This window comes from Crocuta crocuta, unplaced genomic scaffold (assembly GCF_008692635.1).
Source record: "Crocuta crocuta isolate KB4526 unplaced genomic scaffold, BGI_CrCroc_1.0 scaffold451, whole genome shotgun sequence".
In the NCBI taxonomy this organism is placed as follows: Eukaryota; Metazoa; Chordata; class Mammalia; order Carnivora; family Hyaenidae; genus Crocuta; species Crocuta crocuta.
In genome coordinates this window covers 1939723-2007293 of record NW_027527963.1, presented here as the reverse complement: position 1 = coordinate 2007293, position 67571 = coordinate 1939723, and the positions used below count along the sequence as shown (strand labels likewise).

At 36.7% G+C, this 67571-nt stretch overlaps 1 protein-coding gene across 1 annotated transcript; it reads left to right on the top strand.

Moving 5' to 3' along the window:
* Positions 1–7581: 7581 nt before the first annotated feature.
* QRFPR (pyroglutamylated RFamide peptide receptor) lies at positions 7582–45386 on the top strand. The gene is made up of 6 exons (XM_077752788.1): positions 7582–7921; positions 36189–36347; positions 39051–39112; positions 42767–43002; positions 44192–44289; positions 45046–45386. Exons 1-6 carry the CDS (start codon positions 7582–7584, stop codon positions 45384–45386), a joined length of 1236 nt encoding a protein of 411 aa, XP_077608914.1.
* The last annotated feature ends 22185 nt before the right edge of the window (positions 45387–67571 follow it).

Below are 67571 nucleotides of genomic sequence, written 5' to 3'. Positions count from 1 at the left end.
CCCCCCAAGCAAAGGTCCCAGTGAACCCTGAAGAGAAGCCACGTTTGCTGGTATTGGGACAAAGATAGCAAAGTACATTGAAATCTGGTGTTGGCTATGTTGTGGTTTGCCATAATCTCTGAACTTCTATTGCTGTGCAATAGCATGAATGTTTTCTGGGGTGAGCTAGCACCCAGTCATTGCTCAGTGAGACCCTCACCCAGATAGTTGGCACAGGTCTAAGCCTCAAGGGTCTCTGAAGAGTGAGTTTTTGAAACACAACCCCATCTGAGATTAAATTCTGGAGGGAGGGACCATTGGCAGGTGGACAGCTTGGAAAAGGGTAGGGTAGAGGCAGGCTGTGGATAGAAGCCTGAGACAAAGGAGGGGTGAGAACATGAAATCCTGTACCAGAGACTAAAGAGCTGAGCTAAGCCATTTCAACCTCTCACATGCATGCACATGCACATGTGAGCTACAGTGATCCACCCCAGTAAGCTAAACAGCTCCATCTAGTGGAGAACAGAGCCATCACACCATGTTCTATCCAACTACACCCTCCAAATGTATCCCCTAGAAGACTAGCACAAATCACTCCACCTACTTAGTGTATGGACTATAGAAGTCTTCATATTTCAGTCTAGGGGAAACTGGATGTAACTTCATCAGGTTTCATTCTGTTTGCTGGCTCAGTTATGTGTTCATTTTTTTAGCTTCTGTTTTTGCTTAATTTTTCTTTTTTTCCTTTCTTCCCTTCTTCATTTTTGGATACAGAAAGAGAAAAAATATTTTTCTTTATTTACTTTATTTTTTACTTTTTAAAGTTTTTATTCTATTTTATTTTGTTTACTTCATTTTATTCTACTTTATTATATAATCTTTTTTAATTTAAAGTTTTTTCTACCTATTTTTAAAATTTATTTCCCTTTTTTCTCTAATCTATCAAACTTCTTCCTAGGATCTAGCTTTTTTTATTTGATTATGTGTGTTGTTTTTAATTTTTTAGTTTTAATTTTGTATTTTATTAGTATTTTTCTTCTTCTCAAGTGACAAAATCAAGAAATTCACCCCAAAAGGCACAACAGGAAGAAATGAGAGCCAGGGGCTTAATCAACAGATATAAGCAAGATGTCTGAACCAGAATTTAGAACCACGACAATAATATTAGCTGGGGCTGAGTAAAGCATAGCATCCCTTTCTGCAGAGATAAAAGAAATAAACTCTAGTCAGGACGAAATTAAAAATGTTATAACTGAGATGCAAACTTGAAAGAATGCCACAATGGCAAGGATGGATGAAGCAGAGTAGTGAATCAGCGATTTAGAAGATAAAATTATGGCGAATAACGAAGCAGAAAAAAAAGAGGGAAACAAAGGCAAAAGATCACACTACAAGACTTAGAGAACTCAGTAACTTATTAAAAAGGAATATTATCCAAATTCTAGGAGTCCTAGAAGATAAAGAGTGAGAAAAGGGGGCAGAAAGGGGTAGAATTTATATGAGCAAATTATAGTGGAAAACTTTCTTAATCTGGGGAAGGACACACATCAAAATCTATTAGATTAAAAAACAACCCAGCCATTACCAAGGCATATCATATTCACAGATTCACAAAATACACAGATAAGGATCATGGATTATGAAAGCAACAAGGGAAAAAAGTCCTTAACCTATAAGGGAAGGCAGGTCAGATTTGCAGTAGACCTATCTACATAAATTTGGCAAGCCAGAAAAGAGTGGCAGGATATATCCAATGTGCTGAACTGCAAAAATATGCACCCAAGAATTCTTTATCCACCAAGGTTGTCATTCAAATTAGAAGGAGAAATAGAGTTGCCCATACAAATAAAAACTAAATGAGTTCATGACCACTAAACCAGCCTTCCAAGAAATTTTAAGTGGAGCCCTTTGAGTCGAGAAAAGACAAAACAAAACAAAAAAGACCAAAAGCACCAAGACTAGAAAGGACCAGAGAATACAACCAGAAACATCAACTCTACAGGCAACACAATGGTGCTAAATTCATATCTTTCAGTGTTCACTCTGAATGTTAATGGACTAAATTCTCCTATCAAAAGAATAAAATATCAGAACGGATGAGAAAATAAGACTCATCTATATGCTGCTTACAAGAGACTCATTTTATACCCAAAGACACCTGAAGATTGGAAGGGGTTGAGAACCATCTATCATGCTAATACTCCAGAAAGCTGGAGTAGCCCTACTTATATCACACAAACTAGATTTTAAAATAAAGACTGTAATGAGATGAAGAAGGGCATTATGTCATAATTAAGGGGTCTATCCACCAAGATCTAACGATTGTAAATATTTATGCCCCCAATGTGAAATACCCAAATATGTAAATCAGTTAATCACAAACATAAAGAAACTCATTCATACCATACTAGTAGGGGACTTCAGCAGTCCACTTAAAATAATGGACAGATCATCTAAACACAAAGTCAAGAAGGAAACAATGGCTTTGAATAACACATTGGACAGGATGGACAAACAGATATGTTCTGAACATTTCATTCTAAAGAACAGAGTACACATTCTTCTTCAGTTCGCATGGAACATTCTCCGAAACAGATCACATACTGGGTCACAAATCAGCTCTCAATAAGTACAGAAGGATCAAGATTATAATTTGCATATTTTTCAGGCCACAATGCTATGAAACTTGAAATTATCCATAAGAAAAAAAATTGAAAGACCCTAAGTACTTGGAGATTAAAGAATATCTTACTTAACAATGAATGGGTTAAGCAAGAAATTAGGGAAGAAATTGAAAAGTACATGGAAGCCTGTGAAAATGAAAACATGACAGTCCCAAACCTTTGGGACAGCAAAGGTGGTCATAAGAGGGAAGTGTATAGCAATCCAGGCCTTCCTAAAGAAGAAAGAAAACTCAAATACACAACCTAACCTTATACCTAAAAGAGTTGGAAAAAAATCCCAGCAAGTAAAGCCCTAAACCAGACAAAGAAAGAAAATAATTAAGATTAGAACAATAATAAAGAATCGAAAACAAAACAAAGAAACAAACAAAAAAACAGTACAACAGATAAATGAAACCAAGAGCTGATTCTTTGAAGGAATTAACAAAATTGATAAGCCCCTAGCCAGAGTGAACAAAAAGAAAAAGGAAAGTACCCAAATTAAAAAAAAAAATTACAAGTGAAAGAGGACAGATCACAACCAATACTACAGAAATACAAACATTAATTTATATAATATAAATATTATATATATAATATATAATATAATGTAAACAATAATTTATGAGCAGTTATATGCCAACAAATTGGGCAATCCAGAAGAAATGAAGAAATTCCTAGAAACATATAAACTACCAAAACAGAAACAAGATGAAATAGAAAATTTGAACAGACCCATAATTAGTAAAGAAATTGAATCAGTAATCAAAAACCTCCCAGCGAACAAAAGTCAAGATCTCGATGGCTTTCCACTGAAATTCTACCAAACATTTAAAGAAGAGTTAACACCTATTCTTTTTAGGCTGCGTAAAAAATTGAAATGGAAGGAAAACTTCCAAACTCATTATATGAGGCCAGCATTACCTTGATTCCAAAACCAGACAAAGACTCCATTAAAAAGGAAAATACAGACAAATTTCCCTGATAAACATGGATACAAAAATCCTCTAAAAGGTAGTAGCCAACAAGATCCAACAATCCATTAAAAGAATTATTCACCATGACTAAGTGGCATTTACCTGGGATGCAAGGCTGGTTCAACATCCACAAATTAATCAATGTAGTACATCACATTAATAAAAGAAAAGGTAAGAACCATGTGATACTCTCAATAGATGCAGAAAAGGCATTTGACAAAATATAGCATCATTTGTTGATAAAAACCTTGACAGTAGGGATAGAAGGATTATATCTCAAGATCATAAAGGCCATATATAAAAGACCCACCACTAATATAATCATCAATGGGAAAAAACTGAAAGCTTTCCCCCTAAAATCAGGATGTCCAATTTCACCACTGTTCTTCAAGATAGTACTGGAAGTCCTAGCCTCAGCAATCAAAGAACAAAAAAAATAGAAGAATCCAAATTGGCAAGGAAGATGTCAAACATTCACTCCATTTGATAGCACGATACGCTGTGTGGAAAACCCAAAGACTCTTCCAAAACACTGCTAGAACTGATCCATTAATTTAGCAAGTCACAGGATATAAAATCAAAGTACAGAAATAGGTTTCGTTTATATACACCAATAATGAAGCAGCAGAAAGAGAAACCAAGGAATCGATCCCATTTACAATTGCACCAAAACCCATAGAATACCTAGGAATAAACATAATCAAAGAGGTGAAAAATACATACACTGAAAACTACAGAAAGCTTATGAAAGAAATTGAAGAAGACACACACAAAAAAAGGAAAAACATTCTAGGCTCATGGATTAGAAGAACTAATATTGATAAAATGTCAGTATTACCCAGAATAATCTACATATTTAATGCAATCCCTATCAAAATAACACCAGCATTCTTCACAGAGCTAGAACAAATAATCACAACATTGAAAATACCCCAAATAGCCAAAGTAATGTTGAAAAAGAAAACCAAAGCTGAACTCCAAGCTGTATTACAAAGCTGTAATCACCACAACACTATGGTACTGGCATAACAGACACATAGATCAATGGAACAGAATAGAAAACCCAGAAATGGACCCACAAATGTATTGTCAACTAATCTTTTACAAAGCAGGAAAGAATATCCAGTGGAGAAAAGATCATCTCTTCAGCAAATAGTGTTGGGAAAAGTGGACAGCAACATGTAGAAGAATGAACCTGGACCAGTTTCTTACACTATACCCAAAAATAAACTCAAAATAGATCGAAGACCTAACCATAAGACAAGAAGCCACCAAAATCCTAGATAAGAAAATAGGCAGAAGCCTCTTTGACCGTGGCTGCAGCAACTTCTTATTCCATATGTCTCCAGAGGCAAGGGATACGAAAGCAAAAATAAACTATTGGGATCCATGAAGATAAAAACCTTTTGCATGGTGAAAGAAAAAATCAGGAAAACTAAAATGTAACCAATGGAATAGGAGAAGATATTTGCAAATGACATATCAGATAAAGGGTTAGTATCCAAAATCTATAAATAACTTATCCAACTCAACACTCAAAAAACAAATAATCCAGTGAAGAAATGAGCAAAAGACCCAAATAGACGCTTTTCCCAGAAGATATCTAGATGGCTGACACATGAAAAAATGCTCCATATCACTCATCATCAGGGAAATACAAACCAAAGCCACAATGAGATACACCTAATACAGGTCAGAATGGCTAAAATTAACAACTCAGGCAACAACCGATGTTGGTGAGGATGCAGAGAAAGAGGAACCCTTTGGCACTGCTTGTAGGAATGCAAACTGGTGAAGCCACTCTGGAAAACAGTATGGAGGTTCCTAAAAAAATTAAAAATAGAACTACCCTACGACTCAGCAACTGTACTACTAGGAATTTATTCAAAGGATAAAGGAGTGCTGATCAAAGGGGCACATGGACCCCAATGTCTATAGTAGCACTATTGACAGTAGTCAAAGTATGGAAAGAGCCCAAATGTCCACTGACTAATGAGTGGCTAAAGCTGTATATATTTACAGTGAAATATTACTCAGTTGCCATTTGCAACAAAGTGGATAGAACTAGAATGTACTATGCTATGTGAAATAAGTCAGAGAAAAGACAATATATGATTTCACTCATATGAGGAATTTAAGATACAAAACAGATGAACATAAAGGAAGGGAGGCAAAAATAATATAAAAACAGAGAGGGAGACAAAGTATAAGAGACTCTTAAATACAGAGAACAAACTGAGGACTCCTTGTGGGGTGTAGGGGGAAGGGCTAAATGGGTGAGAGGCATTAGGAGGATGTTTGTTGGGGTGATCACTGGGTGTTATATGTAAGTGATGAACCACTAAATTCTATTCCTAAAATCATTATTACATTCTATATTATTTAACTTGGATTTAAATTAAAAAAAAATATATATATATATAAAGAAAGAAACTGAGCAAGATACATGAAAAGATATTTCTCCGGAGAAAATATTGGAATAGCAAGCAAGCACATGACATGTTCATCATTTACTATTAGGAAACTGCAAATTAAGGCTGAAAGAAATATCACTACACACTTACTAGAAGAGATAAAAAAAAATAATGACAATGCTAAATACTGGTAAGGATGTGCAGAAATTGAATCTCTCATATGTTGCTATGGGAAATGTAAATGGTACAGCCACTCTGGAAAGTAATTTGAGAATTTCTTCCAAACTTAACTATATAAACCATAGACCCAACCACCAAACTTCTTGGCCTTTCTCAGAGAAATAAAAACGTTTGTTCACCTAAAAACCTGTACATGATTCTTCATACCAGCTTTATTTGTGATAGGCCCAAACTGGAAACAACCAAAATGTCCTACTCTCCATGAGTGGTTAAACAAACCATGGTATACATTCTCAGCAATAAAAAAAGGAATAACAAATATTGATGTACCTAACAACTTGGGTGAATCTGAATGACATTATGTTGAGTGGAAAAAATCAATATCAAAGGGTATTGTAATTTGTCATTCAATGTATACAATCTTATGTCAAAAGTATAGAGATAAAGAACAGCTTAGTAATTGCCAGGGGTTGGGGAGGGGGGGGGAGCAGGTTGTATAACTACAAAGACGTAGCAAGAGGGAGATCATTGTGCTCATAGAATAGTATAGTATCTTGATTTTGGTGATGGTTACGGGAATCTACACTTGGGATAAGGACAGACTTTACACACACGTTGCAGCTATGTCAGATTCCTGGCTTTGTATCTTACCTTAATTAAGAAAGACGTAATCACAGGAGAAACTAGATGAAGGATACTTGGGACCTCTCTGTATTATCCTTGCAATTTTCTGTGTGCTGTAATTATTTTTGAAAATATAAAAAAAAAATCTTAAATCCCATTTTGCCTCAGGTAGCTGTGGCCTACATTATTTAGTCAAAGGAGAAACCGTGAGACGGTAGAAACCCCAATGTTGAGTTTTGCACAGAAGCATGACCTGGGGCAGGAGTAAAGCGCTGGGTGGCAGAAGGCAGGTTTCCCGCTCCCTGAGGGTGTGGGAGGCGGGGTCTGAGCTGCTGGAGCCGGGAGGTGAGTGGCGCGCCGCCCAGTTCCAGCCCCACCCTCCGCGGCCCCTGGGGCTGTCCCTGCCGCAGACGGCTGGGGAGCCAGAGGCGCCAGGACTCTGGAGCGGCGCTCCGGCTCTCCCTGCAGCGCGGCTACAGACCCTGAGAGGACTAAGAACTTTCTCTGAACTGCGAACAGTTTCGGTCAACGGGATAGTCTCCCATGCTTTGGCTTCCCCCCTCTTGATTGTGGTTTTGATCCGTCGCTGCTTTCCTTCCTGAACCTGCTGGGGTGCAGAGGTTCCTCCTCGCGGAGGCTGTCCGGACCTCCGAGGGTGGGAGGCGGCCGCCAGCCCGGTCCCCTCGCAGCCCCCGCCCCGCCCCGCTGCGGGGCTCGCCCGTGGCAGCTCGGGGAGCGCGCGACATGCAGTCTCTCAACATCACCCGGGAACAGTTCGCCAGGCTGCTACGGGACCATAACCTGACGCGCGAGCAGTTCATCGCGCGGTACGGACTGCGGCCGCTTGTCTACACCCCGGAGCTGCCGGGACGCGCCAAGCTGGCCTTCGTGCTCACCGGCGTGCTCATTTTTGCCCTAGCGCTCTTTGGCAACGCGCTGGTGGTCTATGTGGTGACCCGCAGCAAGGCCATGCGCACCGTCACGAACATCTTCATCTGCTCCTTGGCGTTCAGCGACCTGCTCATCGCCTTCTTCTGCATCCCGGTCACCATGCTCCAGAACATCTCTGACACCTGGCTGGGGGGTGAGTCCGAGACCGCACCTCTTCCCTAATCCCCAGCCTGCCAAGGGACCCTCCCCGCCCTCTGTATTCCTTACATTTCTCTCTCTACCAAAAGAATCCAGTGCTCTTTCTTAGAACTTCCTTACTCGTGCTCACTTGAAGAGAACTTTTTTTGGGCCACTTTTAATTCAGTCCAATCTTTCTTCTTGTCGCTTACAGACGCAGTGAGCAAAATGCTTAGGAAACGTACAAGGTAGTGAGGTGGGGAGTCGTACTGCTCTCCAGTTACTTCAACTTCTGTTGCCATAATTACCAGGATTTTCCCTATTTTTAAAAATAAAAGTTAAAAATATCTCACATAATAAAAATCTTAGAGTAGTCCTTTTTAGAGATTGGACTAATATTCAAGCAGGGAGAAGGAACACAGAAAACATATCCCCTCCTGACTGATAAAGAAGCAGACACTGGTTTGTCCTCTTTCTTACAAGGGAGGGTGGAAATGGCAGAGAAGTTCAGAGTTATTGAACTGGGAACAGTATGTGGAGGTTGAGGAAAAAAATAGACACTGCACTTTCCTAAATGTTTCAGTCTTTTCAACAACACAGGTATAGAACATCCTTGTAATCCCTAAACAGTATTGCTTTCTATTGTCACCAGCGTTCATGGTGTGCTTTGGGGAGGAAGCATGGATTGTATCGTACCCCCACTGTCATGGAGGGGGGCATCCTTGAGGCCACATCAAAATTCTTAGAAAGTCTTCGGAAATGCAGAAAGAATCTGAGAGAAGTGGATCATTATGCCTTTAAACCCTGCCATTTCCACTCCTTTGCTACTTCCTTTAAATCTCACTGATCAGCTTTATTTCATACTACCATTAACAATTTGAGATCCTCTTTCCCGGCATTGGCATTGCCTTTTTTCCATTAATTTGCATTGGTTTTATCATTAGTGGATGAAGAGGCTAAAATCTTTGATTCCCACCTCATCCATAATATAAATCTTTCCAAAAATGCATTAAACATTAGAGAACATAGCATCCACTTGGGAGTGACACAATGCAGAAATTTGCAAACTGACTTAGGGGTTATAGCCTTTCTTATGCACTCTGATGAGATCATGAGGCATTTTAAAGTTGCCTCATGCAACTAACTCCATAAAATCAATGGGTGAACTTTTGATCCTCATATATAACTTATTTTTTGAGGAAAAGGTACAGGAGCTTTCATTCCTTCATGTTTGTGAAGACAGATTTATGAAGCATGTATATATTGCTGGATGATTATAGCTCTGTTTGTAAAGGTAAACATAATTAAGAAAAGTGGGATGTTATACTTGGAATTCAAAGACCTGGATTACTGCTTTGGCTCTAATAAATGTTAATTCAACACATGTGAGCCTCTGTTTTTCAATAAAACATTAGGGATTCTGGAAATTTGGAAGTGGAATAAGGCAGATGGTTAGCCCCTAGCCATCCTAGGAAATCAAGTCTGGAAAAGATTATAGGGTGGATCTCTCTTTCGAAGGACTTAGGTGGGCACTGCAAAGATTTTTCTTAAATTTTCTGTTTTCCTTTCTTCCTAGTTCATGGAGGACATTTCACTTTAGCTTATAAATGCTGAAAAAGGGTAATAAATTGGGTATGTATTTTACAGGTTAGTGTGAGGATAAATGTGTTCGTGAAAGTGCTTTAAAAAATTGATTATTCCATATAAGTATAAGGTATTAATTCTATTAAGGATTGTTTGATTTTAGGTGGTTTATGTTTATCTGAGGCTAGATTTATAGAATAAATATTCTTATAATTCAAGTAAGTAAAACCAAAATTGAAGTTCAGGGGAAAGAAGAGAGCTTGCAGAATTTCTGCAGACAGTTGTGCAAACGGATTTAACTTGTCCTTTATAGGATAGGATAATAATTGCAACACTCCCTTGATAAAGTAACAAAAGAGCTTTCAAGAGATGTAATCTAATAGTTCAAAGTTAATTCACAATCTATTATTTCACAAAACTATTGAGGATCTTCTCTACGGCAAAGCATTTTACCTTGATAATATAAAAAATGAATAAAGCTTATCTAATACCTTTTGGGGCCTCAGAGAATAGGAAATATCCCAGAATGAGCAATTATAAGATTTAACAGAAGAGGATTCACCTTGTTGCAAGAGCATAGGAGTCAGGAAGGAGAAGACTTTCGAGCTAGATATTGAAGAAAGATTCAGATTGTTTCTAGCAGAGAAAGAAGGATGGAGTGTATTCTAGGAAAAGGGGTCAATCCAAAGTTTGGAGGAAAGGAAAAGGTGATGAATTCTAGGAATGCTATGTAAGCCATTTCAGGAATATAGTTTATATGTGAGCAATGGTGGGAAATGAGACAGAAGAGTTGGCTGGTGCAAATGGGGAGCAAAATGTATACTATCAGTTATATGAAACCTAATATATGAATACTCCTCAAATTCCTTCAAAGATGAAATAAGAAACATAAGTGGAGCAGTGGAGACCACAAGTGGGAAACGGTTGAGTAGGAAGTCTCCTACCTACCCTAAAGTGGGTAGGATCCCTGCAGGCAGGGTGTCAGATCTTATTTTGTTGTTGCTGTAGTTAGTGCCTTTTGCTTTTTCAGAGAAGCTGGGAATATGGAATCTTACTGTCTTGGCATATAATCCAAATTTAAAAGTAGAACTGTGTAAAAGAAAACCTCTCTGTGGGTTTGGCCACAAATAATTCATGGACCTCCAGTTTGTGACTTCTCTTCGAAGCCTCCCTCTCAAAGATTTCTGACAAAGGTAGAGCTATAAATGACTGCTTTATTCTCCTTTGTTTAGTCCACTTATCTCCCTTGCTAGGGACCAATGCTACCTACTGAGTCAAAGACTGAATTTGGACAAGATCCCCAGGTGATTTATAAGCACATGAAAATTTGAGAAGCACCATTATAAGTAGTGATTTTCAGCTTGGCTGCCCAGACAACCTCCTGAGGGGCTTTGAAAATGATCTATGCCAGCCCAAGTCCAAACTAGTTACACCTGACTCTATGGAGCCAGCTTGCACTGACTTATGAGACCATTGTGCACATCTCTACCCAGTTCCCCATTCAGGGACATCATGTTGTTGGCTTGAAAGCAGTCATGGTAGGAGTATTTACACTGTGGACATCAGCAGCTGCAGATCAGTTCTTTAAAAAAAAATCCCAAAACCATACAGTTGTCTTCCAGCATACCACTGAGCAAAGACTTTCAGTTCCCATTTGTACAGTGATAACACCGTAAATGGCAGGTGCAACAAAGCATATTCATAAACGTTTAGTTTTATTTATAGGAGTTACACTCAGTTTAGAAGGAGATCTTAATTCAGTATCTAAGTGTTGCTCAGCATTGAGGCAAGTGTATGTGTAATCCTTCCGTATGTCTGGCATTACCATCCTAACGCCAACTCTCTGGGATCAACAGTTGTTCACTCCCACATTACTCCACAGAACTTCCATCATGGAGCTGGTAGGAGTGGGGATTCACTTTCCCTAAGAATAGTAAATAACATTTGCTTATGATTTTTTTTAAATCACTAATATGAGGATGGGGTTTTATTGTCATAGCAATTGGGAGTCAGGCCTTGGAAGTTCTGTGTGTATTCTACTCACCAATCTATTTGGCTCAACTCCAGCAGTGAACTTGCCCATTGTGTTCTTGGGACCACAGAATTTACCTATCCTTATCTGCAGCCTGCTCTTTCTTATTTTGTCTCTTTTTTCCTCCTCCTTTAATATCTTTCTTCGAAATATCTTTTTTTTTTTAAGATTTTTATTTATTTCTAGGAGAGAGAGAGAAAGATAGCGTGAGCAGGGGAGGGTCAGAGAGAGAGGGAGTCACAGACTGAAACAGGCTCCAGGCTCTGAGCTGGCAGTCAGCACAGAGCCCGACGCGGGGCTCGAGCCCACTAACCGCGAGATCATGACCTAAGTGAAAGTCGGACGCTTAACCGACTAAGCCACCCAGGCACCCCATCTTTCTTCGAGATATCTTAATGTTCCTCCAAATTTACTGACTAAACAGTGAATTTTTTCAACTAAATTCAGTACAGTAGATTTTGCTTCTGAATAATGCTCCAGGACACTTTTCTCTCTTCTCTAGGTGTCCATAAGCTTCTCTTTTTCCTTTTCCCTTAGTTTTATTTATGTCCGGTTCTTTCTCTTTATGTTTTGCCCTTTGATGGTTCTCAAACTTTCTCTCATTTTTTTAGTGTGTGCCCACTGAAGCCTGGTACACAATCTCTTTTCCTCCATTGTTCATTTCTGCATAGAGGTTACAACCAGGACTCTCTTTTCTTTGATGATGATTCTGAAATCAGTATCTAATTATCATAAGCCATAGTCACTCTGATCTGAAAACTAGGCATTTACACATAGATATCTTATTTGCATCCACCATTCTCTCACCCTACCTTGTCTCTCTGTCCAGGGTCTAAACTATTATTAATAGTACTATGAGTCATTCTTGTATTCAGCATTTTCTGAGTATCTGTTGTGTGCACTGATATACTGTAGGTGTAGAGAAAGCTGTATTCTTGTGGAATTGCTAGGTTTCAGTTAAAGCAGGAAGTGGAAGGTAGCATTCAAAGAAAATATGGACAAGGCAGAGGATTTTACTGATGTCAGAGTTCCAGATTGCACTCTGGAGAAAGCACAGAGAGGTGTTGGGGAATGAGGGGCTTGGGTTACATTGGGGATATTCAGAGCCTAGATTGGGTCCAGGGGCAAGGGATCGTCTAGGAGAATGGGACTCATGGTGACTGAGATGAAAGGGAATTTAAAACATGAGGGGATTAATTCTAAAGGCTTCCCAGAAGGAGGTGGAAAATCATGTCTAATCTTAGCCTCCTTTATGGCTCTCAGCATTAATACGTTGAGATGAGGAGGTCTTGATGGCCTTGCCAGGAGCTTACAGGACTCTCTGCCAGCTTTCATCCTGCTGACGGTGTAGCCACTGCCGGGGGAAGTGTGCACCCAGAGCTCTATGCGTCTCCCTGCAATCCTGCTGTGGGCACTGAAAAGAATTTTCTAATCATGACCGGCAAATTGACTAAAAGCAATTCCTAAAAAGGAGTTCCAAAAATATCCTAAGTAATGACAGCCTCACTGGGAGAAGTGTACTTTCACATACACTTAACTATGTATGTAGACTATTCGCTTAGGTAAGAAAATGTAAAAATTAATTTTCTCAGTAGCTGATAGGACAATTCCTATTAGGACAATGGGTCTCAATCTTGCCAACAGATGGAATCACTTGGGGAGTTTTTAAAATGATACCTGTTCCTGCCCCTTAGAGATTCTGATTTTATTGGGCTGAGTGTGATACCCAGGTATTGGATTTTCAGAAGTTCCCCAATAATATAATTTGTAGCCAAGGTTGAGAACCACTGATGTTGGGTAAATGCTGACAGCACCAAGGCTTGGGCTATTGTGAAGGTGAAAAGAAATAACGGATATAAAGTGCTTAAATAGCACAGTGCCTGCCACATATGCCAGCACAAGTTTGAATTTAGTTGAACAAAAAATTCACTGTTCAGTCAGTAAGCTCGGGGGAAAAAGCAGTCGCAATTAGAATAGAATGCTTGGAAAATGCAAAAGTAAGCTGCATAAAATGGAGTCCAACGCACAACTTTGAGACAGTTCTCCCACGGCACTCAGCCCATCACGTCTTTACTAAAGCCCTAAACTTTTTTGGACTCCTCCATGATCAATTTTTTTTTTTAAAATTTTTTTAATGTTTTATTTATACCTAGGAGAGAGAGAGAGACAGCGTGAGCAGGGGAGGGTCAGAGAGAGAGGGAGTCACAGACCGAAACAGGCTCCAGGCTCTGAGCCGGCAGTCAGCACAGAGCCCGACCCGGGGCTCGAACCCACGAACCGCGAGATCATGGCCTAAACGAAAGTCGGACGCTTAACCGACTAAGCCACCAGGCGCCCCTTCCATGATCAATTTAGAAAGAAGTAAAACATGATTAAGATGTTGGGCTGACATACAATAAAAGACTAAAAGAATTGTTCTTTCACCTGGAGAATGAAACCCTAATTTAAAATTTTTAAATTAAAAAAAATTTAATGTTTATTTATTTTAGAGAGACTGGCCGGCTATGAGCAGGGGAAGGGCAGAGAGAAAGAGAGACACAGAATCTGAAGCAGGCTCCAGGCTCCATGCTGTCAGCACAGAGCTTGAGGCAGGGTTTGAACTCATGAACTGTGAGATCATGACCTTGAGCAAAAGTTAGATGCTTAACCGACTCAGCCGCCCAGGCACCGCTGAAACTCTAATTTTAAATTAGCACACCCCACAGCAAGGTTTTAAGTCCATGTTACCCAGAGCCACGGTGGTCGGTGTGTGCAGAGAAGGTGGGCTCCCAGGCTTTATCAAAATAGCCCGCTTCTCTGTTGTTAATAAATAGGGTTTTGCATAAAATTTCATATTTGTAAAAAAGGATTTTACTGGAAGTAAGAGCCAGAGGGAGAGAGGGTGAAAAAGAAATGAACACACTGTACAGCACACAAAATATTTAGGTAAGGTTTTAGAGATTTCATCTTGATAAATTGTGAAGTGGGTTATTAAAGGAAATTGTTGAACTATTATGTGGTGAAAAGATCTTAATTTGGCGGGGGGGTTCAGCTCAGAGCAGAGGAATTAAACTGGAACTATTTCATTATTTGATTGGTGATTATAAAACATCATTTATGCATGTTATAATAATTTTCTCTTTTCCTATAGCATTTCAGAAACCTCAGAGTTCCTGGGAGAAATTTAAATATCGTGAAATTGGTATAAAATCAACAGTATTATGGAGCTTTTTAACAACCTTTTAACAGGAATGATGAAAGCTCTTGAGAAAGAGTAGACTCAATAAAGTAGAGAAGTATAAAAAAATAAAAGAAAGGACTCAAAGAGAGGCCCAACAGTAGTTTGAAAGTCAAATAAAAGATTGTGCCATGGGGCAAGCCTCTGGGTGATCTTCTCTCAAACCAATTATGAGCACACTGTAAGAAGAAAAGATGCCATGGTCAAGAAATTCACTAAATTTTCTTGGGAGGCTGGAGGGTGCTATCAACAGCAGTGGGATTTGTTTGCGTCTCTCTACATAGGACAACAGCATTTCATGGTTAAAATAAGGACACAAAAGGGGATGCCTGGGTCGCCCAGTTGGTTAATTATCTGACTCTTGACTTCAGCTCGGTCATGGTCTTGCAGTTTGTGAGATTGAGCCCTTTCCTTGGGCTCTGTGCTGACAGTGTGGATCCTGCCTGGGATTCTCTCTCTCCCTCTCTCTCTGCCCCTTCTCCATTTGAGTGCTCAAAATAAGTAAGTCAACTTAAAAAAAAGGAACACAAAAGGATTTGGCAGTGACAAAATTTGAAAACAATCATTGTGCACTTAAGAGGCATAAAAAATTTCCCATTTTCCATTTACTTTTCTAGAATATAACTTGGCATGTTCTTTGACCAGTGCTTGGTTTATTAGAATTCTTTTTTGCAAGTAGAGAAGCCCATCTTAAACTAACTTAAGAAAATTGGGGAGGGGGGATATTCTGTCTCATGGAACTGGAAAGCTCAGGATTACATCTATCTTCCGGCAAAGCTGGATCTGGGTCCTCTGACAGTAACTCAGGAGCCCCCTAGTCCTTCATCTCTGTGCCCAGCCTCACTTCCTTTTGTACTGCAGTTTCATTCTTAGACTTTGTTAGGTAGTATGAAAGATGGTCCTGGAGCTATAGGCTCACATTTTCTTTAAAACTGTCTGTCTCAACTGAAATGTGGATCCACAGATAATTTTGCCGTTTTATTTCCTGCTTTAAAATTAAGGATTGATTTCATTTTTTTAGGTTTATTTATTAATTTTGAGAAACAGAGAGCGTGAGCGAGGGAGGGCCAGAGAGCAAGGAAGAGCGAGAATCCCAAGCAGGCTCTGTGTGCTGTTAGCAAGGAGCCGATGAGGGCTCCGTCTCATGAAAGTTGAGATCATGACCTGAGCTAAATCAGGAGTCAGAAATGTAGACACTTAACCAACTGAGCCACTTAGGGACCCCTGAGGATTGATTTCTAATTCTTAATTTTGAAGTACTCAAGTGTTTATTGTTTTTATCTATCTAGGCAAGACAAAATTTGTTCTTCTTGTGGCTATTTCTGAGAAATACATCATCTATAGCACCAGAAAGATTCTAGATTATTAAGGACCAGGGGATTTCTCCTTAAAATATAATCTGCTTTTATAACAAAGGAGAAATAAAAGAGGTAAAAAGACAGTTTGGCTCAATGAAAATGAATATGTGCTTCAATATATTGAAGCAAGTATGGACAATATTAGGTTCTAATCCTGTTGCACTGTTTATAACTCATTAAGTTACTGAATTAACTATTAACTATATTTCCTTGCATTCGATCTGCCCGTATTAGGAGACCAAGTAGAGAAGTTATAAAATAATGTATGATGTTGCCCCCCAGTGGTCAATGTAGCAGCAGAAATTATACCAAAATGCAAGATTCACATCATACTCTATTTTATCAAAAATATTAATGCATATTCAGTTCTTATGATTTCCCATTGTATTTCATTATGAAGTATGCAATATGTACACATTTCTGCCTATAAAACCTTTCACCTATAAAACTTGAAACAAGATTGAAAGTCCCTTTCAATACATGTATAAAAAATTATTTAAAAATCTCTTCTTGGTTGAATTGAGATGCATTTAATATCTGCAGTGTTATTTGCAGATTGAGAAACATGGTGTTTCACATTGGGACAATTATTTTATTTCTCCTTACTGTCGTTTCCTCATCTGTAAATTTGGGAAACCTATGCTCACTTTACAGGACTGCTGTGAGAATGAATGACCCTGTGTGTGAAGGATCCGGCACCTAGTGGGTGCCAAATGAAAGGAAGCTAATTGTGGTTTAAGGCTGCAAATTATTACTATTTAAATATTAGGGGGGCACCTCGGTGGCTCAGTCAGTTAAGCGTTTCACTCTTGATTTTGGCTCAGGTCACGATGTCAGAGTTCATGAGGTATAGCCCCGCGTCGGGCTTTGTGGTGATGGCGTGGGGCCTGCTTGGGATTTCTCTCTCCCTCTTTCTCTGCCTACCCCCTGCTTGTGCTCTCACTCTCAATAAGTAAATAAATAAACATTAAAATAAAATAAAATGTAAATTTTAATTTGGTTTATAGGCAATAAGGATGATAGAGTAAAAAAACTGTAATTGCAATATTTATGTCTCAAAGACATATGATATGCACTTATATAGAGCAACTATAAATAGTCCCATCCATGTATAACTTACTTGTGTTAATAAAGTCTGGAATAGTTACCATGAAAATACTTACTTCTATACTCAAACAATGAAAAGCCAAACTAAGCATTTGTACTCAGAAAACAGAAAAGAATACTTGCTTTCATTTATTGCAGAGGCAATAATATATCCTGAAAAGAGGCTTAATTGGTAAAAGATTTGTTGGGGCTGATATAGATTTTGGAATTCCTTGCAAGGCCCCTGTGTCTTTCCAGGACACTACAGACTACAGGCACAGTGTTGCCACACAGTATTAATACAGAGCTGTCCCAGCTATACTGGAATAGGGCATGATTTCTCTTTCTGCAGCGTGTTGTGTTTCATCACCTATTTCTGCCCCATTCGTGCACAGTTTTGCCTACACAGTTAGACCTCATATGCTAGTTTCTGGGATCTGGAGGACAAATATCTGAAATGAAAAGTCATCCTGGTCTTTTCCACAGAAACTTCAGGAGAACAGACTACTGCACGTTGACTCTCAGTGGCTCTGCCCACCTGTGTACTGAAGCTTGGAGCCCTAACACGCAACACATGTTCAGAGAAGTCCATATTGACTCAGGCTTAGAAGTACTGTCAGATTATTCTATGGATAGAGCAACATGTGTGCTTCTGAAAAATTTTTCTCTACTGCAATATCTACAAACAATAAGAGATTTATTTTTTAGGAGGAACCATTTTATTGAGTCAAAATCTAATCTAAGTATCAATATAGACCTGATCCAACCAGTGATTTCTTCAGTGGGTTCTGAGGAAGAACAGTTTTACTTTTTTTAAAAAAAGCAGAGTCATGGAGACTTGAAAATTAGCACTGGTCTAATGTTTAAAACAAATGAAGTCTTAATGACATAAAACATCATTCTGGGCAAGATCCTGTTAAAATTTTATATTACCTATAAATAGAATCATTAGGTATAAAATATAGATCTTCACACTGTGTTTGCAAGATGCAAAAACAGCCAGTTTATTCAGTTAACACATTATTCAAATTAGATTTTAAGTGTTGAGAAAATAATACATGTGAATTTTATTACTTTGAAGACACACTCTATTTGCCCATTTTTTTGTTTTCTCCCTTAGAATGTAAGCTTCATTAGGTCAAAGACTTCATCTCTCTTGTTTGTCCCTCATTTAGTTAATTGCACGTTAATAGAAAGTTCTCAGTATCACATAGTAGGGTCTCAATAAATATTTTTTGAATGCATTAAAGTATATCACCTTATTCATCATTGTATTAATGTTTGAGACTTGTAGTGAATCAGTTGTATTTATTTTTGCAACATGCAGAAGAATGAGATTGTGTTTATCTTTTGTATATATTTTTGCTTCTTTGGTTGCAAGGAGCGAAGATTCAGTTTACCTCAAATGATTGGAGTTATGGCAAGCCTCTTTTGTAATAAAGAAGAGAGGGATCTCTGAATTTAAGGACAGTAACAGGTGGGTCTCATGGAAACTTAAGAGGGGTCCACAGCAGCAGCTGTGTGGAGTTCAGCACGAAGAATTCATTAATCTCCAGGGCTCAGCCATGAATGTGACTTTGCTCCAGTCCATCAGTGGACATAAAGCTTGCTTATTAAGTCTGATTGCTTTTTACTACCACAGTGTTCAATCTTTTGGTTTATTCGATCTTTTTACCATCACATCTCTTTCCTTTTATGCTTTCTACTCTTGGAAAGGTAAATAAATCCTAGGGCTCCAAGTGGCACAGGCTTGGTACAGTGTCAAATTCAAAGAGACTTAGTCCAGTGATCAACAATAACGTAAAATAATTTTGATCAAAGAAATTTTAAGAGATTTTAGTTCATTACTCACAAAACTATTTCTTGAAGCCCCTCTCCTCCATTTCATTCAGGTCTTTAATATTATATGTAGTAGTGCCCCACAAAACTTTTTTCACCTTGCAAAGATCATATGTCTTTTCAGAACACCTCAGACTGTAGTGTTGCCACACTAATATTAATACAAAAGCTGTCACGACTTGTGCTCTCATCTTGTAATGCAGGACATCAAGGTCTCTCACCTTCCCTTCACCATCCCAAGGAAGCTGCCCTTGATTAAGAACATACGCTTCAGTTACCTTGTGGGCATTTTTATTGCCTCCTTCCTTCCATTCATCCTCATCAGTCTTTTCGCAGTCTCCCTATTTCCATTCTTTTTCTATGTCCCTCCCTCTGTCCCCTACCCTCTCCCTCTGTCTCTTTAAATTTCAGTCTTATTTATGCAAATATCCCATCCTGATATGTGATCCAAATTATTCCATACAATCTGGTTAATAAACCAGCCCATAGAGAGAACTATCCACCAGCCATCTTTTACTTAAAGAGAAAAGGGTAGAGGAGAGAAAGAAGCCAGAAAAAATCATACACTAATTTTATCCCTGTCATATTTGTATTTAGATTTTCTACTTTCTCATAACCCTTGTGGCCCCCACTCTTACTCGTGGCTTTTCTGTATATTCATTGGCTTCACCTCACAGTGCATCCTTGTCTTGGCCCAAAGAAAAGGAATTTGACTGGCTTAGACTTCAGGACCAAATGGTTCAGTCAGCAAAGGGCTAGGAAGAAATGGATGGGTTCATGTGACCTATATGGGGCCTCCCCTTTGAAAGACAAAAGGCAGTACATTTGGCTGGCAGGATTGGCCTGAGATAGGATGTTGTTTTGGCTCCTTCTTTAGGAAATCCATAGAGGCTGCAAAATACATGAGGCTTGCATGGAGTCCAGAGAGGTTAACTGACTAATTCATGTCTTTTAACCTATCTGTGAAATTCTCAGATTTTTGAAAGAACAGTTCTTTATGATCTATTTGTGAAGTTATTTCAATAACAATGATGAGAATTTCAAGGCAGCTAACTATGAGACTTGGTTAGTTATTTAAATTGCCTTTGGTTTTTATCTTTGTCAGACTTCATTTTCAATGGTCTTTCTTGTAGTAAATGTGTCAAAGAAACACTTTTTCTATATTTAAGGCAATTCTGTACACTTGCACCCTTTATCTTTCTTCCTGGAGAAAGGTATATAGCAAAAAGGAAATGAAAAAAAAAAAACTTTTAAAAGGGGAGAGAACTGGGGAAAAATCCACATTTTTAAAAATATTGTCAGAAATTCTTGACTTACAGATGTTACTGACAGATGGGAAACTGACTATATGAGAATGGAATTTGATTATCTTCATTAAAAACCTTAAGGACCATCTCTAACAGAAAAAAAAATTCGTCAGTGAGAAGCATACAACTCAAAATTGTATACTAAGCTATTTGTACTGCATGGTTTTTATACATCTTTTCAACAGGTTTTCAGCTCTAGGTAGTAGCAATGGTAGAGTATTACAGACAGTTGAAGGTTTTCTTTTTTCAGTTCCTAAAATAAAGGGGTAAATAAAAAGTGGCTGTTTCACTGGTAACTAGAAGAAACTTTATTTGGGGACAAACTGTACTGGTTCCTTTAATTTGAAAAGAGAAAAGGAGCTCAGTGTCTGGAAGGAGCCTAAGGGAAGGAGAGGCTGCTCCTTTGCTAAAACAGTTCTTCTGCCAGGCAGAAGGGGTCATTAGGTCAAGTAGTGGTAGGACCCATGTGTGGCCCAGTTACCTTGGTAACAAAAATGAGTCAGGAAATAGTGTTCCTTAGCAGCAAAATAGAAGATCTTCAATATACTGTGTATTTTTCTTGCCATTTAGAATCTGCTCTGAGGAGCAGCAGCAGCAGCACCTGGAACCTCTTTGGAAACAGTCTCAGACCCCATCCTAGGCCTACTACACATGTGGTCCATATGCACAAGGGAGTTTGAGGCTGGTTTACAATATACCATTGCTGTGTTCCACTTTGGCTTCTGATGAACACTAGACAGATTATTTTGACCAATGGTGAAAGGCTACCATTGAGCACTTTTCATTAGCAAATAGAATGGCTAAATACTTCTCCTTGATTACCTATTGTACCACAGAGGCAGTTACTACAGTAACCAGGACTTATGCCGTTACTGCTTATTTTCCAGTCATCATTATGCCAAAAAGGGCACAGAATTTTATACACAATCAACTTTATCTGCTTGATTTGTTGTGACAAAAATCAAGCTGATCCAAATTAAATAGGTGAAAATTTCCTGAATAAATAAGCTTTTATGAACCTGTTTACTCTGGTTTTTCAGAAATGACATTTGCCCTTAATAAATCTCTAAGTTATTGAATGTTTTTTCTCCTTTCTGTAGCCTATGTGTGAATTTTCAGAGTGAAATCGATGGGATTTTGTTGTCAAAAGATATTCTCTAAATAAATTTTGATAGAACTTTTACCATTTGTTCATTTATTCATTCATTTACTTATCCAACTACTATTTATTGACTGTCTAGTAGATGCCAGCCACAATGATGAACTCAAGATACAAGGGTGAACAGTACATGGTGTAGATTGTATAAAGATTTTGAGAGATATCTGTCTTATATATGATTTTTTTTTTGCCTAGGGCCTCCTGGCTCCCTGTTTTTATTACTATTACTTATTAATATTTATTAGTAATTTTATTACTATTATTAATAAAACAGAACTTTTATTTTTAAAAAAGCATTATGTACTCTCTGTGGATAATGTATTATAATTTTTAGACTGTGTTAAGTTAGAGATTAGTAAGTTATAGCATAGGAGACCCACCACTCAAATAAATTTTAGGAAAACATTACCCCAATAAGATTTGAAAAACTAGTGTTTAATAAAACAGGGTGGGGAAGCAATAAGAAATGTGGGAAGTATAGAGATGAGATGTGGAAAAGAAGGAATGGAGATAATCAACATCTTCTAAGCCTAAATATACACAGAGGTAGCTAATAGAGTTGTATTAATTGGGCAAGTATTGACGTAATTTAAAAGAAATAGCACTGATGCTTCCAAACCAGTGAGATACACTGAATACACACTTTTTTTGGAAAGCCTGCACTAATTACTGGAAACCTGTGATGTAGGAGCTGTTTTTCACAGTGGCTAAGAGCATAACTCTGGAGCCAGACTTCTTGTTCCATCATATGGAATATAGGAATGACCTTAGGGAATTTGCTTTAGTCCTCATTTCTTACTACAGCTAGAGCACACACCTATAAACAGTTTATAATTACCCACTGATCTGTAGAGTCATTTTAATTATAAATCAACTTCCTATCTTCTTTTTAAATTTCTGTTTTGAAACATTGTCTGGTTGCCTATGCTCACACCAGTGCTGTAGTGTTTATTGCAGAGGTTATTGACATTATCTACATATTGCATAAGGAAAGTCTCCTACTCCTTTAACCTCCTTTTTCTTTCTTTTTAAATATTTATTTATTTTTGGGAGCATGCAAGTTGGGGAGGGGCAGAGAGTGAGAGGGACAGAGGATCTGAAGTGGGCTCTGTGCTGATAGGCTGACAGCAGTGAGCTAATTGTGGGGCTGGAACCCATGAACGCAAGATCATGACTAGATCTGAAGTCAGACACCCAAACGACTGAGCCACCTAGGTGCCCCTTACCTCCTTTTTCAGAGTTGATTTAGCTATGTATGGACTTTTATTCTTCCATACACATTTAAAAATATGTTTGTTAATTTTCTAAAAATCCCCCTGGAATTTTGATAGGTACTGTATTCAATTTGTATATTGTTTTGGAGATAATTGACATCTTTGCCACGTTATGTCACTGTATGATATTGTCATGTTAATTTTATATTGTAAAACAGAACATTAGTCCCTCAAAGATTTCCACATTATAATCTCCACAATCATCTACTTCTACTATACTTACTTTACATGGCAAAAGGATCTGGAGATGGGGAAATTATACTGGATTATCTTGGTGGGCCCAATTAATCACAGGGTACTTATAAAAGGAAGTCAGGAGTGTCAAAGGTAGAGAAGAAATGTGACAAGTGTCAGGGATCAGAGTGATGCAGGGCCATGGACCAGGGAATGTGGGCCGTCTCTAGGCATTGGAAAAGGCAAGGAAACAGATTCCCTCCTAGAACCTTCAAAAGGAACGCAGCCCTAAAGATCCATTTTAAATATCTGACTTACAGAAATGTGATATAAATTTGTGTACTTTTAAGCCACTAGATTGCGGTTATTTGTTATAGCGGCAATAGGAAAATAACACGATCACCCTAGGCATATACAATAACTCTCCATTTATTAGGTGTTGTTTGATATTATTCTTTGGTAACCAAAATCTGATATGTTCAGGTATTGGATAGGGTATTGTTTTTTTTTTTTTTTTTTGAGGGTGGTGGTGGTGGTGGTGGGCATGTTCTTTAAGGGAAGGTTAGGACCCCTTCTCAGCTCTAGGAGTTGCATTTGATTAATTTTGCCAGTATTTTTAATTTCATTCTCCTTGTCAGTAATAAGTTTAAAAATGGGCATGTGGGCCCATTTTGGCCATGGAGTCTGAGGTTTTCCTCATTTTTATAAAGAGCTTATAAAAATATATCTACTTTCCTTTACCTTTTGGTTTCTGAATATGGTTTGACAGGCATTGCTTGCAGATACTGCAGTCATCTATGCAGGCAAAGGGACAGTCCTGAGAACAAAAACAGAAGCATGCTAAGGAGGACAAAGTAACCCAAGGGAGAAAACCCAATCTATGATGAAATCATGCAGCTGTGGAATTTATCACACTGTTATTTCTTTACCTATGGAATGTCTTTTGTGGGAAATAATACATTTCCCTTATTTTTTCATTCAGGAATTGAATTTTCTTTTTTTTAATGTTTATTTATTTTTGAGAGTGAAAGACAGAGTGTGAGCCAGTAAGGGGCAGAGGGAAGACAAAGAAGAATTGTCTTTTATTTGCAGTCCTAAACATCCTAATTAACATATAAAAAAATAAATAGAAATAAAAATTATTTATTCCAACATCTAGAAATAATTACAGTGGTCATTTTAGTGTATTACATTTTAGTTTTTTTCCTATGTGTATTTTTAGAAAAATAGAAACCTTTTAGTGTTTGGGTATATATGTGTGCATATGTATATATTGTTTATTTATTGCTTGATTTCAGTTTTCTGTTTCATTTCAAAATTTGCTTAGAAAAATGATTTAATAATTTAGTAATTTACAACATATTGACATATAATTTATTTCACAATTTCCCTATTTTGGCGTTAGTTTATACTCATTTGAGGTTATTATATGTTTGCTGAGAAAATGAGTACATGAGTTATATGAATATATTGAAATTTTCATTTAGGAATTCTTAGGAAGGGCACTTCATAACGTGTTTTGTTGGCTGATAACCTTCATTTTCAAGAATTCTTTTCTAATGCCTAAACTAACTTTCTCCATATCTTTTATCATTTACATACACACAAAAATTCTCCTTATTACTTGACAGTGAATTATTTTAACATTTTTAACGTAAAGAAATCACATTAATTCTGCTTTTTGCTTTATTTCCCTATTTTAACCTGGGCTCATTTAATTCCATTATTTGAAAGTCTAATTATTACCATTAGTAGAGAGGAAAAAGCCAGTTCAGTTATTTTGCTAAGATGGTATTTGTAGCTATTAGAATAATGAGAATTAAAAGATAAATACCAGAAAAAAACATAATATTAGTGTAGCAAACTCCCTTTCTGGCACAAATATACACGCAGAAGATCCTTCTTATAAAGTAACTGGAGAAAGTGTTTTGAGCAAAATTACAGAATTAGTAGAGCTTTGGATCCACGAGAAAAAACCTAAAGATCTTGTAATCTGTGAGGCCCTGGGGTAGGCCTACTCATACTAAATCAAAGTCTCTCTTGGGGCCACTCCAGCCCATGAACGCACAGAACACCAGTCTGTCACATTACTACATTCTTAAATATGTAAAGGCAATTAAGGATTGGATTGTCAGACAGCTTGAAGAAGATGAAATGGAAATGAAAGGGAATAAGACAAACAGCTAAATGAAACTAGAAGAAATGGATTATTTACAGATGAATTTAGAAATAAACTCTAAGTAGTATTTTTATATTTACAGACATATCCTCAAAAATGTCTTCTCTCTTGATATTTTCCCAGTGGAATTACTGTTTGTTTTAAGTCTCAAACTTCTACAGTAAATGTATCATTCAGCACCACAATTTGTAAGTTGATATTTACATAAGAAAAATGTATGTCCCTCAAATTAATAAAACATTTAAAACAAAATGATACATAGAAAAATTCTTGAGCTATATTCCAAATATATTTGGCAGAACAACATTACAAATAGATGTTTTGAAAAGCATGCCTAGTGTCCACAAAGGGATGTGTGCCAAATGTTGCTGACACTGAGAGAAATATTTATCACATAATTTTATTCATTCTTTGCAACTGAGCCATTCTTTGCAACTCTTTAACACTTGCAAAGAAGACTGGTTTTGAGAAGAGGTGAATGAGGAAGATACTGAAGAATTTTTTAAATGTCATGTTGATTAATTAACAAGTACTTAATCACAATGATAACGTGGAAAGCATTCAATTAAACCACTAAACATTGCTTGCTGAAAATATTTGTGGGCCATACAGATACAATGATAATCATTGCCCTTGAAATTGGTGGAGATATTATTGCTTGATATTTCTTACAGCACCACACAAAGAATTCTATACACATGGACTAGAGGAGAGTAAATAAACACCGTTCTGTAGTTTTTCATCCTGAAGTGTCATCTGCCACACTGAAGATCCATTTAGTAGTCCCTACCCCAGGACAAGAGGGATAAAGGATCTGTCAGCTTCTGGGTTTCAAAGTTTGCCTGAAATTGCACCTTTGCAACCCATCTTACCCAGTTTACTTTCCACAACCAATGACAATGATTATACTTCAGCCCTCCTTCTCTTTCAAATTTCCAATCTGTTCCTTTCTTCATAGGACATCCCAGGTATTTGCCCTGTTTTGTTGCAAATTTTACCTTCATTTTTCTAATGTATTTATTAATTTATATGTGCTATTTGCTATGCCTTGTTCGAAAAGAGATGTTGATGCACCATGAAAATGTTGCATATAGAGTAGCATGCATACAAACCATTTGTTAACAACTACTCTACTGTTTTTCAATCAAGAGCATTATTTTAGACATTTTATATAGTACATGATGGTTTTACTGTGTTTTAGTTACAGATTACACTTAAGGAAATCTGTTGGGAGTATAATTTGGCTTTTTAAAAAATGGAAAATGGGCTACCAGTCCATATTTCACATAGTGTCTCATTTTCATGAATGAGTTACTGATGTTGAGTGGGAGATATCTGGAGTTAAGGAGATACTGACTTCATAAAGTAAGCTTCTCTGAAAAAAAATGTTTTAAGAATAAGGCAAAAAGCTCTTAACAGTGAAAATATGGTTGATGAATTTATATAAAAATTATAAGAGGTAGAAGACAAAGACAAGAAAATCTTCAGAATGTGGAGCAAATAGAGAGAATCTATAAAGCAAAAAAATATATATAAACAAAAGTGGTAAACATAGGAAGATCAATCCAGGAATTCCAACACCCAATTAATAGGAGTTCCACCTAAAAAAATGCACAAACAAAAGCATAGAGATAAATGAATTAGAAGTCTCTAAATTCAAAAGATGCACACAAGGCCAAAGAGAAAGAGTAAAAAACAATACATGCTTCAGCATAACCCCACAATATTTCAGAATTTCAATTGTAAAGAGGTCAATAAAAGCTTTCAAATAGTAAACCAGGATACTTGTAAGGGAGGAAGAATCACATGGACAATAAAGATGCTAAGAATCAATAAAGCAAGGTCTCCAATATTCCAAAGGAAGACAATATTGAATTTAAAGTCAAATTATAGCCATTTTCAGATACACAAGAACTTAAAGAGCTTACTTCAAAATCATTATTTTTGAAGAAATTACTTGTAAAAGATTCACATGAAACACAAGAAACAAGAAGTTGTGAAATTAAAGAAAAAGTGGAGAAAAAATCCATTGAAAATGAATTTTATGAGAAGAGTTATAACAACAGTCTATTAAAAAAAGCAAAAACAAATTAAAAAACTGCATTCATCAAAATTGGAAGTCAGTAATATTCTAGAAGAATCTTTAAAGAACAAATATTGATGAAATCCCAATAGCTTATTTTGCTTTTGTTTCCCTTGCATCAGGAGACATATCTAGTAAAGCGTTGCTGTGGCCTCTGTCTACTGCTTATGTTCTCCTCTAGGGTTTTGATTATGTCCTGTCTGACAATTAGGTCTTTCATCCATTTTGAATTTATTTTTTGTGTATGGTGTAAGAAAGTGGTTCAGTTTCATTCTTTTACATATTGCTGTCTAGTTTTCCCAACATCATGCACAATTTATTCTAAGCAGCAAATGTTATATCAAAAGTTGAGATATAATAGTAAAAATGATAAGGATGGTAATAATGGTGGTGATGACAGCAAAAATATAGCTAACATTTATGAATATACTTTCACACAGTGCCAGGCACTGTCCTAAGTACATTATTCTTATTATTTCATTAAATCTTCTTTCAGCTATATGAGACAAGTACTATTATCATCATCTACATTTAAAGATAAGAAAACCCAAGACACAGAGAAAGAAGATAATTTGCTTTAGGTCACACAGTTAAGTTGTAGTAGATCCAGGATCCAAATCCAGGCCGTAATTCCAGATATCATACTCTAAATCACTAGATTGTGTTGAATAAGGTACATGTTTCCTCTTCCAACTAGAAAAAATACGATAAAAATGCCCAGAAAAATTAAATAAACATAAATACTCTATAAGAAAGTTATGGCCCAGATACAAAGCACATTAAAATATGGTATACTTTAGAGCAATAAGTAAGTTAACAAGGATCATGATTATAAAATCGGAGAAAGAGAAATGTATTTAGAACATACATGTTGGCTTTGTCATTATAAAATTTAGTCCATAATAATGAAATGCTATTTATATTATATATAATTTAGGACAAATGCAGAAGATTTAATATGGCTATGAAACAAAATAGAAAGCTATCCGTGTTGATAAAGTAAATGCAAAGGTGAGCTGATAGAAGTTTGAAGGAAGAAGAGAAGAAGCAAAGAAGGAAGGAGGTGGGGTATCATTATCTCATGAAGTGGGGGACAATATAAACTGTTTGAAGTTGATAGGCCAATGAATATGGGTTTAAGTATAATACTTTATGAGTTTAAGATAAAGGAAACTACATGCAAGAATTTAGAAAATAATCTCCTAAAACCTTTCCAAGGAAGTTATTGAAGAGAGTGTTATAATTCTAAGAAAATTAAAAGCTGTGGGGAGAAGCAGGAGTGAGAGGGTATAAAAATGAACCAAAAGTCCATCTATCCTAGAAGAAAGTCAATAGATATCATGTAAAATCAGTAAATGAAAAAAGGCTATATAAAGCAATTTGTTTAGAGATGTAAAGTACGTGGTAGAAGAATTAAAAACAAGTAGGTGTTGGGAACTTGGACAATAGGTGAGAAAGGGTGGGAAGAAACCTATTCCTTTTCATTATAGCCCTTCTGATTTTAAACCATTTGCTCATAATTCTGTGATTTAAAGGATTTTTAAAAAGAAAGAGACAAAGAAATTTACTTTGCAACTGAAAATTTCCCCAGAAGAAATCTCCAGGCCCAATAGTTACATTGGAGAACTCTATGAAACATTTAAAGAATTAACACTACTTTTACACAAATTCTTACAGAAAATTTAAACAAAGGGAAGAATTACTAGTTTATTTTATTAGGCCTTTATTACACTTATAAATAAACCAAACAAAGACAGTACAATAAAAAGAAAACCGTAGACTATTATTTTCATGAACTTAGATACAAAAATCCTTACTATATTACAGACAGAATCCAACAACATATAAAAAAGGATGATCAAATGGGATTTATCCTGGATATATAAAACTGACTCAATATTAAAGTTGATTAAAATAATCAATGTAATCCACCATAACTAATCAATATAATTAGCTAAAGAAGAAAAATACATTTGACAAAAATCTAGCACCATTCATGATAAAGTTCTCAGCAAGATTTAATAATAAACTTCCCTAAACTTAATAAAGAGAATGTAAAAAGTCTACAGCTAATAACATACTTAATGGTAAAAGACTGAATACTTTTGTTCTAAAATCAGGAACAGGGTAAGTATGTTTGCTCTCACCATTCTTATGTAACATAGCACTCAAAATTCCAACCACTTCAGGGAGACAAAAAAAGGAAATAAAAGAGGTGCAGTTTGTAAAGGAAGAAATAGTACTATTTTTATTTGCAAATGACATTATTTTGACATATAAAATCACAAGGAATCTACAAAACTCTCCTACAATAAGTGAATTCAGCAATGTCACAGTATACCAGATCAGTGCACAAAATACAATGGTATTTGTATATATTAACAAGTAACATTCAGAAGCTGAAATGAAAAATGCAATGCTCTTTATAATTACTCCAAAGAAAATGAAGTATGTACTTAGGTATGCTGTGAACCAAAAACATACAGGTCCTATATGCTGAAAACTACAAAATACTGCTGAAGGAAGTCAGAGAATACATAGGTAAATGGAGAGATATACTGTGTCACGAATTGGAAGATTTTAACATATTAAAGATGTCAATTCTCCCCAAATTGAGCAATAGGTCTAATGTAATTTCTATCAGAATCCCATCAAGGAGTTTTGAAAATGATAAGCTTTGGAAAATTTATTCTAAAATACATATCTATAGACACAGGGCCTAGAAGAGCTAAAGTAATCTTGACATAAAAGAATGCAGTGGGAGGAATCCCTTTACAGGATATTAAAGCTTCCTATGTAGGTAAAGTAATCAACCTATGTTCCATTGTCTAGAGGACAATTTTTAAATGGCTCATCTTCTATCTGTTTCCTATTGCAACCTCTCTACCGATTCTTCCTCTTGGCACCTGGCAGCTGTTCTCTCTTTCCCTACGCTCTGCAAGAGTAAGGTTCCTTCTGCCTCCTCCTAGGTTTCTCCTTTGCCTCAAGCCAGGTTTTATTTCCGTTGGGCTAAAGTCTATCCTGCTACACAAACTGTTAGTGGACAGTTCATAGATCTTAAAATAATAACTAGAGTGATTTGTCATAGTCTTGTGCTGTATAGGAATAAATATCAGAAGGGCTGAGAGCCTAGGAGGGATGGGCAACACGTCTCTTTTCAGATATTTAGCAACTATTCTCCTCTTCAGTTTGTATGGTTTAAGTAGGCAGAATATTCTGGTGTGCTGTATAAAACCACTTAAGGATTTTATAACTTCTTTAAAATTGCAGATGACTTGTGTGCTGGAGCCTCATCAAATTAAACTAGATGCAGCTGGAGGTGCTCCAGTTAAGGAAGGGTCTTAGCTGAGAACCTCTTCTCCCTTCCTACTTTGGGTCTGCTTCTCTTCCTTCTTGGCAGCTGCTTGAGTGCCTCTGCAAAACACAGAGCTCAATGGGATACTGAATGAGCCTGGCTCATGTATGGGAGAGGTTTCCATGGTTCTAGTCTTCTGTGGTTGTCAGCCACAGCTTGTATAACAATTATGATTTTAACTATATTTCATTTGTTCCCCACTCTCCTACTATCTGATATGTTTGATTCAGGATTTGGTAAATTTGCTCATTAACGGCCACTTAAGAAACCTGTTGGACAAAACCAGAAACTCACAGGCTATATTGGGACAGGATATATCAATTGTTTGAGTATGGCTTGTTTTGTTTTGTTTTGGTACAGGAAATTAAGGTAATTATAATGCCAGATTTTGCCAGATTGTTTTATAATTCATTAAACCATTGTTTCAAATAGTGGTTATATAAAGTAGACTTTCTTCTTTGTAATATAAACTGTATATGTCTATGCACATTTTTTGTTTTTGTTTTACTATCTTTGGAACAGATTCTTCAGAGAATGGTTATCATTAGATACTTTCATGCAATTATACTTCATTGTACCATTTCTAAATTAATAAAAGAATGTTTTAATCTTTTCTACATATGAATACCTTGTTCTTTTTACTCTACCTTTCCACTTTGGTCATTTTTAAAATCACCCTTACACTAGAGTGAAAACAAATACTGGCCTAACTGCTTTCAATTTCCAAGCACCATACTGAGAAATAATAAGGTCTTGTTTCTATTTGATCACTAAGACCATTATTGTGTATGGTGGGAGGTGAGGGCAGGATTGAATAAAGTGGGCACCATTCTGTCCAGAGCATAAGAGTTCTTGTTCTAGAAAATAAAGTTGTATAAATAAATTAAGGTTGGAAATAGAAAGTAATAAATAGTAAATGAAAGCATTTCTTCCTAATCCAGTAGTCAAAGGAGACTTGTAGTTTCTTATGCAGGAGTCAGACATGGTAGAAATGGAAGCATCAATGGAGGCAAACTGTAATAGTAGGATCTGATTGTGTTATTTTAGAGTTAGCAATACACATAAGGAACATTGACCAGGGTAGTCTACATTTTGGGAAATCCATCTTCTAGAGAAAAGGTAATAAAAATGGAGTATATCAAATAAGTTAACTTAGTTACAAGCAACTATCGGTAGCTAAGTGGCTTAAGAGAAGGGAAGGTACCAGAAGGATGTGGGAGGCTCGCAGGATCAGTGTGAAGCTGGAGGAATGGGCCTGTAACAGAGCAACTGAGGGACTCAGAGGCCAGAAGCAGTAATTAAGCTGTGGTCTGTTAACACTCAAGATCTGGTGAGCACAGGATTGCACCACCTCAACCCCCCTTCCACCTTGAATGCATTCTTTCAACATATTAAAAAAATTGAAAATTTGGAACATTGGAAGCTGATAGATTGTGAGAATTCTTTGTCTTCCCTAGCAGGACTTCTTACCTAACCTTCCCACACTGGGGAGAGTTTATACACTAGAGGATATTGTGTTGCTGTTAGGAAATGCAGGTGGATGTTGGATAATCAACAGATGAGAAATAGGAATTGCAGGCAGGCTCACAGAAACACAATCTGATATTAAAATCAGATAATCCCATAAAGAAAAAAAGGAAGGAGATTCCACGATAACAGTGCCCTATATAGGGGACTCTAGGATTATTTCAGTTTCAAATTGCCAGTGTGTGGAAGACATGTTACAAAAGACACATTCTTCTAAAGTAACTCACCTATAAAATTTACATTGGAAAATCTAAAGTGTAGAACAAGTTGACTGAAGAGTAATCAGAGAGAGTGCCAGAACAAGAAGCTGAAAAAAGAAGGGAGGGTTGGAAATGTAATGAAGGGCAGAGAAAAAAAATTTCTTCAATGCCTTTTTTACTTTAGTCTTCTAGATCTTGAAAGGTGATCTCCAAATTTAAAAGGAACATACCAAAGATGGCTACAATGAAAAATAATGGTCCAAGATAAGTGACTGGATAGCAAAAGAGCATCTACCTTATTTAAAAAAAAAATTTAAATGTTTATTTTTGAGAGAGAGAGAGAGCATGAGTGGGGCAGGGACAGAGAGAGAGAGAGGGAGGGAGACACAGAATCTGCAGGATGCTCCCGGCTCTGAGCTCTGAGCTGTCAGCAGAGAGCCCAATGGGGGGCTCAAACTCACGGACCATGAGATCATGATAAAGTCAGATGCTCAACTGACTGAGCCACCCAGGAGCCCAGAACATCTACCTTTTCTTTTNGCCCCCCAGGAGCCCAGGACATCTTCCTTTTTTTTTTTTTTTTTTTTAACATCTACCTATTTTTAAAAGAACTCAAATCTTCAGCCTGGATAAATACCATGCCATTACATTGAAGAAGCTTGGCAATGGGACCAAGAAAACACTGTCGGTAATTTCTTAGAACATCGGTTGAAGAAATGTCAGAAGTAATGAGTTGGGCAAATGCTGTCTGGATGCATTAAAAGGGTAAGATGACAGATTATAGAACTATGACAACCTGGTATGAAATTCTCAAGTGAATTATTAAGCATGATTTATGAGAGAAGAAAACTGCCACATTGCATGGCTGTGTCAAGATAAGAGAGGGTGACGTAGTAGAAAGAATTGGAGTCAGAAAACCTGGGTATGTGTCCTCATCTGTCAATCAACAGCTGTTTGGACATGAGCAAATCACAAGTTTTTTTGAGCTGCGTATCTTTATCTGGGAAATGTTACAAAACTAGATGTCCTTTATTTATTTATTTTTTTATTTTTTTAACATTGGTCATGACTGATACATATTTTATTGCTTTTAATGCAGACATCCTGATGATCATTCTAAATATTCTTGCTAATTTCTGAAATGGAAACCAAGTAGCAAATTCCTCCCTAAATTTCTCTGTTGAAAGATGCTGCTGACATTTGGTTTTCCCCAACTGCTTCCCTATCTTCTCTTACCAGTTGATCCAATATTTGACTAGTTACAGCATTTTTCACCCTGGCTTGTAATTTAGATGTCCTTTAATGGGTAGTTTAGAATGTATCCACAAATAATCTGTTAACTCCAAATGTACCAAATTTACCTCAATTCTGTCTGATGATAAAAGGTCATCCACTTATTAAAGAACACATCCTGTGATGGATATTTATATGATTTTATAAAGTACACACATCAATCCTATGACAGCTGGGTGTTGTTAATCACTTTTTACAAATGATGAAATCCAGGCCCAGAGTAGTGAAGTAAAAGATCATGAGAATCAGGATCAGAGGGTGTCTTAAAAGCAGGGAATCAGTTGACCAATTTCCCATGCTATTATGATAGACAAGATGAATATATTTGGGATGGATAACACTATCATGAGATAAGACTACCATGAACATTAACGTAATAATTCTTACTTTTGGATAGTTACACTTAAACTGTGTTGATAATGAATCCATGTTTATCCATGGAAAGTTTCTTCTGGTGTTTCTTAACCTCAGCCTACCCACCTACTTTTTAATAAACAACTTAGTTGAAAGAGTAGAAGAAATTCTCATCAGATTAAAAAAAAAACAAAAACAAAAAAACAAAAAAGGAGACATGTTCAGATGAATAATTTATCCACATTTACCTTTATTCAACTATAACATCCAAAATAGGATTTAAGATAATTTAACTCATTCATAGTATGATCAGTATTCAAACAGTGAAATATATTGGTATGGAAAGCAAATTTCTGCGCTTAGCATATAAACTATCCTGATGGACAAGGAAAGGCCTTAACTTTGAACAGAGTTGGGATTTGGGAAACTGGAACGGAGGATGAATGAGTGTGATTGACTCTTGGATTGAAATTTGGAACTTCCAAAAAGGATTGTAAAGGAAGTATCTGCAGTGATATTTACATATATATTTTTTCCTTAGTTACAGCAATTTTGAGTTGACAAAANTGTACTTTCCTCTTAGGACTGCCTTTGCCGCATCCCATAGATTTTGAATTGTAAAAAACCAATAATTTTCTATTAAATGGACCCAGTTTATTTCAAGTTGATTTCACATGCAACAGAAACCAATCATTTGAAAATTCTAGCACTGAAGGCTGTTATAAATTCTAGTCATAGTCACAGAACAGTGTGTTCAGACCTAAGGAAGCAATATAATCCTGAAGTTTCTGCTTTAGGTAGGCCATGTCTTAGGGTGGTAGGTTTCCTTCAGGACCATGTAGTTACAAACCCAGAGAAAGTCCATGGAAGTCATCCAAGGAATTGAAGAGGGAACTAGGAAAGAAAAGACTTAGGAGTGACAAGGTTCTTTCAACTACATGAAGAGCTGATGTTTGGAAAATATAGTTGGTTAGTTCTGAAACTCTCAGAAAACAGAAAGTGGAAGTGGAAGTGGGTAGAACTATTGAAAAGCACTTTCTCCAGTGAGAGCCTTTCCAAAGTTGAATGGAGGCATTTTTAGGGGTTAAAAATCTTCTGTTTACTCATTATCTTCAAGTCAGTGAATGTTGGTTGAGAGCCTCTTATGCCATTCTAAATGCTTGAAAAATATCAGTGAAGAAAACAGACATGAATCCTCACTCTTGGATTGTTTACATTCTGGTAGACTTGGGTAAACTTTTAATGAAAATGAAACCAATCGATAAATTATGTAGTCTTGTGGAAGGTGAAAAGGTTATGGAAAAAATGTAGAGTAAGAGAGAGGAGTAGTTCTCTAGGAGACCAGCATCCCAAGCAGAAAAAGGAAGCCACACATTGGCCTGAGATGGAGTATGCCAGAAAGAAGCCTCCTCTGCTGATATCTAAGCAGAGCTTGGCAGAGCATCTGTGAGAGAAGCTGAAAAGATGATTTTTGGTTTTGGTGAGAGCATGGACTCCATGACTTCTGAGGTCTCTTCAATTCTTCATATTCCCTGAGCTTCTGATTCTCTGATAATTCATCATAATTAATTTGGTGCCAGATGGAGTCAGGAGCAGAAGTGTCATACCAGTGTTACAAATGAATGGTGAAGGGGCAAGACAGATAGTGTAAACATTTAAAAGTACTGGGAATGCATTCAAATGTTGTAAAAATATTACATAAATCATGCAAAGTCTGTTCACACACCAAATCTTGCCCAGAGACCACCAGTTTCAGATCTTTGCACTAGAAAAAGTGAAATCAGTTAAGTGTGTAATGATGTAATCCACACGTAAGATCTTGGACAGAAAGTCAAAGGAGAATAAAAAAATAAAATAAGAATTCTGAGTCTTTGGTGAGAATTTTTCCTTTGTTATGATTTTACAAAGAACCAAAAAGGAAGAAATAAAGATTATTTCTGTAGTTGAGACACCAGGAGACCAGTTCACACTGACTTTGCTCTTTCTTGAGCAAAGCTCACACTGATTTTTTTTTCTGCCTATATTCAATAGCCAGATACTAACTGGTGTTCTCATTGTTCCTTTATACATAATTACCTATAATTTAGGAACTTAGAGATAATATCAGCCAGTTTAATCTTTTTCAATTACTTTGAGACTATAATCTCACTGTAATCATAAAACTTGTGAACAGAGGCTCAGGATTAATCAACTGCAACGATTACAAAAACACAGATAAAAATTTTATCTTGATGTTTAACTGGTCCTGTTTCCTTGGTGCAGGTGCCTTCATTTGCAAGATGCTGCCATTTGTCCAGTCAACTGCTATCGTGACAGAAATTCTCACTATGACCTGCATCGCTGTGGAAAGGCACCAGGGACTTGTGCATCCTTTTAAAATGAAGTGGCAATACACCAACAGAAGGGCTTTCACTATGCTAGGTGAGGGTGTGCCAGTGGCAGTACAGAACAAAAGAATTTCTTCAAAATGAACCGTATTGATGAACTGGAAGAGTAGCTTCCTGTCCAGCCTGTAGGCATCGGGGGAGGAGGTATTTTCAGGATTTTAGTCCTCTCCTAATTTTCCTTGACCCCCACTCCTTTTCTACTTTTATACCTACACCCACACTTCAAATCTCCCATCACAGATTAACTTCTTCAGTTTAAGTCTTAACCTTTTAAGCACTACTTTCCGTTGATTTAAGATAACCTTCCAATGGCATTACCACATTAACATCTATTAGATTAGTAAACTGTCATCCTGAGGTAAGAGGCATCTAACCTAAAATGCCCTGCTTAGGACTGGTAGATTTTGATGGGGTGAGGGGAAGGTATTTTTAGAAAGATAGAAAACAGAGGTGCTGCTCAGAGGAGGCCCCAGTGCTGAGGACACAATAGCCGCGGGACTCATGGGGACACTAGGTGCTGAGTGCTGGAAATGCCCGATGAAGACAGATTTCATCCAACTTCATAATTTTGCTTCAGGCATTCCTGGATCCTCAGCTTGCTGTAATTATTCCTGAGTCAGCAAGACATGATGAGCATGTACCTCTTGATAAGTGACAAACTTGAAGCGGTGTGCTAAAGCCTAGCACAGTAAGATGGAAGCATTTCTCTATTCGATAATTATAGTTGAGCCACTTAAAATCAAGCCATATCATATGTATTATAGCTAAATAATGAAAGGTTGAGGAAGCAACTAATGCGATAACCAAAGAGAGCAATTTTTACTAGTATCTCACTTGAGAGGAATGAGTAAACATTTATTTCTGCTGTAGGAGTGTAGCCAGCATGGGAGAGTGGAATTACAGAAAAAACTTGTGAGGGCTTTGCCATGCCAAACTCATTTCACATAGTTTGAAATGAATAGATAAACCAATGGGGAAAATATTCATTAGTTTTAGTTAGTTATTTGCAAATTTATGTCACATCCTCTCTACAAAGAATTCAAAGACCTCTTGGCTTTTAATAATTGACATCTTCCCACCTTCAAAACATCTGAAAAGCGTATGTGGGTGTAGAAAGAGGGTGAGGAAAGGAATACATGGAGGAGGGAAGTTATTTAAAAAGGAAAGAGAAGTAGAGAGGCTCAGCATCTGAAGGCAAAGTCGATAAAAGGCAGTCAAGGCAGTTTCTACTCAAAAAACTCATAGGAGACAGCAAGGATTTTAAATCAAGAAGGCTCAGCATCCCAAGGGGCTTTCACACAGTGTTGCCTGATGTCTCTCTCTGGCTCTGTTACACTGGGAACCAGTCCTGTCTTCGTGTCCAGCACCTCTTAGCTGAGACTGCTTCGCCTCCCAGCCCCCCACCAGCAGAGAACTGCTAGACTTACCTGCCCACAAAGGCTCACTTACACCAGTAATATTCATCTAACCCCAGCTTTTCTATCCCTGAACAAGCAGTAGACCCAGAAGGATTGGCAATGAGCTAAGTCAATTAGACTCACTTAGAATCCAGAATCTCCACTAAAGATGGGATAAGTGATTGGACATAAGATAACATAGTGAGGTAATGATTGGACTAGAATAGAACAGATGTTTATGGTGATGTGGATAGAAAGATTGATTTGTGAGTCTGAGAACTGTCTTGAATCACCAAATAATAATGACTCTTTATAGACAGTGCCAATTCATGTATTCCTTTATAATAAACCCCAGTTATGGCTTAAATGAGTCCAGTTCCTTGAAATCCAAGGCAATATACTATTTTCTTAATGGTACCCAATACATACAGAATAAGAAGAATTTGAGCTGAGATATTTCTTTCAGAGTAAATGGTGGGTCTCTTGATTCTGGCCTCATCCTAGTCTGTTCAGATTTTCTTGTTCCTTGCTAAGGACACATCATTAAAGCAATTCCCTCAACAAAGTCGTGGAGGACAGGAAATTTAGAAAGAGCACTCTGGCTTCTGATGAAGTGTTTCTTTTGTAAATAAGAAAATAATACTCATGTTATGATGCCTAAGATAAATGTATTCAATTTTAAGAAGAAATTGTAGAGGGTGATCAATATCATGTTTAAGTTTATTCATCCGTTTGACAACCAAACAGCAGGTGCTTCATCAACACCCACTGAAGGCCAGGAATTCTCTTTGGACTTTTGTTTAGGAAAACAAACAAACACAAAAATAAATTGCATTGTGTTTTCCCTTAATGAGTTTAGAAGAAGTTGAAAGAAACAACTAAGGGCAACAAAGGTGCCACTCTAGAGAGCACATGGAACCAACAGAGAATTAGTTCTATTGGGAAATGGTGGTGGACTTCAAAGATTTCCTAGAGAAAGTGACTATTGAGTCAAGTCCTGGGGAATGAAGAACATGGACAGAAATGTAACAGGAGAGAGAGGCAAGTGAGAGAACCTCAGCGATCATGTTAAGGGTTTAAGTTTTATGTTACACATAGTGAAACACTATTAAACATTTTGATTAAACATTTAAAAATGTTTCCGTAAGACTATTCCAGCAACAATTTTGAGAATAGACAAATAGTGGCAGTGGGAACATGTAGCCTACTGCACTGCTCTAGGGCAGAGAGGATTGCACATAAGGAGTCTTCATGCTTAGAGCATATGCTTTATGCTTAAGTGTGCATGTGTTCTGATTCACTCACTGAATCAGATTCTGATGATTTTAATGTTTTGGCAGGTGTGGTCTGGCTGCTGGCAATCATCGTAGGATCACCCATGTGGCATGTGCAACGCCTTGAGGTAGGTTTGGGGCTGGGCTTGATCATCATATTATTAAAATGTTTCCCAGCCTTCTCAATTATAATAATTTTTTTCTTCCTGCAAGAGTATTAGAACAAATTAGTGCGACCCCAATTATTTCACTGGAGATTTTTCAAATGAGATAAAATTATTTATTTTAAGATTTTTTCCCTCTATTTTATCTAGCTCTTCCTTGATCTTATATTGTTAAGACTTTAATACATAAAAGAAAACTTACCAGGGTCATTTTCTACATTTTCCTGCCAGCTGAACATATTTTCCTAGTGGTCTGTGTCCTGTTACATTTTAAGAGTTCAACAGTTACTCTAGATTTTTCTTTTCTTTTTAAAACACATCGAAAAATTATAATCAATTATCTACCTATTTGTTGGTTCTCCCTCTTAAGTCTTTTATTCTTTGCTTCCCATACATTCACAAACTGAAATTTGAATTGGAATCTGTGACAGGATCATCTTATCTGACCTCTCCCCTTCCCCCACACCTTTAACAGATAGTCCAGTTAAAATGTGGTGATCCACAGTGAGGGGACACTGTGCTGTTTTTGGTGACCCGGTCTATCCAATGGGACATACATATACATCCTGCACAGGTGATCTAGCCCAGACAGCAGTCTTCAAAGCCAGTAGTGGGTTGATCACACACTCGCTAAGATAATTTTTTTAACTATATCCTTTTATACCTTTTCGAATTGACATAGACAAATATGAAACTTTACTGGATGTTCAATGTCTATTGGCAAGGACAGCAAATGGGCCCTCAGGCAAGGGTACATTTAAAACATGATGTGATTTTCGTTTTCAATATGTAACTGGTATATTGAATGAGTTGGACTCCACAGGTGAGAGCTGGAAGTTATTTTATTCTGTCCCTTGCTACCTATAAAAATGTGACCGAAGGATTTTCCAGTACTCTGAAGAAATATGGATGAAGCCCTGAACAGACCTTGTAACTTTCCCAGCCATTCAGATAGCAACATTCCTTTGGTCACTTTCAGTCCCAACAACCATATTAATTCTGTTATTAAAATGTCTAGCTCGGTGTCACAATCACATAAGTCCATATTCTCAATCAACACAAAATGTCTCCCTTCTCTCAGCTTATGCCATTTTTAGGTCTAGAATCCTACAATATGCAAAGGGGACACGACTCCCTACTTCTCTTCTTCCTTACTGTGAGTTTCTCTTTCCCTCTTCCCATTCAAGAAAATGACTGCCCCTGGCAACTTGGGAGCTGGTGTTAGGATGGGGAGAGGGAGGAGCAGGTGTACTGGTATCAATGCCCTCTGTGCGTGACTTAGTTGACCATGATTGATTCCTTACTCATGGGTTTTTCAAAGATAACACCGCTGAGGCTTCTGACTGCTGTTCTAGCAGGCAGCTCAGGTATCTTCCACACACAACTGTAAGGGTCTGGCTCTTTTCTCTAAGGCTGTCCTTATTCCAGCAAGAATCCCATACTGGTGGAGCCCTCATAAGTGACCCAATTCGGTACTCATTTGTAGGGTCCATTTCTGGTCCACAAAACACAAAGGGCTTTGTCTATTTTTAAAAATGAAGTAATTTTATCACATGCTCTAACTATATTTTGACTATGTAACTCATTTAATTCGTAGGAAATCCATATGTAACTGGCAAATCCTGTCCTCACTGTCAGTCAAATCAGCCAAATCAGATTTGCTTTCTGTCAGGAAAAAGTGCAATTTCATTTTTCATATAAAATAAATCTATTAATATGCATACCCACGGCCACCTGCTCACTTCTAAACTCTATTAGAGAGAATGTGTGTGAGCATGCACAAAGCCTGAATTTCTCACCTAGATTAAATAGAGCACCACCAACTTTACCATTTCCATCCATTGATGTTCTCTTTGCTTTGCTGTCACTGGGCTGTCTCTCAGGAGTGACGTGTTTGACAATTTTCAGGCGATGGAAGCAATGAGGTGGTTAAATTAAAATTGTCATCACATCTGCCCCTTCACTGTATGAAAAATGTGAATTCACAACATCTCAACACCTGTCAAAATACCTCTTTTCTAATGCTAGAATAGAAATATGTTTAATATAGGGAAAAACACAAATCCTTATCATGAATTTATGGTCTCTTGATTAAGGCGTCTTCACTGAAATCAGTAGTTCAAGCCACCTCATTTTTTAATGACTCATAGTAAGACTAGGACTGGGTGAGAAACCTGACTTATGTAGATGGGGAGAAGAGAGATAGAAGTGAGCTGGAAGTGCAGGGCCAGCAAAACACTCAATCACAGGCTTCCCCTAAGCAGTGGAATTTTAGAGAAATGTATGGTTGTAAATAGAAGATCTGAAATTGGTTCCTATAAAACCATCAGCTCGTGCCCTTGGAAAGTCTTTGCTTGTCTCCAAGGCCACATGCACCCCTTTGGAAACTGTCAGTCTAGCTTTGTGCATTAAGATGTGCCAATATGTTGCTCCCATGGCCATCGGCGTTTGTGGGCTCTGCCTATATGAAGTCAGAATGAATTTCACTTTAATATCCTGTTCTCTGGGAGTTTGGATCTTGAAATTATTATTCAATAAATGTTTCATCCATCACTGTATTTGTAAATAGTACCTAGATCGGAACTTGAATTTTCTTGCTTTTGATAAGTACGCCAGAAAGCTTTTCCCCCATTCAATTGACTAAAGATTGGCAATAAAATTTGCAGGACTGGAGGCAGAAATATGTTGAGGGCCTAGGGATTCTACATCTGGAAAGCTCTAAAGTGACTAAAATGGCAATAGTTTTGATAATTTTCTAATTTTTAGTTTTATTATCCAGATAAATGACTTTGCTTGGTTTGTCCCTTCTTAGCATTTCCTATTGTTATTAATATTGTTTTTAATAATATTTTGAACCCATGAATCTGTCAGAAATAGTATTAACAAAGAGACATTGCCTTTCTAGAAAATATCTATCAAAGGCTGATAGCTGAGTCTGAATATTTGTAGATTGACAATAGTTTGAATCCCAGTTTCTTATTCATTTCAAATCTTAAAGTTATCAGCTGTCTTTCTAAAATCTTTGCAAGCAACCTGATCATTGAAATCTGAAATAGCAGTAACAAAATGCAAGCTTTTAGTACTGTGAACTGAAAGATAGTTGATGCTTTGCCAAAATTTGTCTCTTCAACAATTGAGGAAGCAACATAATGGAACATTAAACTAGCTGGTGTGCAATTACAAAGTGTTTTTTTCATACGTACTTTGATTGATGTAGTGTCTTCTTTCTTCCTCTGGAAAGTAAGATTCTCCCTCTGGGCCACATACATATGCACTTTGGTCAAAGACTATAGCTCTTTCATCGAATTGAAAAAATTATGATTACTATGTAAAGAGCTGAGGAACATTAATTAAAAAGAAAAAACCAAATAGACTATTGACCTCAATTCCACTTAAAATAGAAAAGAAAGTATAAAACCGTAAAGAACATAAGAAATGATGTGCAGAAAATGACACCTCGCAACAAAAGAACAATCAAAATCATATCTCATTTGTAGTATGGAACCACAGTAAATACGTGAGGATTTGAAAACTGCAGCAGTAGAGTAGTGCTTGGCTGCTTTCTGTTCTTTTGATGCTGACTCTGGCTCCTCTAACTGACTCGTTCTTATGTTAAAGATTAAGTATGACTTCTTATATGAAAAAGAACATGTCTGCTGTCTGGAAGAGTGGGCCAGCCCTGCGCACCAGAAAGTCTATACCACGTTCATCCTTGTCATCCTGTTCCTCCTGCCTCTTATGCTGATGCTGATCCTGTACAGTAAGATTGGTTATGAACTTTGGATAAAGAAAAGAGTGGGGGATTGCTCAGTGCTTCGAACTCTTCACGGAAAAGAAATGTCAAAAATAGCCAGGTCTGTTTAATGAAGCAGTCCTCTCTGTTTAAAATATATTTAATTAGTTGTGCTTGGAGGGGCAGTTGCTAGAGATCTCCCAGTTCCGGGGAACTTTAGCTAAAGTGCCCTTTGTAACTCATGTTCAGAGAATGGGCTGACGTTCAACTTTGGACATTTTAAGGATAGCAGGAATTTAGACAATTTGGAAAACTGTTGAATTTTCTACTGTATGTCAAGATGACATGGTGGGTGTCATAGTTGTGTTCTCTCTGCCGCTCACCAGTCACATGGTGCAGACAAGTGTCCTTACTCCTAAGGCTCCTACTTTCCTCATGTGTGACAGGGAACATAATAAATACCCATCCTCAAATGATGCTAAAATCTGTATGAAAGTCCTTTTGTGACCAGAGGATGCTATTTACTTTAAATTATTATTATCGATATTGCCTCAATAAATAAAGCTGCCTTTCTTTATTATTCATTAATAAAAATTTTAAAATACAATTTAGTGATATGTACTTGTAGCCCATGTTGTTTATTTTATAATCTATATGGAATGGCTATTAAAAACAAAAACAAGACCAAAAACAAAAATCTAAGTTTAATGGTTTGATGAAATTTTATCATTTCTTCAAGTGTGCAGCGACCTCTAGCGCCCAGTGCGTATGAAGAAATCCTCGCTGTCCGTGTTAAGTGCAGGACTGTTCAGGGCTTTGGGACTTATTGCTGATTTCGCTCTCCACCTCTCTTCCTCAGAAGAGTGTTCTTCAACATAAAAGTGAATAAGAGTTTAAGAACTTAACTTAAGCTGACTAACTTTAATTCTGAACTAGCCCTTACAGTTTAAATCCTTTATTAGTCATCTGATTTTGCAAGTTCCTTAAACTTCTCTGTGCCTCAGTTTCTGCATCTGTCAAATGGCTTACTGAGAAGATTATTGACACAAACCATGCCCAACATCTAACAGAGTATTAGACCCATAATGAGCATCCATCATAAGGATATTTATAAGGTGAGAGATTTGGGGATGAGGGCAATAGCAATGGGAGAAGATAATAAACAGCCCACAATTAACCTATCATAAACTTTATTGATATTTGAAAAATTACGATTGAGAGATTTAGGCTCAAACTTAATAGCTCTGACATCAATTTGACAAATTTTCCAAGGAGAAATTAACCGAAACAGTGTGTCCTTGTGGGTCCAGGAAGAAGAAGCGAGCTGTTATTATGATGGTGACAGTGGTGGCTCTTTTTGCTGTATGCTGGGCACCTTTCCATGTTGTGCACATGATGATTGAATACAGTGAGTGCTTTTCATTCTCATTTGATAGAAATTCTAGTTCATTTCCTGCTAGAATGGACCATGAATCATTGAAATTTATTGCTATTCATTTACTTGGGAAATCAAATATTAAACATTTTATGGGTTTTGTCATATTTTCAAGATTACCAGATCATTGCATGGTAGGTAACTATGTACAATTTTGGCAAAATCTCTAATAATTGCAGAAGATACAGAAATGATTTTGAGAGTCTTCTTTCATGCCATGCCTCTCATTCTCCCTAAATCATTCAAACATAGGGAGAGGTGTGACATTCTATGAGTGTTCTCTGTTGAGATTTAGAATCCTGGCTTGAACCACATGAATTTAATAAGACCTAGGATTTCAGCCAGACCCCTGGTGTATTTTACCTCTGATAACCTGAAACTTGACATGATTTTCAGATACAAATTGTGTTTCTATAACGCAAGTGAACATTTGAATTGTAACTGCTGCTTCCACATTTACATTTCCAGTTACACAAAGTTTGGAATCAAGTCGAAATGCAGTAAGTTCCCTAATATGTGCTGAGCACCAGGTTAAGCTTATAAGCCAAGATTCTCTAAGAATGAGGACTCATCACAGAGCTTATTTCTCTTCAGACATCAAATAGTATTTTTCACACCTTTAACCACTTGCACAAGTATACGTGTTTGGTAAAGATATATGATAAACAGAAATTTTATTTTATGCTCGTTAAAACATAATACATTATAGACTATTACTTTTTATTTTAGGCAATTTTGAAAAGGAATATGACGATGTCACAATCAAGATGATTTTTGCTATTGTGCAAATAATTGGATTTTCCAATTCCATCTGTAATCCCATTGTTTATGCATTTATGAATGAAAACTTCAAAAAAAATTTTTTATCTGCAGTTTGTTATTGCATAGTAAAAGAAACTTTATCTCCAGCACGAAGGCATGGAAATTCAGGAATTACAATGATGCAGAAGAAAGCAGTGTTTTCCCGGAGAGAGAACCCAGTGGAGGAGACCAAAGGAGAAGCATTCAGTGATGGCAACATTGAAGTCAAATTGTGTGAACAACCAGAGGAGAAAAAACAGACCAAGTGACACCTTGCCCTGTTCAATTCTGAACTTTCTGAGAATTCTGTTTTAGGTGGTGGCCACTAATTATAACACTATCTGCATAATTAGTACTGTTCATAGCTTAATCAGAAGAGAAAATTATGTTGAGCAAAGGTTGAGGACATTTTTTTAATTCTCAGAATGCTGAAAAGAATGAAACAAATTATTCTTTCATAAAAAATATGACATTATACATGAAAACACAATTTTGAAAAATTAGTAAACCATCCTTGTAGATTATTTTAAAAAAACTTGTATAGAAATAAATGTTCTCAGCTAATAGCTTTTCCCCTAACACAGTCAATATAATGTGACTTTCTATGTATTGCTAAATGAGATGAGAAAATAACCTTCTTTCTTGAATAAGTTAATGGTTGAACACAGTAATGTAATTTTCAGTGCTGTTGAAGGTTGGTAATACAGTCTTTTACAAATGCAGTCTGTCCATCATAAAGTCAAAGAAGATGGAGAAGCTGCAAAATGACCGATGAATGAGATTTAGAGGCACATGCCCTGGTGTGAGCTTCTTCTAGTCGTACCAGCTACCACTGCCATGATGACTGGCAAGCCACTGAACCTCTTTAAGCCTCTGTTTCTTCCTGTGTAAACTGGGGAGGTAACTCTTCTGCTTCACAAGGTCACTGCCAGGAGAAAACGAAATGTGAGCAGGAAAGCCATTTGTACTGTACAGCACCCTCAAGTTCTGAAGCATCATTGCAGCCCCCAGATTCCAGGCCTCCCCTTTCTGTTCCCTTTCGCTTCCCGAGAGTTGCCCTCAACCCTGCCCAGCTTTCTACCTGTGCCTATTTTGTAGCTTGTTTCTCTAATCAAAAGAAAGATGTTTCTGGAAATCCTCATTTATAGGCTGACTGTAATACATGTAAGCCAGTGTAATTATCTCTAGTATTTATATTTTTAAATCATTTATTTTACTAGTGGGATGAATGACTGGTTGTTATATAAAAGGACTTTTAGGTGTAGTTAGCAGTTGAGACCATCAACTCCAAGTCCATGAGATTTTACTGGGTCCAAGACTGACCCCCGAGAGAGCAAGACCAGGAAGAACAATGGAGTTCCCCACTCATATTCCTTACCTTACCTCAGTCTTCCTTCAGCTTCACCTCTCTTCTTTCCAGTCATCTCTTCTTACCCTCAAATCTCATGGAACCAGTGACCACATTCCAGTGCCCTGTCACTTCCTCTTTAACATCTCAGATTCCCCCAAAGTCCATTCACAGCCTCTCGGCTAAAATGTTTCTTCTGCCTCCAGTTTTGCAGCACTTATTCTTTTTGCCAGTAAGGATAGAAAGGAAGAGAAGCTTAAGAATTCTCAGGGTATTTCACTTGTAAAGAATTGTTTGGGAATCAAAGAACTCAGGCTATCAGGATCTTTTAAAATGTAGACATTTAACTTTTTCAGTGTGTTGGGATAAAATGGATAAAGAAACAAAACTGAAACACTGTGTGGATTTAAGAAAAAATGTCAATATGACACAAGAAAATTAAAGTCAAGAGAAGAAAACTGATGATTTGGTTTGTGTTGAAATGGACTTACTATGGGTTTTGTGTATGTGCTATCCTCCTGTTATGACTAGTTTTCCTGGAGCAAAACAGTAATTATCATTAAATCATTAAACCATTAAAAATGAGTCAGATTCACTGTTTTTGGTTATCCTTATTTAATTAGCAAATATCCATATGACTCTTCCTAAATTTGATGTACATATGTCCCAAATATAACTTAATGAAGAACAGATCAATCAATACAGACCACTTAATTATTAACATTAGAGGCTTTCAAAATTCCTAAATATTGCAGCAATTGATAGAAAAACATTTAGGGGGAACCTGGGTGGCTCAATCTGTTAAGCGTCCAACTCTTGGTTTTGGCTCAGGTCATGATCTCTCAGTTTGTGAGTTCCATCTATGGGTCAGGCTTTGCGCTGGAGCCTGCTTGAGGATTCTCCCTCTCCCTCTCTCTCTGCCCCTCCCCTGCTCTCTCTGTCTCTCAAAATAAATAAACTTAAAAAATAAATAATAAAAATATTTAGATATTACATAATAATTTAAATAATTATTCTAAAATGTCCAGACACCCTGTGAAAGATTTTTCCCCTCTCACATTGCATTCATACTACTTCAGAAATGAAAATTGAGCACTTTTTTTGGTCCTTCAAACATGTAATCTTTTTATTCTGTCATAAAAAGTTGGAAGAGAAAACTGGTCCAATCCATTCTTGGGAAACTATTACAATTAGCCAAAGAAGCTCTGAGTCCAGTCTGGACATGAGTGCTGACAATAGTGTAAGATAGCTTATGAGCCCATACAAAGTTCACTTTGGATTTGCAAAAGGAGCCCTGTTTGGTCTTTCTTCTACTTTCCTCTGACTTTGTCTTCCCCTGAGTCTCTTAGGCCTTCTGTCCTCCACCCAGGTACCTGCTGTCTCCCTCCCTTTTTTTTCTTTGCCCTAGGTCGTCACTTATTTTATTCCATCTGATTTCCCCTGAATTTGTGCTTGAAGTGAGAATTGAAAAGGTCTCTTTGGATCTAGAAGGTGGAGTTGTGGAGGGTACAGAAAGCTAGTCACTAAAACCATACATCAGCATTTGGGTAAAATATCTATGGAAACAGTGAAAAGATATACATCACTGCTCAGACTTCTAAGCTTTTTATTTCATTATAGATCATTATGCCAAAAAGATCTGTGTCTTTTCTTCCACTCTACAACAAAACAAAACAAAACAAAACAAAACAAGAAAAACTAAAAACAAAACAAAACAAAAATACATGCCTCTTTTTCATAGTTTCTTATGGACCAGGATATCAGCATTTTGCATGCTAGTTTGACTAAAGACTAATTTCTAAGTCCAAAAATGTTTTAAATTTTAAAAAATGTTTTTATTTACTTTTGAGAAAGACAGAGTCAGTGGGTGAGGGGCAGAGAGAGAGAGGGGGAGACACAGAATCTGAAGTAGTCTCTAGGCTCTGAGCTGTCAGCACAGAGCCTGACACAGGGCTTGAACTCACTAGCCATAAGGTCATGACCTGAGCCAAAGTTGGACTCTCAACTGACTGATTCACCCAGGTGCCCAAAATCTAAAAATGTTTTAAAAAGAAGAACCAAGTTTCAGGGCTTATATTACTTTATCTGAAGACATATTATAAATTACAATAATCAAAAGAGTGTGGCACTGGCCTAAGGATAGACATATAAACAATCGCAAAAGAATAGTTACCAGAAATAGATGCACACATATATGGTCAACTTATTTTGACCAAAGTGGTAACATAATTCAATGGGTAAAGGAAAATCTTTCAAACACATGGTTCTGAAACAATTGGATGTCCACATACCGAAAATAGGAACTTAAGCTTTATACTACATACAAAAAATAACTAAAAATGCATCATATTCTTTATATAAGAGCTAAATCTATAAAACTTCTAGAACAAAACACAGAATAAAATCTTTATAGCCTGGAATAGGAAAAGCGAAGATTTCATAGACAAGGCACTGAAAGCAAAGCAGGAAACCTAAAAGAATAAATTGATAAAATAAACTTCAGCCAAGAAAAGAAAAAGAAAAGAAAAAAAGACCTATACATGAATGTTAATAGCAGCTTAATTCAAAATAACCCAAAATTATAAACAACCCAAATGTTTAGCAACCAATGATTGTTGTAAGGCTATCTAATTGAATATGACTGCAATAAAAGGAATTAACTACTAATACATACAACAACAAGAATCCATTTCAAAAGTATTATGCTAAGTAAAAGAAGCAAAGCAGAAAAGACTATATACTCTATGACTCCATTTACATGAATTCTAGAAAAGACAAAACTCTAGGAATAGCAAACAGGCAAGTGGTGCTAGAGGCTAGCTATATTTAGGCAACTGAATGTAGAGGGCATGAAAGACATCTCTGGATGATAGAAATGTTCCATATCTTGATTCTTGTCATAGCTACATTGACTTTATACATTCATGTATTTTATTTATTGCCATATTTATTGCCAAGTGTGTCAGGTAAAAATCACACATTTAAGAATTTCCTTCTAATACTCAACCTGACTCTCTTCACTCCACATATGGTCTATAAAAATACAATTCCCTTCTTCATCACTCCATAAAGAGTTGTTTTTACATTCTCAGCTCATTAAAGTAGTGTTAACATGATTTTCTGTTTTATAGCCACCAAATCAACCTGGAGCCATTTAATTCTATTATCTGTCAGACTAGCAGGCTCTTGAATACAATCTTGAGAAGTTATTACTATGAGCAGAGAGTCAAAAAGCAGTTCAACTATATTTCAAACAGAGCGGCTGTAGGTTTTATGGGCCATGCAGGAGTCCTTGAAATGTTGAAACAAAACTAGACCCAACTCATGAAAAAGTGTAGACTACCTGCAGTTTTTAGATATTTTTCTTATTCAATAATATTCAACAATATTTTTGGAGTTCTTACTATGTGCCAAAGCTAGACACCCTGTTTTCATTTCAGGATCAAGAAAATCCTAAAGAAGAAGAAGGAGAAGTAGGAGAGGGAAGAGGAGGAAGAGGAAGAGGAAGAGGAGGGGGAGAAGGAAGAGGAGGAGGGGAAGAAGAAGAAGAAGAAGAAGAAGAAGAAGAAGAAGAAGAAGAAGAAGAGGAAGAGGAAGAGGAAGAAAGAAGAAGAAGAAGAAGAAGATTTTTTTACTCAGAACCAGATGAGGCTAAAGAGGGTTTGTTGGTAAATGAGAGAATAGGGGAAAGTCATAAAATCAGGTGAATATGTATACTTTAAAAACATATATAACTTTACTGGCTTATATCTCAGGCCCTTTGTCTTGCTCAAGGTTTTATTTTCTAGAACTGAGATTATGAAAGAAGAAATGAGATAAAATTACATAAAAATGATCCAGTTTGTACCTTTAGAATCCTGAGAAGACAGGAGTAAATGAAATACAGTTCCAACGCCACAGATTTCCTTTTTTTAATGTTTAATTTATTTTTGAGAGAGAGAGTGTGCAAGTAGGGGAGGTGCAGAGAGAGAGGAGATAGAGGTTACAAAAGAAAAACAAAACTGGAAGCATCACAATCCCAGAGTTTAAGCTGTATTACAAAGCTATAATCGTCAAGATAGTACAGTATTGGCACAAAAACAGACACATAGTTCATTGGAACAGAATAGAAATCCCAGAAATGGACCCACAACTATACTGCCAACTCTTCTTCAACAAAGCAGGAAAGAGTGTCTAATGAAAAAAAGACAGTCTCTTCAGCAAATGGTGCTGGGATAACTGAAGCAACATGCAGAAGAATGAAACTGGAACACATTCTTACACCAAACACAAAAATAAATTCAAAATGGATTAAAGGCCTAAATGTGAGACAGGAAACCATCCGGCAGCAACCTCTTTGACCAAGGCTACAACTGACATGCTTCTGGAGGCACAGGGAATAAAAGCAAAAGTCAACTATTGGGATCTCATCAAGATAAAAAGCTTTTGCATAGAAAAGGAAACAATCATTTCGGCCTTCCTCTAATGGCTTATTAGACATTTTAGAAAATCCTGCAAAATGAGGGAATAAGATTGTGATATAGATAAAAACAGACTCTAGAATAATCAAATAATTCAAGATAATAAAAAAGAGCTTAGAAATAAATTGAATTAGTACCATTATAGAAATTTAAGAAGGCTGTTTTTATAAAAACATAAATAAAGCATGCTACAAAATGGAAAAAAAATAGGTTAATGAAATTCTGAGAAATTAAAAATACATTGCTGAAATTAAAACTAGATAATTACTCATCTTTATTCCCCATAAAGTTTCCTTCAAAAGCATTTCCTAAAGTATGTTTGTATAGCAAACCTCTTGAGGCTATGTTTATTATCCAGAGTGTTGTCTGGAGACAGATGGCACATTCAAACGAAGTAATTTGAGGTTGATTAATAAAGGGACAATCTCCAAAGGAGTGAGCAGAGTACAGAAAAACAGAAGGGTTAGTGCAGTGTCAGCTGCTCATTACAACAAGGCGCTGTTCCCACACCTAGGCCTGAAAGGGAGACAAGAAGATGGAGGAGGATGAGCAGGAGGAAGAGGAAGAGCATGGGTAGAAAAAGAAGAAATTGAGGGAGAGAGACAGTGAAAGATCTGTGTGTAGGGCACTACCTATTGGAGCTGTGACCGTGGAGGAAGGTATGAGCCAACCCATACTACTCCTCATGGTGGATGCCATGGGGACTGACCTGACCCTTCGCTCCCTCTAATCTGCAAATGGTCTCCATTCCCCAGACATGGCCAAGCGGCAAAGGAGCCCTTTGATCCAGGCTTGGAGCAGAGTGATGCAGGGTGGATGGTTCTGGGTGGACAAACAGAAAATATCCAGTACATGTATGCCTGAACATCTTTAGTCCCGTGTTCATACTTATATGGTAGATTAGCTAGATATAAAAGTCTAAGTTCTAAACTCATTTCATTCAATACATCTAAGTCTGTGATGTTTTGTTTGATATCAGTGTGGCTGTTTAGAATTCTGATGTCAGTCTGAGATATTCTCTTTGATATCTTTTAAAATTTGCTCTTTGAATTAGAGCCTATACATTTTTTCCACCATGTGCTTAGATGTGTGTTTTTTTCTGATACTGTTTGAGTACTTTTAGTCTGAGGTTTCTAATCTTAATTTTTGAAAATCTCTAGTTATCATTTCTTCAATTATTTCCTTCCCTCTCTTTATTTCTATTTCTTCTTCTGGATTTCTATTCTATAGATTTGATATTTCTACTACCACTCTCTATTTCACTCAATTTTTCACCAATGATGTTTTTCGTCCCTTTAAACTTTCTTCATGTCTTCAAGGAGAGTTTCTTAATTGGATATTCTTACTCAATGATGTGTTTGCTTTCTCTACTCTGTCTTTTGATTCTGACATGCAATATTTTTATTTCAAATTTTATATTTTCATACTGAATATATCCATTTGATTTTCCATTGTAACTCTTGGGTTCTTTCTCATATCACTGGAATCCTCCTTAATATTAAAAAAAAAAATTGAGGACACCTAGGTGGCTCAGTCAGTTAAGCGGTCAACTCTTGATCTCAGGTCAGTTCGTGATCTCATGGTTTTAAGATTGAACCCCCCATTGGACTCCCCACTGAGCATAGAGCTTGCTTGGGATTCTCTGTCTCTCTCTGTCTTTCTGCCTCTGCCTTCCCACTTATGCTCCCCCCCAAAATAAATAAATAATATTAAAAAACTAATTGAATTTTAGGTGAGCTCCTTAACATTTCTATGTTTTCAAGTTTATTTATTTATTTAAGGAGAGAGAGAAATCCAGGAAGAGGCAGAGAGAGAGAGGAAAAGAGAGAATCCCAAGCAGGCTTTGTGCTATTTGCACAGAGCCTGACATGAGCTTGATCTCACAAGCCATGAGATCATGACTTAAGTCAAAATCAAGAATTGGATACTTAACTGACTGAGCCACTCAGACACCCCTTAACATTTCTTGAAGGATAGTTATTATGCTTATTTTAATTTCTTGACCTCCTTATTCCTCGTATTTTGCTTGACTACATAGATTGTTTATTCTATCATTGTCCTTTAATAGCAGCTGTGTTTTTCAGATGTTTCCTTAATTTACTCTGTGAGTTCATATTTCTCTTCAAGTATTAGAGATCTTGGCTTACTATATGCAGGGTCCTAATGAAAGTCTGCATCCAAGTGCTGCCATCTTAATGAGTTTATAAAAGAAAGGATCTCCTCAGGGGGAAGAGTTGCCACACCTTAATTTAGACTATACCATCCTTGTTTACGTCTATCTCCCTCAGGTAGCCCTGGTGATTTTATTATGATGTCAACTGAATTCCTTTTTCCAATGAGGATGAAGTCATCACATTTGTATTCAAACAATTTATCTATCCATCCAATATATATTTGTTGAGTGACTTCCATATGACAAACTTGAATTTGCAAGATAGTTAGCTCTAGTTATTAGTTGTTAGTCAATAGAATAGGCTATATCTTTGAAATATTTTTAAATGTTTATTTATTTTTGAGAGAGAGAGAGAGAGAACATGCATGGGCAGGGGAGGGGCAAAGAGACAGAGACACCGATTCTGAAACAGGCTCCAGGCTCTGAGCTGGCAGCACAGAACCTGATGCAGGGCTCGAACTCATGAGCTGTGAGACCATGACCTGGGCTGAGTCAGATATTCAATTGACTGAGCCACCCAGGAACCCCTATGGGCTATATCTTTGAAGAAAACTAACCGATCACCTTGAAAATAGGTTATACATATAACGTTTCAAACGACCATTTTCAAAACCTTTGAATATATGGTAAAGCAAAAATTTTTTAAATGTGCAAAAACTAAAATATTTATACCTGTAAAAGAATTATTTGTACTTTCAAATGCAGCCTTATTAAAGTGCAAATTCTGAGATGCTATAATAGGAGTTATCTTATTATCTGCAGTGATTTCTGCACTGATGTTTATTGTTGCTCAAGAAGGAAGAATATGCATATGAAAAGACAGCAGTAGACAGCAAAACTGTGTCAAATGAGATTCAAGTATTACTGTGGAAATTTAGAGAGGATCCTGGAATAGTCAAGGAGACACTGAGGCAACAATAGCTGCAACCTGAAGTGTTTGGACAAGCTGTGGGGTTAAAAGAGTCTGGGAAAGAAAGGATGTTCTAGATAAGAGAAATAGTGCAAATAAAGATTCCTAGGGGTGGTAAGGGAGAATTTTGTTGAAAATGTAATAAGATTTGTTAAGACATCTACTATGAGTAGGGAATAGTGCTTGGAGTGTTTGATTGTACGGAAATGGTCCAGAATAGTCAACTGTGGGGAATGTGTAAATAAGGGATGATTGAAAGGGTTTCTGAGTTAGCAGGTGGGCCAGATCCGTTAGATTTCACAAGTTAGTGGTCAATAAAAGCAACTTGGTCTTATAATCTTTTCTAATAATACCAAAGAGTAAGTGGGGTTGTCTGGGAAATTCAGATCAGCAGGTAAGGTGATCACAAAAAACAATACTAAAATAAGGTGTATTTTCTTGAAAATATAACATCTGTTTTTAATTACAGAAAAATGATTAAGAAAGCAAAAGAAAACAGATGGTAAGGAGGAAGAGAACTGATTTTGAGGAATGAGTAGATATGAAAAGTCTTCTCTCCATCATCAACACAGATAATAGGGGTAGATCTAGAAGGAAGGTGAGAAATGTGCACTGTGGCACAGAAAACATTGGTAGGGCAGACTTCTGTGAATAGATGAGACTTCAGGTTGTCTGAGATCATTGCTGTCGTTGAAAATTTGATGTGAGTGAACCTCTGGACACCACCTCTCCCTCATCACATCCCTGGGTGGAAAGGGGGAGGGTGTTTTTCCCTTGAGGCTCTGACCTCTCTGGTAAGGTTCTCCACTGAGAACGGAATCTCACTGTGGCTTTCAGCATTCTGTAGGAGAAATGAAAGCTCTTAATATTGCCCAAGAACCAACTGAAGTATTGTGTTTCCATGGTTATAGATGACATCCTTATCCTTAGCTGGTCTCTCATCAAAACACGCCTATGTCACAAGATGGATAAGATAAGAATATATAGTTGAATCACATCCAAGAAGTTACTACTTACTGGTGGGAGAGAAGCAACTAAAAGCACATATTTGTATTTTTTGTGTCATCTTCCTAATGGAAGGACAAAACCTTTTTTTTTTTTCACCTGTAGGTCTCCCTGATTCAAGAATTCAAGAATTCAATTCAAGAACCAATTGGCTTGAATCAATTGGTTTCCCAACTCTTAAGGCACTTCTTGCCTCTGGCACATGTCTCTGGCAATCAATCCTGTACTGCCTTTTGTTGTCTTAGATCTTGTCTTAGGTCTTGTTTGTTTTTGTGTCCTCATGTAACACAAATACATACACACAGATTTTATAAGTGAGCTGTTCATCTGGTTTTGTATACTCTGGGTACCAGAATCTGAATATATGTGGCAGTATATTTCAGCAAACCATCAAATTTTCAGCAAGATAATAGAAATTCTCTCCAGGGTGCATAAAGAAATACATTCTGTACTGTGCCATGTTGCTCTGGCTGCCTAGTCTCATTCTAGTCTTGTTTTAGGGCCCAAAGTTATGGGTTTGAGGCTTTGTTTTATCTTCTTTGTTCTAAATATTGACTTCTATATTTTAATAAACCTGCCACCTGCACCACTGAAGGGATGTGTATGCTATAATTCTTTCTCTCTCTCTAAGCTTTCTATAGATATCAGTATTTTTCTGACCTGGTAGCAATAATAATATAAAGGTATAAAATGGGCATATGTAATGGGCATATGTTGGTTTTTTTTTTTTTTTTTTTTGCTATACTGAAAACATTCATCCTTTTCATTGTAAAAACTTCCTTTGGGGAATCACACCTTTCTCAAATTGGACTGGAATTTTCTCTACTCACAACTCCAGAAATGTTCTATGATTAGTATAGGCCACAGTGATCGGTTTAAGGATGGGCACATGGCCCAATTCTGGCCAATAAGAGTCAGGTCCAAGATATTTTTGTCACTTTTGAAATAGAAACACTTTTACTTTCTTGCTGGATTCAGGACAAGTGCTGATGCAGCCATCTTGTGAATAAAGCCAAATAGTGACTTAAGAAGAAGACCTCCACTGAAGAGGTGGGGTGCAAAACAGAAAAAGAGAAACCAGGCCCTGGATCAAGATTCACTAAGGGAAATCAGCTCCTAGGATGCTGAAATACGTGTTAATAGATTCAATTTTGATTAAGCCGCTTGGAATTTTTGTGTGTGTGTGATTTATAACTGAAAAGATACAAGGCATTGAATGAATAAAGCTTCTTTAAACATCTGTTTGCAAGTTTCTGTGTGGACATAAGTTTTCAGAAACAATTGAATGAATGTTACTGACTGCTCGGAGTTCAAAATGAAAATTCATCCTGACTTATTAATATACTGATATTTTCTATGTGTTTATTCATTCATTGATTCAACAGATATATTGAGACATATTCTGTATCATTTCTGTGTCAGAAATTTTGTTAGATTCTGAGAATAAAGTGGTAAGCTAAATGACATACGGTTTCTGATCAGTGGAGGGTAATGATGTCTACTGGGAAAGCTGGACATTATTTAGAGACACACATCAAAATCAGGATGGGAAGAATTAGAGATTGAAGAGTTACTTCATAGGTGAAATAGACTGGATTTGCTAGTGCATGGGCTATGGGGAGTGGGTAGAGGGAGGGATCTCAGGTTCTCATGTATTGTAAGGGTCAATGGTCTTATCATTTACTTAAATTGGTATTTAATTATTTCATGCTCAATATTGTATGATTTGCCTTTATGTCTTATCTTGCCAGCTCCCAGGAGCTGAATTGGCTTGGGTAAGTCCTGATCTTTTTGAATCTCACCTTTCTTATTTATAGGACAAGGTAAGGGTATAAAGAGTCAATGAGATTGTGGTGGTTGAAACTTTAAACTTAAAATTCAGAAATGTAAAGAATACCATATTACTTTATTAAAAATTAACAACTTNTGAGACAGTGGTTCTCACCTCCTTCTGCAAATATTAAATTTATATATATATTATATAAACATATCAAATTATATATTTTTATTTATATTTTTCTGTTACAGAAATGTGTACCTTACTGTTAGGTTTGATTTAAATACCTACTCAATTAAAACTAAGTTTTTTCAAGAACATGATTTTCTAAAACAAATTTTAAAAAGTAGACACATAATTAAATGAAAATAAGAGGCATACTATAAGCTCTCTTTTGGTAGAAAGAAAAGAGAATTGAGCTTCATAATAAAAAAAAGGAATTTAGGTAAATGAATAATTTAAATTGGAACAATTCAAGCCAATTTTTATTTCCAATAGCTGTTTGGGGTTATTCATCTGATGATTGCCTTACTTTTACAGATCATCAAGAGTATAAAATTCAAGATCTAAAAGGAAAGTAGGCATTCTTATTTTGCTCACTAAAATTGATGTGTTACTTTTCTCATAATATAAATCTATATTATCTCACATTTGGAAAAAATACAATGGATTGGATAGTAAAGGGATAAAGCCATTTATATTTGGTATTACAATGAAAGTATATTTAAATTACAGTTGTACTTGATGTTGGAATTTTTGTCACTTTACCAAAACAGTGAAGTTGTCCTTTATATATATTCATTAATTTATTAAGTGCCTGTAGTGGCTAATACACTGGACATGCAACAAAAAAATAAAGGCCTACTCTGGGAGCATACAGTCTGTATTGATGTAGGAAGTGGAGAAAAAAATTCAGGTACAATTGACAAGTTGAAGAGAACAAAACACTACTCCAGAGAAATCAGCTGTTTTGGAATCAGAAGAGGAGGGTTATGCTGCAGATGGTGGTGAATAGGAATCAGGAATAACCCATGATAGAACTGACTGTAAATTGAAAGGAGAAAAGGCCTTAAATGACTCAACATATTTTCTGACAGGATTTAAGAGTTTTAGTCAGAAGCTGATTTATGAGATGTTGAGTTTCTATGCCCTGAACATGTCTTTAGATGTGCTGTGTGTGTGTGTTGTTTTTTTAAAATCTTTTATTCAATTATGTTTTTTTATTCTATTCAAGATCTTTCTGAAGTATTTTCCCCTTGTTTTATGAATGATTGTTTGATCTTCAAATTATTTTTTTATTTTTTTTAATGTTTATTTATTTTTGAGAGCGACAGAGACAGAGTGTGAGTGGGGGTGGGGCAGAGAGAGAGGGGACACAGAATTCAAAGGAGGCTCCAGGCTCTGAGCTGTCAGCACAGAGCCCGATGCGGGGCTCAAACTCACAAACCGTGAGATCATGACCTGAGCTGAAGTCAGATGTTTAACTGACTGAGCCACCCAGGTGCCCTTGATCTTCAACTGAAAATGGGCACTTATCCAACTGGGATTTCTTGGATCAATTCCTTCCTGCTCATGTTTTACTATGTAGCCTTTCTTGTATTCTCTGTAATTATATAAATATAATGAATATGTACATAAGTACAAATAATTGTAATATGTAATTATAACAATATAGTACATAAATAAATGTAATAAAACAATATATCATGTTGTAGTGAGGATTAAGAAAACATCTATGTAAATGCACCAACACCATGATGCATATGAAAACCTTTATTCATTCCACTTATAGTAGTTTCCTTCCTTTCTCATTCTACCTCTGAATTTGTTTGAGAACTCACTTATTCCAAGATATTAATTCTGTGAACTGACACATTTAAAACACTTAACTTCTTTCTGTCTAAGGAAAAGAAACTCACTAAAGAGGCATGCAGAGATTTAGATTTGGCTCATTTTCATAAAAAAAAGAGATTATTCTAGTAACAAAATTGCCTTTGTTCTTAAGACACCTAGATTTATTTTTGCAATACATTTCACATAGCATAAGAGCTACCACTTAAAAGTATGAAATTCAGGAGTTTCCAGTATATTCACAAAGTTGTGCAACTATCACCAGTGTCTAATTTCAGAATATTTCTATTACACCAAATCGAAACCTTATATTCATTAGCAGTCACTCTACACTTTTCCCTTCTCTAACTCTGGAAACCACAAATCTACTTTCTGTCCCTGTGGGTTTCCCTATTCTGGCACCTATTTACGTATTCTGCCTATTTTTAACAAAATAGAATAATTCTAACAATATACTATAATAAAAATTATATGAAAGTGGCTTCTCTCTCTCAAAATATCTTATTGTACTGAACTCAGCCTTCTTCTTTTGATGATGTGAGATGATGAAATGCCTCTGGGATGAGATGTAATGAGGTGAATGCCATAGGCATTTTGACATAGTGTTAGACTACTACTGACTTCAGAAGAAAGATCACCTTCCCAACAGGGAAGACCCCTGTTGACCACAGGTAACTGAAACCATGGCAAACAAAACTGCCAATAAGGGGGAGGAACCATTGTAATGTTTCTTATGTTGTCATATGTACCAGTGGTCCATTCCTTTTTATGGATGAATAATATTGCATTGAATGGATCTACCACTTCTTATGAATTCATCAGCTGATGAACATTTTTTCTACATTTTGTCTATTATGAATAATGCTGCTATGAAGATTCATGTGTAAATTTTAGTCTGAAGATATATTTTCAACTCTACTGGATATATATCTAGGATGGAATTGCTGGGTCATAAGATAACTATGTTTAACTTTTTGGGGGAAATGTCAAATTGTTTTTCATAAGAATTATACATTTTGTTTTCCCAAAAGCAAAGAACAAGAGTTCAAATTTCTCACAATCTCACCACACTTGTTATTCTTCAATTTTTTGATCATAGACATCTCAATAAATGTGACATGATATTTCATTGTGGTCTTGGTTTGAATATCACTAATGATGTGGTTCTTTTCATGTGCTTGTTGTCCATTTGTATATCACTGTTATAGAAATGTTGATTCAAATAATTTTCCCATTTTTTAATTAGATTATTTAGGTTTCTAATGTTGTGTTGAAAGAGTTCTTTATATATTTGGATTCTAGCTCTTTAACAGACTTAGGATTTGCAAATATTTTCACCAATTCTGTGGGTTATCTTTTCAGTTTAATAGTGTCCTTTGATATACAAAAATTTTTAAATTTAATGAAGTCCAAATTACCTCTATTTTCTTCAGTTATTTGTGTTTCATGTCATGTCTGAAAAAAAAAACCTAATCCATGGTAACAAGGATTTAGATGCATATTTTCTTCTAAGAGTTTTAGAATTTCAGCTACTTCATTTAGAACTTTTATCCATTTTAAGGTAGAAGTCCTAATTCATTCTTTTGAGTATGGATATCCAATTGTCCCAGTGCCATTTATTGAAAAGACTATTTCTACACTTAATAGTTTTAGCACCTTTGTCAAAAATCAACTGACCAGGAATGTTTAGATTTAATCTTGATCCTCAATTCTGTTCCACTGATGTATATGTCAATGTTTATACCAGTACCATACTGTCTTGATTAATGCAGCATTGTGATAAGTTTTAAAAGCTGGAAGCATAAGTACTCCTACTTTGTTCTTTCTTTTTAAGATTGTTTTGGCTATTCTGGGTCCCTTGCATTTCCATGTAAATTTTAAGATGTTTTTTAAATTTCTGCAAAAAACAAAAACGCAGTTCAAATTTTGGTGAAGACTGCACTGAATCTGTAAATTTGGGAGTATTGCCACCTTAACAATATTAAATCTTTCAGTCCATGAATATGGAATGTCTTTCTATTTATTTGTCTTCCTTAATTTATTTTTACAATGTTTTATAATTTTTGGTGACAAGCCTGGTACTTTTACTAAGCTTATTCATAAGTATTTTATTCTTTTTGATATGATTATAAATGAATTTTTTAGACATTTCCTTTTCTGGTTGCTCATTGCTACTGTGTAGAAATACAACAGATTTTGTATATTGAGCATGTATATTTTTGAACTTATTTTTTAGCTCTGATTGATTTTTCGTAGATTCTTAAGCTTTTCTATACATAAGATAATTTCTCCTGTGAATAGAAATAGTTTTACTTTTCCTTTCCAATATGGATGCCTTTTATTTCTTTTTCTGTCCTCATGCTGTGACTAGAACGTCCAGAACAATGTTGAATACAAGTAATGAGAATGAATATGCTTTTTTAAATTTCTTTTTTATGTCCTTATTTTATTTTGAGAGACAGAGACAGAGAGTGAGTGGGGGAGGGGCAGAGAGAGAGGGAGACCCAGAATCTGAAGCAGGCTCCAGGCTGAGCTAGCTGTCATCACAGAGCCCGTCGCGGGGCTCAAACCCACGGACTGTGAGATCATGACTTCAGCCAAAGTCGGATGCTTAACCAACTGAGCCACCCAGGCACCCCTGAGAATGAATATCCTAAATTGTTCCTGATTTGGGGAGATTTTTCAGTATTTCTACATAACATATTATATTAGTTGTGTTTCTTTCAAAAATGCCTTTTATCTGGTTAGATAAATTTCTTTCTATTTGTGTAAGATCTATTGAGATGTTCATATGGTTTTTGTCCTTTATTCCATTAGCATGAGGTATTGCAGTGATTAATTTTCATATGTTAAATGAACTTTCCATTACTGGGATAAATCCTGCTTAGTCATACGTGTATAATTCTTATATGTCACCAAATTTGGTTTGCTACTATTTTATTGAAGATGTTCACATCTATATTCAAAATGGATATTGGTGTATGCCTTTCGTCTCTTGTGATTATTTTGTCTGGTTTTGGTGTCAGGGTCATATGGGCCTCCTGTAAATCATTTAAATCTTGTTCCCACTTTCTTGTGTCTTGTTTTGTTTTGTTTTTGGAAGAGTTTGTAAATACTTTAATTTCTCTTTAAACATTTAGTAGAACTCATCCATAAAGCCATCTTTAGTTATTACTAATCCAATCTCCTAATTTATTATTGGTTTATTCAGATTTTATATTTCTTCTTGAATCAGTTTCAGTAGTTTGTGTTTGCTAGGACATTTTTTTAAGTACAAATCTTTTTTTGTAAGTTTATTTACTAACTTTAAGAAAGAGAGAGAGTGGGAGGGACAGAGAGAGAGGGAGAGAGAGAGAAAGTACCAAGCAGATTCATCACGGTCAGTACAGAGCCTGATTTGGGACTCGAACTCACATACCATGAGATCATGACCTGAGCCAAAGTTGGATGCTTAACTAACTGAGCCACCCAGGTGCCTCTCTTTCTAAGAATTTTTAAATTTCATCTATGTTATTGAATTTTTGGGGGTATTATTTTTATAGCATTCTCTTATGATCCTTTCTATCTCTCTAAATTCACAGTAATATCCCACCTTCTCTTCTACATGTCTACTACATGTCTCTACTACATGTCTTCTACATGTCTACTACATAACATATAGAACTATATATAGTAAAATTTTCTTCAGTTTTCCAGAATTAAGCAAGAGTCCACTAAGATGTAAAAACACATGGTTGTTCATTTTTGCCTGGATTTTCTGAAAATGGGCCACAATTCCACCCCAAAACTTTTAAAACTCATTCATATTTTCTATTATTAATCTGTCTTATTGCTCTGTTATCCTGCATCTATTAGGGTTCAGTTACTGACAGCAGAACACATAGACTCTAGCCTCATGTATTTAAATAAATCAAGTCCCTCTATTTTTTTAAATTACCCTACCTTGACAGCCAGCCTCTGTTGTTGGTTCCAAGACCACATAATTTCTGGCAGTATCCATTCCATGAGAATAAGCAACTTATGATCTGCTGTTTAACATGGAGAATGAGGAACTCAGCCCTGGGACTGTTGCATTAGCTGTCACAGAAAAGCCAAACGTTTCTGTGACTGTCTTTACCAGAAGGATCCAGGGTTTCCCCCACACTAGCTTTATCAATTTTCAAGGTGATACTGTTGGGACACACACAGGTTTCTTAATGCTTCTATTATAATTTGTTTATAATTTTATCCACTTAGACATGCAAACAAACTTTAACAGTACTTTTCTCTTTAGATGCAGTATCTGTCTCCAATTACATGTTTTCAAATGTGTTCTTTGTTCCCTTCAGCTTTTATATATTTTTATAAACTTTCTTTTTAAAACATGTTTATTTTTGAAAGAAAGAGAGAAAGAGAGAGAAAACATGACTGGGAGAGGGGCAGAAAGAGAGGAAGACAGAGTATCCCAGGCAGCAGGCTCCCCACTGACAGCAGGGAGCCCCAGGTGGGGCTGGAACTCAGGACCTGTGAGATCATGACCTGAGCCCAAGTCCAGTTTATCTGACTGAGCCACCCAGGAGCCCCTATTTTTAGAAACTTTCTATTGTACTCTTCTACACATAATTCATGTTTGCATAAGTGCTAGTATTAGCATTTGTGTTCTTTAAGTTAAAGTTTATTTCAGTTTCCTCTCTACAACATCATTACACATTTCTGAGATAAAAAGTACTTACATTTTCCAAGTATTTGAAAGAAGAACACCTACATTTAAAATGTCTGGAAATATAATGATATAATGCTATAGCAACAGACATTTACTTAAAGGAGAAGAAACAAATTATATAAGATGAGAGGAAGTCATAATTTTAAAAAAACATAATCTTCACTCAAATCAGTAGGAAAAATAGCTAAGTGAGAACACTGAATGAAGAGTAATTTTTAACAATTTTTCCCTTTTGACTTAAATCCTTTTGTATTATGGTATAAAATAGGAGACTCTTGGGTTTGAAAAACAATCTTCTATAGTGAGATTTTCAGAACACATTGTATGCATCTTTTTCTTGCTATCTTCATTCTACCAGAATACTTAATCTGCATGCATTGCACATTTGTTCCAAGTTTATTTGAATGAAATCTCCTGGCACTTCTTTCTTTCTATTATAAATTTTTTATTGTAGTATAATATATACAGAGAGAAAAGTACACAAGTCATAAGCATAGAGCTCAAAAAAATGAAAGTAATTTTAGCCTTTTTTCTACTGACACCAATGTTGGCTTTACTATATACTACGCTCCACATTTCCTTACTGAGTGAAATCCCAGCTTACCCTATTAGAAATAATTGTCAAGTAGTGTATATTTAAATACCTCAGATTTCCAGAGAGATAGGTTACTATATTAGAACCTGAAAAATTAGAAAATATCTAATAGTTTATCTTTTGGGGAGCACTGGGTAGTTGATCTGGTAACTATGTACATGTGTGGTGCTACATGTCCTCCTGGGAAAGTGGAGGCCAAAGCTTAGTGACATTACTAGAGGTAGAGCAAGACCAGACCTAAATCTAAAGTCTGCACTCTTTTCATGTACCAGGGTGCTCAACAGTGGCACACAAGATGAATTTTTCGTGGTATTCAGTTGAGCATTTTGAAACGTAAGTGTCCTGTGTTTATTTTAATGTCTTCGAAAAATATAATGGTTACAGCAAGGTTATAATCTCTCAAATGAAGAGTTTGGTGAATCATAGAAAAATCTTGAAGGCTGCAATCATATGAGGCTGGTACTGAAGACTGGTTCACTACCTCTATTTCCACCTGCATGAAATGGACCTTATTGCACGATACAGTTGGAAAATAAGGACTACGTTTCCTAGATGCCTTTAGAGGTCAGGCTTCCTTGAGATCTATCATCAGCCCGGGATCTAGGAGACACACCCTACTGCACCTATGTATTTACCTTCATAACTGTCACTCATCATCACGTGAAGACATAGATGGAACTTACAAAGAGACCCCACTCCTGCTGCTTGTGCTGTCTCTGCAGAGAGGTCCCCTTGACTCACTTCTGTCACTAACCTTTTTTACCCCCATGTCTCATGTAGAGTTAGGGTTTGGTTAAAGGCGACAGAACAACCTTTCGTCAATTTATGTCAAAAGAGGTTAAATAGCAGTTTTATGGTGACTCCCAATACTTTTGGAAGGGTTGGAGGAGCAAGCTCTAGACTGAGTTTACAGGAATTACTCTCATAAAGGGTAACTGGCCTGACTAGAAGCCATTTTCTCTGCAACAGTCTGGAAGATAAGGAATCAAGGGACTACCACTACAATTGTTGGCTTCAAGGCTCCATCTCGTTTATCATGATTCATGCACTACATGGGTCGTGATTTGTTCATTCCAAATTTATTATTTTCTCTATTTTATTTTATGTCTCTTCCTTTTTCAAATTTTTAAATAAAACAATGTGTTGAAAATTAAAAAATGCTGTCCTTTAATGTAAAGATAACCTAAACTTACCAAGTGCATATAGAAAATACAGTGTAAAATACTATAGTTTTAAAAAATTGTGATTCCACTCTCCACCAAATCTGACCTCCATCTTTGAGGCATTTGCTATTTTTTCCACATTGTTCTGCAGGTGGCGCCATTGCTGCACAGTGGCAAGTCAGTTGCATAAGAATTGGCCTTCAATAGAGCTCAGAACAGGTTAATTTTAAAGATCTTCTGGAACTCGAGCACATGGTTGGGTCAGAACTACGTATTTTCAGGTTTGGTCTGTGTTTAAATGTTGGCGAGTTGCCTCTACTGTCTGGTAAGTAAAGGTTAAAACGAGCTTGGCAGTCTTAATCCAAAAATGGGCTTCTCAGCAAGAGAAAAGGTGCAGTGCCTTACTTAACCTTTAGTAAGATGCTCTTGACAGCTCAGTTTTTGTCTTGTTTTGCTTCTTTCAGAGCTCACCTGAGCTGGTATACAAATTTGCCATCCTGCTCAAGAGGTCATCTTAGCCTGTGGGAAGGTGGGCTAGGAGTCGCCTGGGAGAGAAAGCCATGATACTGTTTCATTTTCAAACTCATGCTTTGTCCTCCTCTTGCCCTGATGCTCTCTCTTGCTTTAGTAAGAAAGCATTGATTCTCATTCAGATTTTTGCTTTATGGAATAAATTAGTCCTTCAAAACTTCATTTTTGGAAGAAAAAGTAGAATATGAATGTGAGCAATAAAGCCCAAATAAAGATAAATGCTGAGGCTCATTCACCTATTCAGATGCCATACAATGCAACTGAAGAACATTGGCAGGTGTGCATTCCTTTCAACTTTTAAAATCCTCTAGCAAATTTGAAAATGGGTGGAAGAATAATAATTCTTAGAAAACTCCATGCTCACCCCTATCTCTCAAATAGAGAAGGCCTGAAGCTGTAGGACACTGAACTGCAGGAGTTTGGGAGGAAAAGGGACAGAGTCCATTAAGAAGACAACCTCATAAGTGCATGAGTGTGAACTGGGGAAGATAAAAAGGGGCCCGGACCCAGAAATGGAGGGAGCGGAGGGAATCCCCTTTGCAAAGAGCTGTGAAGAGTTGAGGGGAAGAGAAAAAGCGGCTGAAACTGCTCATAGAACTGCCCCTGGAGAAGAGAAAAACCCTGGCTCGGACAAAGAGTGATTCTATTTCTAGCTGTGGTGATGACGTTGGGCTGGGTGCCCTGGTCCCAGGTGGCACCAGGAGAAACTTCTCTGCTGCTCTTCTGGAAGCGGCTGGGCCTGCGGGATTACATTTTGGGCAGTATCAGTAAAGCGGGAGGGCTAAGACCTGGAAATGAGGCGGGGCTTGGGATATAGAATATGGCTCACCTTGGCTACACCTATGGCAGAGGGAGATTGGACCCAAAAGAGTGATTTGCAATGCTTGGTTCAAGAAGGGACAGGGGCGACACCATTTTTCTCCCCACAACCACCAAAGCGGGACCTCAGGGAGCGGCCTGAGGAACCTAGGTGGAGGCTAAGACCTGCCTACACCAAACCACACCCATCCCCCCCGCTAGACAGCTGTTTTTTTTTTTTTAACCGAGCTCAGGGAAAGACCAACATGGATGCACTGCCGTGATTAATTCTAGATCAATTCTTTCGACTCAGATATATTTTCCCTTGTCTCATTCTTATCCCTCCCCTCTGCTGAACTGCGCACTCTGGTCATTGGTTTGCTTAAACAGTCACATTTAATCCATTCTCTAGATGTATATTCTTCACTTCCACCACTACCTTTCTATCTCTCTCTCTCTCTCTGGAGTAATCAGACTATATAGTTCCTCTGAGTAACCTTATCTTCATTTCTTTCTCCTCGCCTCCTACCATATTCTCCTCTTTCTCTCTCTGAATTAAGCCTCTTAGTCTCTTTGCCTGGATATTGTCCAATTTCACTTTCTCCCCAAGCCCCACCCCGTCATTTCTCTCTTTGCATATGCTCTTCCATCAGCACTGCATACACCCTGCTCTTTATTTGTAGCTGGGAATTCTGGTTTTATGCTTTTAGACTGCCCTTTGTCTTTTGTTTTTTTCTTTTCTTTCCTCATCCTTTTTTTCCTTTTTCTTTGCTTGTTTGTGGGATTTGTTTGTGCATTTGCGTGTCTTTGTTCCCTGTATGATTGTCTGTCTGTTTTCCTTTCCAGGGCTACGTCAAGAAACAAGCCAAAGTACACATAGTGGAGAGTCCCAAATACCACTACTAGTAGGGAAATAAAATAACCAAAGTCTCAATAAGAGAGATTAAGGGACACCATTAAAAGAACACTTTCTGAATGGAGAGGTCTTGGACAGTCAATGAGCATTCTTTAATACAGCAGTACTCACTGGTGCAGAGCACATAACAAGCTTATAAAACTAACAAGTGACAGAAAGCTAGCCAAAATGATGAAACAAAAGAACTCTCCTCTAAAGAAATTCCAGGAAGAAATGACAGCCAAA

Excerpts from the sequence above, each read along its gene's own strand:
- QRFPR (XM_077752788.1), top strand. The coding sequence starts at position 7,582 with ATGCAGTCTCTCAACATCACCCGGGAACAGTTCGCCAGGCTGCTACGG. Across the intron at positions 36,348-39,050 it reads AAGGGCTTTCACTATGCTAG|GTGTGGTCTGGCTGCTGGCA; the intron begins GTGAGGGTGTGC and ends ATGTTTTGGCAG. Across the intron at positions 44,290-45,045 it reads GCACATGATGATTGAATACA|GCAATTTTGAAAAGGAATAT; the intron begins GTGAGTGCTTTT and ends TTTTTATTTTAG.